Source organism: Aulonocara sp. 'chitande type north' Nkhata Bay, linkage group LG16 (assembly GCF_057382095.1).
Source record: "Aulonocara sp. 'chitande type north' Nkhata Bay isolate Kocher_YH1m ecotype deep benthic linkage group LG16, A_spYH_male_GT1.1, whole genome shotgun sequence".
NCBI lineage: Eukaryota > Metazoa > Chordata > Actinopteri > Cichliformes > Cichlidae > Aulonocara > Aulonocara sp. 'chitande type north' Nkhata Bay.
The window spans coordinates 5,259,103-5,320,050 of record NC_141359.1 but is presented as its reverse complement, the minus strand read 5'-3'; the positions used below and the strand labels follow the sequence as shown (position 1 = coordinate 5,320,050).

At 41.6% G+C, this 60,948-nt stretch overlaps 3 protein-coding genes across 5 annotated transcripts; 2 read left to right on the top strand and 1 right to left on the bottom strand.

Annotated features, from left to right (window-relative positions):
- Positions 1-227: 227 nt before the first annotated feature.
- ccdc93 (CCC complex scaffolding subunit CCDC93) lies at positions 228-23,052 on the bottom strand. Of its 3 annotated transcripts, XM_086265507.1 has the most exons (24): positions 22,898-23,052; positions 22,267-22,380; positions 19,988-20,082; positions 19,621-19,732; positions 19,111-19,209; positions 18,119-18,175; positions 17,889-17,989; positions 16,877-16,906; positions 16,478-16,514; positions 16,250-16,348; positions 15,524-15,574; positions 15,227-15,313; positions 14,823-14,936; positions 14,599-14,661; positions 13,689-13,762; positions 10,183-10,264; positions 10,018-10,092; positions 9,815-9,886; positions 5,617-5,725; positions 5,418-5,500; positions 5,206-5,243; positions 4,997-5,081; positions 4,625-4,738; positions 228-839 (listed from the first exon to the last, which is right to left on the bottom strand). In XM_086265507.1, the coding sequence occupies exons 1-24, from the start codon at positions 22,982-22,984 to the stop codon at positions 783-785; spliced, it is 1,935 nt and encodes a 644-aa protein (XP_086121633.1). In that variant the 5' UTR covers positions 22,985-23,052; the 3' UTR covers positions 228-782. The 3 variants fall into 3 exon arrangements, with proteins under 3 accessions (XP_086121633.1, XP_086121634.1, XP_086121635.1); XM_086265508.1 differs by lacking the exon at positions 16,877-16,906; XM_086265509.1 differs by lacking the exon at positions 22,898-23,052 and having other exon boundaries at positions 19,621-19,695; positions 22,267-22,294.
- Position 23,053: 1 nt separating this feature from the next.
- Positions 23,054-26,305, top strand: LOC147310867 (U3 small nucleolar RNA-associated protein 14 homolog A). The gene has a single exon (XM_086265506.1). It carries the CDS (start codon positions 23,689-23,691, stop codon positions 25,942-25,944), a length of 2,256 nt encoding a protein of 751 aa, XP_086121632.1. The 5' UTR covers positions 23,054-23,688; the 3' UTR covers positions 25,945-26,305.
- An 8,716-nt stretch (positions 26,306-35,021) lies between these two features.
- Positions 35,022-48,219, top strand: insig2 (insulin induced gene 2). Its single transcript, XM_086266685.1, has 7 exons — positions 35,022-35,181; positions 37,809-38,017; positions 38,483-38,655; positions 42,419-42,543; positions 42,767-42,933; positions 44,746-44,845; positions 47,285-48,219. The coding sequence occupies exons 2-7, from the start codon at positions 37,899-37,901 to the stop codon at positions 47,324-47,326; spliced, it is 726 nt and encodes a 241-aa protein (XP_086122811.1). The 5' UTR covers positions 35,022-35,181; positions 37,809-37,898; the 3' UTR covers positions 47,327-48,219.
- Positions 48,220-60,948: the final 12,729 nt, after the last annotated feature.

Genomic DNA, 60,948 nt, shown 5'->3' with positions numbered 1-60,948 from the left:
GTTACTTTGACACAAAGGCTGCGACGCTTACACCTCTAATGAAGTCTCACAAGTGTCAGTACTGATAAATGATCAGAATTACATTTCTGATTGTCTGAGGCAAAACTGAATCGAATTGAATCGAATCAGGACCTTGTGAATTGGAATTGAATCAGTTATAGAAATCAGTAACAATACCCAGCACTAGTTATCCTATCTGAGATGAGACAGACCACAGAGTTTGCTGTTTGTATAAGCAATTCTTTATTCATTAAATACTGCATCCATGGTGATTGGATGGTACATGGAAGACAATCTTCAGAGGCATGTAAATACACCAGGAAACTCTCCAACACAAAACCATCATTATTACAGGTTATGGGATTCTCTTCACTGTTGCAGCCTGAACTCATGATCATCATAAAGACGTACGTATAGTTCACAGTCAGTGCAGTGCGGGGAGTTAGTAAAAGTTGCCCAGTATTATTAAACACAATGTCATGACTTGCAAGACTGTTGTGGAGCTCTGGTTAAGTTTTTTATTGTTATGTTCACCATGAAATGTAAAACATTAGGTAGAACTGGCTGATCGTGGTCTTAATTAGTGACACTATGATGTTACAGAAGGTGTGATTAAAACAATGATTTGCATTTACGTCGTCCAGTCTGCTGCATCTGGCACATGTGAAGAACACAGTTCATGTCCAGGATTTTATATGAAAGTCATCCAAGTAATTCGATTAGTAACTGGTTTGCATCATATTTATTACTTAGAATGAGACACACCAACAGAAGGGTCGGAGCTAAGAGGCTCCTTTAGCTCTCAGTTTAGACAGCAGCATCTCATTCTTCCGACACTCCTAGTGGGGAAAAAAGTTATTATTGTTACATGATCATTACACTCAGAGGGTCATTGTTGAAAATTATTACAGCACATTTCCTGAAATACAGATTATGGACCTCAACAGCAGAAAGTAACAAGCCTTTATTTAAGGCAGACCTATAGTAGAAACTAGGATGCAATGATCATTTTTCAGTATAAAGCCTAATCTCAATCCACTCAATCGTGACCTGTGATTTACTGCAAAGCATTTTTAATTCTGAGGCGACTCTTTAATCAAAAAGACAGCTCAAATCAAATCTGCAAATCTTGTTGATTAAAGCATTTTTTTTATTAGAGTGGGTTGATATTGGCTGATGTTAGCTATGATCTATAGGTATAGACAGTTATTATGGGAAATACACAGGAAAAAACAAAGATATATATACACATAAAAAAACCACCACCACCAACAACACACACAAAAACGAGACCTGGGAGAAACACCTTTTAACAATGTTATTTGATGGCACTGCACAGTTTGTCCACTAGATGGCACTCTTCAACTCTGTGTTTGGAAAGCTACAACCGCAGACACCCAATTCAAACACTGGGAGGCATAAACAAGTAATCTGATGACATTATCTATATTTAACATTCATATTAAAACTTCATTCTACTCCTTTTTCAGCATGCACATTGTAGCTATAGAGACACATGAAAACTTGAAGTTTTTTCTTCTTTTCTCTTGTTATTTCAGTTATATTTGCATGTTTGAATAGAACATGGGTAAGATTTACACTCCCACTTTTTCATATTTAACTGTGTTTGCTGAAACAAAAGTGTTGCTTTATTGACTGCAAACTATACAGCACACAAGTCATGTAATTTATTTGGTTAATTTGTTTTAATATATTATGACACACTGTTTTCTAAATGGTGGTGTGCATATTTGTTTCACATTGTCTTGTGATCGATTTGCATAATTTGCAGTGAATATTTTTTCTGTTTTCTTGAATTATCAGACTGCTTTTTTCATTCTTTCCTGGTTTAAGCTAAAGAGAAGGCTGAGGATGGCGCTGGTTTAAGTGCAGAAGCCCACCAAACAGCTGACTAATCAGCTGATCTACTCCATGGCAGGACTGCCAAGGACAGACTCACAGCCTGAGTTGAAGAGGTATAGCTTGTTACCAGAGAGACAGAAGGCAGGAGAATAAACCAGCTGTGCTCTACTAAACCATCTGAGGTATACCCTGTCATGATTCATGCCTACTGTCTCGCACCACAAATGAACCAGCTGCTAATGGATGCGACACACAAAGAACAGCTAACTGAAGGCCGGACATTCCCGAGTCCCATGGATCCCCAGAGGAGACTGGTCCCATCCAACTACCAAATATGTTTTCTCACTACCACATTGAGGCTCCCGTCAGGCATCATAGTGGCTAAGGTGAACAGGCCAGAGCGTTCTCACTCCCGAGGCATAACATGTCGACGTTTTGTCACGTCCCGCGGCGTTCCTGAGGAACGCGAAAGGAGACCTTCGGCGTTCTTATGGTACGCGGCGGGTTATGGCTGGAATCCAGTGCAATGACGCTCCCGCGGTAATAGACGTTCCAGCCCTGTATTCCAGCCCTAAACCTAACCTTATCCCTAGCCCTGACCATAACCTTATTCCTGACCATAACCAGGACTTTAATGATGTTAAATAGCGTGTTTCTAAGCGATTTGAAGAAAAAGAGCGAACATGTGTAGGTTCAGTCCAGACGGTTCTCATATTTCCTCTTTTTCCGAGGTCGTCATTTAGGAACGTGGTGGGTAGCCGAAAACGTAATATGGTGACGATTTGTCACCTAGCGTAAAATGTTACGCTTTGGGAGTGAGAACGGGTTGAACAGGCTTATGGCTCGAGACATGAGTGGAGCCACAGAAAGGAATTAGCAGGAGCACCACCGGAGGGGCGAAGCACCACCAACTGGTGGACAGAAGAGTCACTCAACAGTGCAAGACCAGACCTACCTGTGGGCTAAGCCTATGACTCAGTGCCGCACACATGGATCCATGAATGCCTAGAACTACAAAAGATCAACAGGACCCTAAGAGCCTCCGTTAGGAACTCCATGGGGATGTGGCGAACATCACTACAGGCCAGCTTCAAGCCAATAGGATGAGTCACTATCAAGAGCAGGATTTACCAAGGAAATGCTCTGTTCCCACTGCTGTTCTGCATAGTCCTGAACCCCTGGACTGGAATGGACCAATGCCAACCACCTCCTCTACATGGATGACATCAAGCTGTATGCCAGGACAAGACATCGATTTACTGATCTACACCAACGGCACTGGAATGTCTTTCAGGCTGGAGAAGTGTAGTTGGATGGTAACTACTACTTAGTAGTCAGAACTGAGGGGATTGCAGACAAGTACTTGGTAATCCCACGGGCAAATGGGAGCCACAAAGAGGCTCCAACCACCAAATACCTGCACACAGTAAAAAGCAAGTCCACAGGACTCAGCTGAATGGAAAGAACAAGATGGACCTCAGGTCCTCACTCTGAAAAGGGTGGAGTGCCCATTCTGGGCCAGGGACGGGAATGGGAAGTATCTAGGGGTCTTATTCACAAGTGAGGGGAGGGGGGAGTGGGAGATCAACAGACAGGTCAATAAGCGGTAACCTGTCAGTCACGGTGAAGAGAAAACTGAGCGAAAAAGCCAAACTTTCGATTTACCGGTCAATCTACGTCCCCACCCTCACCCTGAAAGAACAAGATCATGGATGAAGTGGTGTAAATGAGCTTTCTCTGAAAGTTGGCTGGCCTCTCCCTTAGAGACAGGGTAAGGATTTTAGACGCTGGATTATCTCTCTCGGCTGGCCGAGCTGGAGGAGCAGGCTGAGGAGGGGGAGGTCTGCTGCGCCCACGACCAGGCAGCAGAAGAAGATGGATGAATGGAAATTCACAAAGTCATTAGCACTTAGAGCTATAACTCTGAACCTGTTTTCTTCAATTAGTAACAGTAATGTTGTCTTTACCTTACAATATAAAGCGCTTTGAGGCGACTTGTTCAGATGTGACAATATATTCTATAAAAATTAAATTGAATTATTGACCTGTTTTATAGTAAAGTTTCGGTAGCTTCTCTGCATTGTGTTAGCACATGGCATTGAAGAAAATGATAGTAATTCTAATTTCTTTCTTATATTTAAATGTTGTATCGTTACAGCACATTCAGATAGAAATCTGCTAAGAATTTTTGTTTTGTATTTCAACCCTGTAAGCTGAAAGATCTAGAGGTGGTCAGGAGAGAGGATGTTCAGGGACTTATTTTAAATGCTTCTATGTCTTAAATCAGGACAATCGATAAAATAATGAGTGGGTTAATTTGAGAGAAGATGACTGAGTGAATAACTTTCTGTTGAATGTAGCTTTCCAAACTGAGATTGGGAGAAACTCGGGCATGACTGCGAATGACCTCACATCATTCTGAGGTCATTTTTCAATAAAACACCAAACTATGGAACATTTGTCAACAAACACTAACTGTTCACTTTTGTAGGCACATCCATTTATCACTAACGCTGTCTAACACGGCAGTCGTTGGTTGTGACACTTTTGATTTTTTTGCTTCACAGCCATTCTGAAGGCTACAGTTTGTATCTTCCAACACGATTAGGTGTTATGTTTTGTGAAACCCATCTTTATCCATAAGAATAATAGCTCACTATACCTTACTGAATAGCATTCATCTTTCATTGTAATGGTATGCTCTAACTGTAAATGCCCTCTCAGAAACAGCCAGCAGCACTTAAGCACATGCTTTTCTTACCTCTTTAAAGTCCTTGACAGTTTTGAAATACAGCCTCTGCTTGTCAAGGAGCTCCAGGTACTCATCATTCAGCTGATCTCGCCTCATCTTGTTCTCCTGCTTCTTTTTCTCCATCTGAAAAAGCAGAGAAACACATGCCGTACCAGTACTGCGGGAGTCTGTCTCGAAACAGGACAAACTTTGCATCATTAGGCTGTGACATGCGGGTCCATATACCCTGAGCTCATTATCTTATCTGTAGTCAGCATTATCAAAAACATTTTTGTGTGTTCCTGATACTGACCACTAAATCTGTAATTTGGTTCCATCCCTATAACGCACGTTTATAAAGAGAAGAGCAGCAGAATTCCCCTTTTACAGAAAGACTTGTACCTTGATGCGATTCTGTTTGATTCCCTCGACTATCTGCTCCATCTGTTTGAGGAACTGCTCTTTGGCAGCTGAAGACGACATGGCTCTGAAAAAGAGTAGAGGACGTTAGCACTGTTTCACTGCAATGAGCTAAGAAACGTACTGATAGAAAACTATTCACTGGAACAACATCAGTGTTAGACGTGACAAATGAGCAGAATTATACTTACTGTTGGAAGTTGTCATGAATAGAATTCAAGAGGTTCACCTACAGAAATTAAAATTTTGTTATGAATAGCATTAAGTACGAGTCTATTTGTGACACTTACCAAGGTGTTTAATCAGTCACATGTCTCAAGTGAAACAAAAGCCAAATGCTATCAGAAATTTTACTGGCAATCATTGCGCACCCTGCTGACAGGGGTCTGCTGTGGTTACTTACCTCCTTCTCAAGATAGACTTTCTTATCATCCAGTGTATTATACAGAGTGAAGAATTGCTTAGTCTCTTTGTGAGTAGCAGAAACTGAAAGGCACAAAAAGAACAAGCATTTCTTTATAACTCCTGATTTTTATGGGGTTCATTTGTGACCTGCACACAGCAACAACACTGGTCAAAGCAGATGAACAGGAGGAAATTACCTTGACTGTAGAGTTCAATGAACCTCTTCTGATACTGTGTCAGCTCAGCTCGGCTTGGCACCTCATCAATCTTCCTCTGCAAGATGGCAATCTCTCGGTTCCTGCGAGCCTGTGAAGAGTGAAGCGATATATACATATATGAATGAGTGAATACGTTCCTGATGTAGTTATCACTTGGGCTTGCTACATCGATCACTAAACAAGACTTTTTGTCCACCACTAAATGCGGTTGGTTAGTGATCGCCAGTTTGTCCATCTGTAACTTGAAGTCTCCCCTGCTTCTAAAAACATTTGTGAATTCCAGCGTAGTACTATGATAGGATGCCACCTGTGCAACAAGTCCAGTCGTGATGTTTCCTTACTAATAAATATTCCACGGTCAACTATTGTTGGTTTATAACAAATATGAAGCCACTGGGAAGGACAGCAACGCAGCCAGGAAGTGGTAGGCCATGTAAAAGTCAAGAGCTTCGTGGAATGGGTTTCCACAGTCGAGCAGCTGCATCCAAGCCTTACATCAAGTGCAATACAAAGCCTCGGATGCAGCTGCTTGGTCATGGAAACCCATTCCATGGAGCTCTTGTCTAGGTTTGGGGGTTGCCAAGTGTAAAGTTTGGTGGAATGGGGGATTATGACGTGGGGTTATTTTTCAGGAGTTGAGCACATACCCTTAGCTCCAGTGAAAGGAGACTTTTTGGATAATTTCATTCTCCTAACTTTGTGGGAAAAGTTTGGGAGAATGCCCCACATGCCATCCCAGCCTACCTTCAAGTTTGCGCGAAAAATATATGAGTGAAGCCTTACAGACTCAGCTGTTGCCCGGATTAACAAGGTATGTGTCCGTTATTGAGGAACCAGTATTGAGAAGTGGGCTAATGGAGCAAGAAGGCACAAGGGATGAGAATAGGGAGCTGGTGGTATATTAATATGCAAGTAATTCTTGTGGAAGGGGTTACATGAAGAGCATGTAGCACCTATGGATTTTCTGACACCCAAAATCTAGACTAAAAGTAAACAACTACTAGGTCAGGGTTCTAAGGAGCTTGGAACGAAAAGCGTCTGGACTTCTTTAAGTTGCTTGAAGACGTTTCACCTCTCATCTGAGAAGATTCTTCTGTTCCAGGGTCAAATGGTGGAGAGTCCCAGATTTAAGCTCTGTGGAAGTGTCCCCCCCGAGAGGGACAAAATGACCTCCTAATGATCCTCTACCTAATCACATGAGCCAAGGTGTGAAAGCGGGTGTGGTTCACAATCAGCCAGGGTTTCAGGTGAGCTCATTGGGAAACCTGGCCCCACCCTATCATGTGATTCATGTGATTTCCTGAGGCCAGATGGCCCAGGATGTGAGTGGGCGTTAAGGTGTCTGTGAAGGGATCTCAAAACTGGATTATAGATGGCAGACAGTTGGTGTCATAAGCCCCGCCCTCTGTTCAAAGATGGTCGCCCACAGTGGACATAGATGCTTCTTTCACTCCTCTTTCAAACCATCTGTCCTCTCTGTCCAAAATGTGAACATTGGCATCCTCGAAGAGTGACCTTTGACCTTTAGATGCAGATGGACTGCTGAGTCTTGTCCTGTGGAGGTGGCTCTTCTGTGTTGTGCCATGCGCTTGTGAAGTGGCTGTTTGGTCTCTCCAATGTAGAGGTCTGAGCATTCCTCGCTGCACTGTACAGCAAACACCACATTGTTAAGTTTGTGTTTTGGTGTTTTGTTTTTCGGGTGAACCAGTTTGTGTCTGAGTGTGTTGCTGGGTCTGAACACCGGCTACATAGGGGATGACAATGTTGTTGCGTTTGTCTTTCTTTTCCTCCCTCGCTGGTGTCTGATCGTCTTTTCTGTGCCTCTTTGCTGACTTGATAAAAGGCCAATTAAGATAATCACATGTTTTAAGCGCTTCCCTGACATGTGTGTGTTCCTTCTTTGTCCCTTCAGGCAGTCAAAGAGGTGGTACTGGTCCATGTGTGTGGGCTTCTGGTAAACTTCAGTGTTGACGTTTCCATTCTCCTCAATGTGCACAGCACAGTCCAGGAATAGCAAACAGTCATCCTTTGTGCCTTCCTTGGTGAACTTGGTGTTTTTATCCACAGCATTGATGTGAGCAGTGAGGGATTCTACTTCGTGGGTTTTGATTTTGACCCAGGTGTCGTCTACATATCTGTACCAGTGGCTGGGTACTCTCCCTTTAAAAGAGCCAAGAGTCTTTCTCTCTACTTCCTCCATGGAAAGGTTGGCTACAATAGGTGACACCGGGGAGCCCATGGCACAGCCATGTTTTTGCCTGTTGGTCAGGGTTCCAACATCTGGAATAAGCATCTGCAATCACAACTAGAGATGAGGTCCAACACAATTCTTGCTGCAAGTAGGAGCCAGTACCTCAGGTGAGGGGGGAGATATCATCATCCCCACCCTCTGAGATTAGGTACCAAGCACTAAGAACAACTAGTGCATTGAAGACATTGAGTGCAAGAGAAGCGGACCTAAAAAAAAAGAGGATCATAACTAAGCTGGAAACCTGGACCATCCATAGCCAAATACCAAGACTACGTGACATACACTCTGGAGGTCTACCAGAAGATGTGAATGAAGGATTATGGACAATCCTTGATGTGACGATCACTGAAACAAACCTGACACCATGGCAGCAGTGATAACTGAGGCGATCGGCTCTAAGATGAACAGCCACAAGGAGCAGTACCCTCCACGGAGAAAGAGATTAGAGGCCAAGATCAAGGCAGCACAGATGGAAATCAGTCAACTATTGGAGCTGCACAAAGGTGTGAAAACAAGTACAGCAAGCTGTCCATTCCCGAGGCCTTGGAAACAGCCAAGCAAAGACTCACAGCCTTGGCTTGCCGTCGAAGAGACCACAGAGATAGAAGCCAGGGAGATAAACCAGATGTTCTCCAGTGAACCATCCAAGGTGTATTCTCAAGGAACAGCCCCAACAAAGCTGCTAATAGATGAGACACACTGAGAATGGCTAACTGAAGGCAGGACAGTCCTGATCCCCAAGGATCCCCCCCAGAAAGGACTGGTTTCAGCACAACATGGAAGCTCCTGTCAGGTGTTATAGCGGCTAAGATGAATGGGCAATAGATAAGTGGGGCCCAGAAACACCAGAGGGGCAAAATAGCAGCTACTTAGAAAGCCTTACCAAGTTTTATCAGAATTCATTCAAACCTTTTTGAGCTAGCGTGTTTACAAACAGACTGATTACACAGACGCATGCAGACACTACCAAAAACATGACGTCCTTGGTGGAGGTACAGGAGATAAAGAAACAGCTTCTCGGAGTTCCCCGTCCCGGTCCTGGGGCCAATTTACTTTTCATCATAAAAAACATCCTTTTTACTCAACTGCAGAGTATCACGAAGAGATAGGTTTGACTCAGGGACTTGTGTAGGTAACTACCCAAGTGCTTGCTCAAGGGGGTCATTTGATTGTTGGGATATACTCATTATTATTGTAGGGTTACAATATATAGTGTCACAGACATGGGGGACAACACCCCTTTCCTACTGGTAGAAAAATGCACCACTGTCAACCAATCAAAATATGATGTGGCAACACATGGAATTTGGCTGCTTAGGAAGAGGGGAAAGATTTGGGAGTGACAGCGGTGAAAGAGAGCGAGAGCAATAGCGAGTTTTGTAATGTGAGAGATTTTAATCAGCTTTTCTGCCTCGGTTATCCCCTCAAAACTGAGTCTTCTCCCAAACCAACAAAACACAAACCAAAAATCAGCAAACATAACTCACAAAGAAAGAACAATATAGAAGTGTACCAAAGACTAAAAAGAGTCCATGGTTTAATAACTGGTTAGCAAACTGATTTACTCTTTACCAGGAGGTTTGTGTTAGTTTAGATCACTGGTTCTCAAAGTGTGGGGGCGCAGAGTTCTGACAGGTGGGGCGCAGGTTACCTGGCAGGAAGGTCACGTGGAACTAATGTTTAACATCGGAATCACTTTTACGGGAGAACAAAGAAATTCGCGGCATGCAGGATAATAACATGCGCAACCGCTGCAGCTGTGTGTGTTAGTCGACAGCCGCAATAAAGAGGTGTACAAAAATTGCAAACACGTGGTCGGGTCTGTCGCGCATCGTTTACAGCGGTGCTGAAACCCAGGATTGGGGCGCGAGAGACCCGACCACCTGTTCGACTTACAGTTGTTAGGGTGGTTTAAGAAGTAGTTACCATGAGCAGGCGGATCTTCTGTAGCTTCTCTCTCCCTGTGTTGTACTGTTTGTCAATCAGCTGGTCCCTCTCCTAAGGAAAGAGAAAGTGCTGTAAATCAAATCTGAGTGGAAAGCTCAAGTTAACTTTCACCTACTCACAATCTAGGAACGGCAACAATGACTTTATACTGTAAGAGACGACAGCCAGCGTATGATATGTACCTTCTCTTCCTCTGTATCCTGTCCTGATGCAGACTTTAGCTCCTGAATGTTCCTCTGCAGACGAGCCATCTCTTCCTGCATACAGAGCTCAGGCATTAAGAGGAAGAAATGGTGCTAGTGACCATCAGCAGGATACACAGTGACAGTGATTGCATCGATGCTCACTCTGCAGTGTGTGCGGAACTCCTGCTCCTGCTGCTTCAGGTTCTCGTTCATCGTCACCAGAGCCCTCAGCTTATCGAGCAGCCTGTTCAACAAAGAAACATTTGATCAGAAAGTCACCGACTGATGAAAGGAGACACATTTTGTCACTGCCAGTAACCTCATGTGTTTTAGTACAATTGTCACTAAAACTTCCACAGTCGATTCAAACTCTAGCATTAAATATAAGCTGGTTGAGGCAGAAACAATATGGACTTAATTCTGATCAGAGTCTGGAGAAGGAATAGTTTATTCTTCATACAAATGGAGCAGCAGGGAGTACATACTGGACATGGGGTGTCTGTGTTTGTGGTGTGCTAACAGAGAAGACAGCAGCATGTGTTAGTTAGTAATGTAAACTAGGGCTGCTCGATTATGGCAAAAATGATAATCACGATTATTTTCACTGAAATTGAGATCACGATTATTTGACGATATTTATTTAACCCTTTAAGACCTACTATAGAACCAAGTCCACCAGAGCTTATATTATTTTTATTTATTTTTTGTACATGCTGTAGTGCCATTTGTGGGAGCATTTCAAGTTGCTATACATCAATACAACTGTTATAGCCCATATTTTAATAATATGCATGCATTAAGTGCATAGTAATTACATAAATTGCAAAAAAGTGCAATAAACTACAAAAAAAATTGAAAATCGCTTTTGTTTTGTTTACATATATTTCTACTTGGAGAAATTTAAGAGGTTTATCCCTCAAAACTTTAAATACAATAAAGTTGCAAAAAATAGTTTCCCACCACAGGAAATTTATTTTGAGTGTCTTCATAGTTTTATTTTGGAGATACAGCAATTTTTATATACTGCAGGAAAAACAAAAAACAATCCTATGATGCAAATTTGCAAAGAAAACAGCAGGTGCATCATTTCACTGTGGGAAGTGTTACGAACAGCTGATAGGAACGGCAAAGCGTGTTTCTGGAATATTATGTTTTTGTTCCTGCAAGCGCTTTTTATGCGGTTTTTGTAAAGCTTTATGTGGAAGGAAACCGTGACCGAGGACAAGCTGATGGCATCAGATGTAAGTACAACTCCTCCGGTTTCATATGCAAAACAAATTATTGCGCTAGCTTACGCGGTTCAGGTTCTACAGGGATTTAACAATAGTTACGCAAAACGGAGCGTGCTGCTCTGACCGGCTTTAAAGGGTTAACAATGACTTTAAAAAAATAATGTAAAATGGTGTGCAACACCACTGAAGTTTTTTTTTTTTTTTTTTTTAACTCTTTTCAACCAACGGCAGTCACTCTCCAAATAACTTCTGCTTAGCTTTCCGAGCTTCCCTCGGGTCCTCTTAATCAGCGGTCTCCAACCTTTTTTGCGCCACGGACGGTTTATGCCCGACAATATTTTCACGGACCGGCCTTTAAGGTGTCGCGGATAAATGAGGGAGGGGCTAATAATCGGCTCAGTCATTTTTAATGATCGTTGAAAGCCCAGATCGTAATCGTGATTAAAATTCGATTAATTGAGCAGCCCTAATGTAAACCAGTTAATAACACATTCAAACAGACTCATCAGGCAACACAAGAACAACCATGAGACTGCTTACTGAGCAGCACACGGATGCTTCCCACCACATGGACTGCAAAAGTACAAATGAGCAGGTCTATTAACAGGAAATAAACCTATTATTACTCAAAGCTGCTTCATAGATGTACAGAGGGCAAAGTCCAGTGTCGGGTAGGCCCAGAATCACGGGTTACATTTGCTGCTGCACTGCTGCAGCTGAACAGGCAGCCAGTCATTTGATTTTAAAGAACTTCTTCACCACAAGATGTGACTGCTGTTGTTTACACTGGACTTTCAACACTGAGGAGACGTCTTCATATATCATAGCATGTGCTGCTATAATGATATTAGACATCATTTTGGTGGTGGTCAGAGGGCCCGGTGGCGCCTGTGTCCGGCAGCCTCGCCTCTGTCAGTGCGCCCCAGGGCAGCTGTGGCTACAATGTAGCTGCCATCGCCAGTGTGTGAATGTGTGTGTGAATGGGTGAATGACTGAATGTAGTGTAAAGCGCTTTGGGGTCCTATGGACTAGAAAAGCGCTATACAAATGCAGGCCATTTACCATTTTGTGATAGAGGTGATTCATCTTTTACTTGTTTGTTCTAAAAATAAATAAATAAATAAAAAAACCCAAACAAACGACATTGGGCTGAGCTGACGGCGTGTTCGTTGAAGGTTCTTCGATCGTTAGTTGATTTTAGAACCTTGATGATAGTTTCAATGCAAACGAAGTGTGGCAATAAAAACAGAATAGCAAAAACGGAATAGGAAAAAATGATTGTTTTTTTATATTATTTTTCAGTAAATACTTTCTGTCAGTTTTTCCTGGATTTATCAGAGTGCAGAGCGTGAAAGGAGAGTCCAAAAAATAAAATACAGGAGGTTCACAGCAGGCAATTTACTGCATTTTAAAACGGTGCAATCCATGCATTATTAGTAAAACTGCTGGTAAGCCATCTACGCAATAGATTTTTTTACAAATAGTGTTATTAAAGTGTTTATTTATTCATCGTCAGGATTCAATCGGGTGCTGCACTTTCGGTTCATGCTCCAAAACCCTCGCATGTGGCAGAATTACAACAATTCAAAGACGAGCGGGCCGAACCCCCCCCAAACCACAGGAAGGGGGCAAAGACTTTGTCAACACCACTGTAGAGATCTACAAGAAGCTGCTCAAACCAGCTCTGCAGATTAAAGGGTCGAGCCCATTTTAGTACAGCAATCACACACTATGTTTGTCAATACAAAATGTGGCAAATCCACTTAGCCAAGAAAATGGATCGAACATCAGTTACAGAAACAATCGCCTTCAAAAAAGGGCCGTACAACAAAAACTGACCAACATCAGAGCAACATACATGCCGGCTTCCTGCAGAACTTTTCCTTCCCTAGCCAAACAGGAGTACCTCCCATCTCTACTGAAAGGGATTCTGGGAAATGCAGTCTTCTAAAGATAATATGTATTGAACGTTCTTTCTGGGCAGAAAATGAAATCCATAATTAGCAGCTCTCAGATAATCTGTTGCTGGCAATAAATCACTTACAAAATAACCCACAAAATGCTGTCATCAAACCACACAGAGTGCAGTAAAGTTACAACATAAAATGGCATATTATGGCAACAAGCCCATCAGTAGGTGCCCATCTATGTTTGACAGCACATTTTACCTTTATTTTTTATTCTAATGTGGAGCAGACAGTGTCCACATTACAAAGGTGCTGTGTAACTACCAGTACATTCAATTTTACTCCAACAAGAATATATACTAGGTGGGGAACTGGTTGATGTATTGTTAAAAAAAAGTGTATAAAAAATGTATATTCAAGATTTAGATTAGAAAACATTTCAACGCACATGTGTGTGAATATTTTGAGTTCGCAGTTCTTGAGAATAAAACGTTAGCAGATAACAGAAGGACCGTTTTTGTTGACTCACCTCCTGTCAGCCTGCTCCTCCACTTCTTCCAAACACACCAACTCTTTCCCCAAAGTCTCTGACACCTTTGTAGCCTGCAAATTAAAGCTACTGATCAAAGCATCTGAATGGCTGATAGCTCCCTGAAATGTAAAACATATTACACTGGACATTTCACTGAACGTTTTAGCTCAGTTCTTTGCCAAACAGTTTTGACTAATTCTATTTCAATGTGAACAACTCTACATGTACATGCATGTGGAAGAGAAGGCGCATCCTGATGATGAGAGGATGAGATGATGGATGGCATCCCAGGGAGTCTCCTCCCAGATCTGGACCAGAGCTTCAGATGGACCAAAGAGGTCAGGCAAACGTGTGGCCCAGGCATTGGTACCAATATCCAGGTGCTGTTAATCGAATGTAGACCAACGGTCTTAAAAAAGCAAAAATGCTGCCCCTCAGTGGAAAGTGTTATGGTGTTATTATTACAAAAAAATAAAAAAAGATTCCCAGAAGTGGACCCAGCTCAGACAAACTCCATAAATACTGGCAGCAGCAGCTGGTACCAGTACACCCATACACCAGTGCCATCAAAATCCTACGTCGCCTTGTTCTCAAGTCATCGCATTTGCAAGACTTTCAGAAAACTTGACCTCTGACATTTCTGATTCCCTGTCCTGTGGTGACAACAAAATAGGTCACTTCTTAAATGCAAAGGTGATTTTGTGTCCCAGCTCATTTTCTGAAACACTGTGTGTGTGTGTGTGTGTTAAACAATCACAGTGTAATATATCAGGTGTTGTTGTTCATTTGAAGGACCAGGTGTTTTTCTATCATTAAAAGGCTGCACTTTCATTTGTACCATGGTTGGAGGTAAACCAGTGGATCAGATCCATACTGGGCAGTGAAGTAAGCCTTGACCTGAGCTCACCTCCGTTAGTTTCCTCTTGTCCTCATCACAGCCCATCTTCACCTCTGCATGCTTGGCTTGCAGCTGTGGCCACAAAACAGATACAGTCAAAGCTCTGACACTATTACGACTGCCACAACCAAATCACTTCATGCTTTTGCTACATTAGGATCAAAAGTTTGCTTCACAGTTACCGAGACACAGTTGAGGACGGCACATTCATTAAACCACAGTGACCTACACACCTCCCCCAGCTCTTTAGTCTTCTGCTGGATCTGTTTGTTGAGCGAGGCGACCACCCTGTGGTGCTGCTGCAGTGGGCCATAATGCTCATGCTCCTCTGAGGACAGCTCTAACTGCTGCAGGGACACAAGGAGGACACAACAGTCAGCAAAGCAATGCTCTTAGAAAGATGAAGATGTCTACCATTAGGTGACATTCTGGTTTGGATTCATGCTAACTGGTGATTTTTTCACTGCGTTTGATTAAGAAGAAAGTCCGAATGAACACTTTAAAAAGCTGCCAACACACAGCAGCATCTTATATACAGCTGGTGTTTAGGACAGAACTGTACTATAAGATCACCCTCTCTTTGACTAACACAGCAACTGCAGTCTAAACTTGGACCAGACAGTGTAGAGCTGCTTACCTTCTCGGCGTACTCAGAAGCAAACTGTTTGATCTCTTCAGACTGCAGCCCGACGAGCTGACCCACTGCACTTGCTGTCAGCTTCCCCTGAAAACACAGGCTCAGTCACTACCACAGTGCAGCGGTGAGGAAAGGCAACAGGAATCAAAGAAAACTCCATGCAATCAACAAGATTATTCAGTGACAGCTGAATATCAGAACAGCCACTATTTGGCTCCTTTACATACATTTATATGTTTGGGTTGTCCGGATGCAGAAATGTTCTGCTTCTCTGTGCCGTGTGTTTTATTTACATACCTCCTCTGTTGCCATGGCAGCCATGTTGGTCATCAACGTTTTAATTCGCATCTAGGAAGAAAATAAATGTCATTTATTTGTTGAACACAATATGGTCTTATTTGATTATTCCAGGCTTTTTAACAGACCGATGACACAGATCACAACAACCTGAGAGCTTCCACACGCTGGCTTTGAGTTTTTCCTATTCATTAGTGAGCTATAGATTTTTGTTGTACTTCTAAAATGGCAAAGCCCACACCAAACAGCATTATTTTAAGGCCCAGGAACAACAGGAAAATCAAGAACAAGAGCACGAGACAGGAGACAAAAGTTCAACCCAAATAACAGTAGACGAGCTCAGTTACTGTCTTATCAAGCTGCTTTTCATTCCAGCTAAAACTAAACTTGGCTCACTGTTAACAGTCCTGACAGTACACAAAAGTTATGATTCACTGTGAATCTCTGTGAGTTTCTGTGGGAGCTGATTGTGGTTCAAATGTGTACAGCTGAGTCTGTATTTACTCTGAGTTGTGGCACTGTTGCCTAGTACTTCCTTGGGTCTTTTTCTTACAGTATAAAGCACCTTCAGGTGACTTACTGTTGTGATTTTGTGCCACATAAATAAAACTGAAGTGAATTAAATGTTTAAACTGAAAGGCTTAGCGGATCATTTTTTGCCCTCTACTGTAAACGTGTGCCTAATTTGTCTTTCTGTATAAAATGCTCAGTAAATAAAGTTCTCACTTCCTCTACTGCCTGCAGGTCCTCTTCCTCTGACACGTCAACCACCCCATGAGATGCTGCCTGAGAGCCACCGGCCAGTGAAACCTTCCCCTCATCGACCTGAAAAGGGGCAAAAAGAAGAGAAGATGAAGAACGGAGCAAAATCCTTGCTGACCAGAGAGCAGCCGAACCTCCCTGCAGCTCTACCCACAGTGGAAGCAGCTACAGTCCAGGCCTTCAGGCGCCTACCTTGTCTTGTTTGCTCTGCTTGCTGAATCCATATCGCCTGGAAAAAACAAAACAAACAACGAGTATGAGATATGACTTCAGATTGGAATAAAGTTTACTCTTCTTTTTACCCCAAACCCCCAAAATTCATTTACATCATGCGATAAAAAAGTATCAGCACAAGAAAGCGCATGAATCCATCAGGTGGACAAACTACATGGTTCCTCGATCTGCAGTGTCTGTTTAACTAAAAAACATAAAATAAAATGCAGGAGTGCAGTGAAGCAGCACCACAGTCCATCATGCCAAAATAAGTGTGCACTGTTTGCATTCTCTGACAAACATGTTGAACCACAACACAGGGTGCTGTAAGCAGATGCTGCCCCCCCCCCCAGCTTCACACAGTTATACAGTACTTACAGCAAGAGCTCTGACATTCTAGTACAGAGGCTAGTACAGGGATGGATGAATGAAAAAAACAAAACAATATATCAGATGACACACTGAACATTGTCTAAGTTTAAATCTCAGGTTTTTAATTCTTGACTCGTTTCCTATAAACTAAGATCTACGCTGACACACTGAGAGGAATTAGACACAGAAGGTCAATTTGTGGCGCCCAGAGAAGGAACAGCCCAACGACTGATCCAGCCATAAAACCTCTGTATTCCTATGCATTTACTGACCACCTTATTAGGTGCACCTTGGTGGAGCGCTACCTGAAATCTACGTGGTACAGACTGAACGGTGTAAGAATGTTTACATTATGTAACTTCTGCAGATTTGTGACTTTTAACCTCATCACAATCAATCCTTCTAAAATAAGACATTGTAGTTCTCTTGCCTTTCTTCTGCTGCTTTCTAACACAACATTTAAGCAGGTAGATGGCTGAGCTCATCTGAAACTTTCACCATGTTATATGAAATGTAAAAACATCGGTGGCTGCCAGTCCTGCCCCTCAGCCTCGTAGGAGATGATGTACCATCAGTTTTCCATCGCTGCTCTTAGATAAACAGAAGGCGAGATGCAAAAGCCCTTTGCTGAGATTGGGTCAGTTTTAGATGCATTCAAGTTGTAATTGGGTGGTGTTTACTTAAAAAGAACAGTTTAACAGATATGTCCAATAAAGCGAGCAGCCAGTGCACATTTTAGTCCTATTATTACTATCCTGCTTGGTCTATAAACATCGGAAAATATGAACAAAGCCCAGCAGAGAGAAAAGCAACAACAAAACGAGGGCACCAACAGCCTTATAAGAATAAATGTTGATCTACAAATGGCTCCAAAGAGAAATGACAGAGAGATCTGACATAACTCAGCGCTTTCTATTTACACGGAAATACAAATAAATGAGACAGACGTCTTACAGCCGCTTTGGCAAAAGATGGATTAACAGGGAAAGTGATGCACATCCCGGATGTGAAAGCTCACCTTCCATATTCCAACAGAGTGGAGTGGACCCTGGACTCCTCATCCAGCAGCTCCTCTGCATTCCTGTGCCTCCTGTACTTCCTCTGTGGTTTGTACACTTCCTAGAAAAGAACGAGGCTCATTCAAAAAAGCCCGGCAGTTATCTAAACAACAGACCTACGATTTGACTTTGCTGATTAAGCAGGTGCATTTCATTTTAGTGTATCGTTTGTATCGGCGTCGTCACTCACCAACACGTCCAGCACTGCCCTCACTGCTTTGTCTTTCCTCTGGACGAACTCTTTATCCTGTCACAGTACAGTGAACAGCACCTCTTACACACAGGACGTTTAATGACATGTGGCCGACCAACACTAAACACGTTTCTATGACTGCGAGGGTTGTGATACAGCGCTCATTAAAACTTGAATAACGTGTTAGACTTCTGACACTGAACCCCATTCCTACAATGAGACACGAAGTCCCAACGTTACTTTCTTGCCTTCTTGTGATGTTTACCATGTTAATGCCTTTGTGTCTCATTACTTTCAGTTAGAGTGTGTACAATCATCACTACAAGCCCATAGATCTTCCTTCTTATCTTGATTACTCAATATTTTATTGCCTTATTTTTCTGTCTGACTTTGTATTTCATATATATCATGACTACTTTCTGTTTTCATAAACTCAGTCCAGTTAAAACAATCACACTTGAACGTAGGTCAAGATGTAATTAACCAGAGGAACTCCAGGTGGGCTTCTCTGGAAAATCTTTTGTAGTGTTACGCCTACCTGCCATTTATTATTTTTTGTTTGTTGAATACGAGAATAAGCCCAAGAAAGAGGAAGCAGGTGAGAGAAAGAGTAGAAAGGGGGAGGTTTGCTTTGGAGAGCAGAAACAAGAGAGAATGTGTGTGTGAAGGAGACAGGCATGAAGCAGATGTCTAAATACTCATTAGAATTAAAAACCTGGACTTGACCACCCAAAGAAATGGAAGCTGCACAGGAGAGACGAAGAGACTGCAAGCAGGGTGGAGAAGAGAGCGAGAAGGATGGCGGCAAGAGCCAATGGCACGGTTGACGGGACGGTAGTAAGACCTGTTGCCTGTGTGTACGGTATGGGGATAATGGCACTGAGCAGAGGTCATTAACAACTAAATTCTTTAAGTGATTTTATGAACTTTGTATACAAAGATGTGTCCAGTAAAGCTACGTCCTGGTCTTCATGCTGAATGTCTGTTACCTCTGGAAGGCTGTGGGACTTCTGGAACTGAGAAATGGAGTAGGCTCTCACATAATCTCCCATCTCTTCCCGCGTCTCTATGGCTCGCTTCACCAGCCACTGGCATAAAACAACACACAGCTCATCAAACACAAGGACGAACCAGCAGATACAGACTGACCATGTCCATGCTCCAGCTGGACCTGCTAGCTGTACTGGATCTGATGCCAGCAGCAGTCAAAGCTCATTAGCTAATACTAATGTTACTCACACGCTTCCAGGCGGCTATGAATACGTTCTTTAAAGACAAATCACAAACATCATGTCAGCGTTTTGAATTCTGTAAAGTATGAAACCCTGAAACTGTGATGACAGGAAAACGTCAGCACTGCATGTGGGTGTGTGAGGGTCCGCCTAGGGGAAACACTGCACACTTTAAGTAGACCACTTAACCTTTTCATTAGCACTTTCCTCAGGTGCATTAAGCACATTAATGCATCTGAGATTAGTTTGGCTGAATTCTCCGTGTACCTGTATGACCGGGAAAATGTGGATAAAATCCAACCCTTGGATCTGATGGGGTTCCAGGCGATGAGGACACTTCATCTTTGGTAAAACAGAAACAATTTTCTCTGTCAAGGATCTGCAACGAAACAGCCCTTGCCACTGTTAGAAAGAAACCAGTGTGAAACTGCAAAACCAAGACAAAGAAAAACACTTAAAAGGAAGGAAAAATGTAACCAAATATCTGATGACATTATCCATCTGAGCTGCTCCTAAGTTAGCAAAATCATTCATTTTTAACTGGATTCAAATGTGGCTCGTATGATGTGTCACTTTAAATTGATTTATCTGGACCAGTCTAGAGAAACTTGGACAGAAATCAGCCAACACTCACATTTTTTGCCCAATAGTTGAGTTTTCTTGGAAAAGAAGATCCACGTCTATGTCAAAATTACAGGTGGTGATGCACCAGGTCATACCCCCAACCACCTGTAGAGGAGAACTGTGAGCTGAGGTTTTCTCAGTTAAATGCACAACAACAATAAATACTTCAGTTCACGGTAGAGGTGGTCTAGCTAATCCAACAGAGAGAAAAACCCTAAAACAAACCAAAGAAACCTGTAGTTTCTCTGCTTCCAACTCGACTTCTCTTCCTGTATCAGTACTGATGTGCTGGTATTGTCTGAATGGCGACACCCATCATTCAGGAGAATACTGCAGTGCCTACCTACACCTAAATGCTGAACATAAATAGAAGTGGCTTTCCCGCTGCCGGTGATATCATCAAACATGATGGCTTTACTGAGACCTTCATTCACAAGGCGTCACCACAGTAGGTCGCTCAGCAGATGCCCTTGCTGCAAACCCAAAGGGATTTGTTTCTCCTCTCGGAAATCAACCAGGGATCCTAAACTTGTTAAGCAAATATCTAAACAAGTACAGGATGGGATTAATGCTAAACACAGTTTTCAAATATCTGGAGTATGTTTTTATTCAGATTTTACTCCAACAGTTCTGACATAAAGGAATGATTCATATCTCTGCTGACTTGATGTTTCTGTGTTCATATAAGTGCCAGTCATCAGTTGCCAGGTTGCAGGGGCAGTAGCCTAAGCAGGCAACCCCAGACCTCCCTCTGCCCAGTCAGAAACACTGCTGCATTTCAGGCCAGCCAAGAAATATCATCTCTCCAGCATGTCTTTGGTGCACACCGAGGCCTGCTGCTGATAGGACAAGCCCAGAACATCTCACCCAGGAGGCATCCTTGTCAGATACGCGAACCACCTCAACTGGCTCCTCTCAGTGTCGAGGGGCAGCATAGCAGCTCAACTATGAGCCCCTCTCCTCACCGTAGCTCTAAGGGAGATACCCTTAGAAAGATAACTAGTTCCCCACAGCGTGATGCTGCATTACACATTTCACTGTAAAAGAACGGCTTCTTCTACAGCACTTTTCTACTCTGAGCACTCCAAGTGCTTTATGCAACTTCACTCACAGCAGAACTTTTTTCTATGCTTCTCCTACATACGTGCTTCTAACTAACATTCACACACATTCATACTCTGACATCACAGAGCAATTTGAGGTTAGTTTATTGCCTAAAGATATTTGGCATGCAGACTGGAGCAGACAGGGATCGAACTACCAACCTTCAGATTTGTGGGTGACCTGTGACTGTACAGGCCAAGTGATAAGGTTTTCCATCTGGCATGACGATTGGCATTCAGGCCAAAGAGTTCAATCTTTGATTCATCAGACCAGATCATTTTGTTTCTCATGGTCTGCGAGGTGTGTTTTGGCAAACACCAGGTGGGCTGTCGTGTGCCTGGCCACTCTACAGGTGTGATTGGTGGAATGCTGCTCAAATTGGTTTGTGCTCTGACATCTACTGTCAACTATGGGACCTTATATAGACAGGTGTGTGAATTTCCAAATCATGGACTGTCATCTAAATTCTCCAAAGGTAAAGTTGTAAATAATAATCTACATGTCATTTATTCATTTATCTTTAATACATTTGCAAGAATTTCAAGAAAACTTTATTTACTTTGTCGTTATGGGATATGGCGTGTAGAATTCTGAGGTGAAAATTAATTTAATACATTTTACAAAAATATTTTCTACATGGGAGGTTGTATCTTGGGTCAAGGTTTTCAACAGGCTGCTTAGAGTCATTCTTTACCACCAGGTCAATGCACCAGTGATTATTACCCACAGATTACTCTTCCTTTCATATATCACATGGAGCCAGCTGTGGTGGTAGAGCTGATCAAGCCTGCAGCCCACATGCTAAAGTGTCTTTAACCAAGATAGGGGGGGGTGTGTAGAGAGAGTGTGTGTCAATGTCAGAGAGTGCTCAGATAAACCGACTGGGTGAATGACAGCTGTCAGGAGGCACTTTGAATGCTCAGCTGAGTAGAATGATGCTACATCAGTACCAGTCCGTGTAGCCAGCAAGTGCTTGGTGGAGAAGTTTGTTTACTTTTTGGTCACACATCACCTCCTCACTGCCTTTATAGTCAGCTTGTACTCGGATGTGTGTTTAGCTCAATTAGTGAAACATTTTTTTGTTTCCACCTTCAGCAGGAACAAGTTGTATTAATCTGCTAAAACCAGTTGGGATGGAAGACGAGCAGAGAGGAAGAAAAGAGCAATCAGAAGTCCAGCGTATACCTTATCAAACGGTGACAATCCTTTAATCCGGGCTCGGAAGTATCCAGCTGCCAGCAGGAGCTCCAGGATCTCTGTCAGCTTCACGCTCTGCTCTTCATCCTCCCGGGTTTCCACCTGCAGGCCAGAAACACTTCATAGCTCACACATGGCTGAGGTCCTAATCCGTCTGCTCTCAGACCTTCACATTTACTCTTCCGTTTTTTGTTACTAAAATTACTACTAGCACGATTTTAAACGTTATTAACTCAATCCCAGAAGGTTGATTCTGTTCGTCTGGACGTAGCGTTTTCACTGGGACAAACGTTTCGTCACCCGTCCAGGTGACTTCTTCGGTCTCAGCTGACTGCAGGTTTCCTCGGTCTTATAAACAGTACTTTCGCACAGTGACTGAAACCAGCCCACTGAAGGAACAGCTGTGAGGTCAGTTTCTTGCTCATTAATCAACAGAAAAAACTTTTTGGGATTTACTTGCGTGGATGGTTTAGCATGCATCAAAACGTTATTAATTCAACATTAACAAACTAGCTTCACCGTTAGCTTCAGTGTTAGCTTGTATCGATATGCGTCCGCAGTGTGACAGCTCAAGCCCATCATCACAGCAGTGTTGAAATCTGATGCAGCTACTTTGTACCTGGATGAGGTTGCCGTCTTGGTCATACTGAGCGCCTATTTTCGACCCGGTTCTTACTCTGTGGAAAACAGACGTAGCCACCGCCATGTTTAACTGCACTGTTGATGACAGTCACGTGACCGTAGCATATGACAGGAAATATTAAACGCAGCGTTTCCAACGGAATGTATGTTGTATAACAACGACCGAGTGGTTCTGAGTGTGAGCAGCAGATGGGGACACAGCACTGACCTGAAACAGCAAACGGACATAAAGGTGCCTCTGGATGAACAGATAATCAGCTTTGCAACAACAACAAAAAGATTCTTCAGGAGCTTATTGTTTGATAATGTGACAGTATGTCCAAACTATTATATTTTCACAACCACAAGGTACAAAGAGAAATGATAACTGTATTAGAAGATGCTTTCGACCAAGAAGGAGCCATGGCTAATAAAAGAATAAAAACACAAGAGTATTATCAAATGTGGGTCAAACATTTAGTATACACTCTGAAGCTGGTTAGTGTTTATTACGTAACGTTCATAGAATAATTATGAATTCTTAAACATGTCTCCGCATCATCGACAGGAACATTTTCATCTCGTTATTTAAGATGATATTATTGATAAAATGATAATGTACAGTGTGAAGTGGGACCCCCCCCCCCCAAAAAAAACAAACCCCAGCATATTTTGCGACAGTGAACAACACTGTCGCAAGTTTCACGACAACGGGTTGTTTTACGGCACACGTGGGGCACGCAGTCGTCCCAGTTTAGTGCATTGATCTCCGGCAGTTGTTGCTTCAGCATGGCTAAAGTTTCGAAAAAGAAAGCGAGTAAAAAGAAAACACGCTCCGGATGTGCGGAGCAGAGCAACGAGGGGCATCCAGACGTGATTTACGACGACGAAAAGGAGGAGGATGCGACTGATGATGATGATGTTACTGTTGAGGACGAAGACGGGTACGATGAACGAAAACGCCAAAAGTTGCTGGAGGCTATCGGCACTCTCAGTGGTAAGAGGAAGAAAACTCTGGGGGAGAGGTCCGAGGCGGCCGTGCATATGTCCGAATTTACGGTCAACGCAGAGGGCGAGGGCGACAAAGTCGATTTGTCGGACTTGATAGGGTCCATGAAGACAACTCCTGGACTCTCAGGCAAGAGCAAGAAGCGGCTGAAGAATTTGGAGCAAAGCAGAAAGACCATAGAGTGCCCGCTAAGCAAGCAGGAGAGCGAGAGGATAAGGAGAGATTTGGCTTTTCAGAAGGTTTCCAAAGAGGTGAGCCACTGGAAGAGTGTCATCAGACAGAATGAGAGGGCTGAGCAGCTGGTCTTCCCTCTCAATCAGGAGCATTCAGGCCCCAAGCCCATTGAGAGGGTGGTGATGGACTGGAAGGCTCAGACTCCGCTTGAGCAAGAAGTCTTCACTCTCCTGTCTGCCAACAAGCAGCCTATTAACGACCCCATTCTTACTCCCACTGAGGAGGCCTCCATGAAAGCGATGAGCCTGGAGGAAGCTAAGGTACGTCGTGCAGAGCTGCAGAAGGCCCGGGCTCTTCAGTCCTACTACGAGGCCAAGGCGAGGAGGCAAAGGAAGATCAAGAGCAAGAAATACCACAAAGTGCTGAACAAGGCCAAATCCAAGGATTTCCAGAAGCAGTTTGATGAGATGGTGAAGAGAGACCCGGCTGCTGCGCTGGAGGAGCTCAATAAGATGGAGATGGCGAGGATGCAGGAGAGGATGTCACTGAAGCACCAGAACAGCAGTAAGTGGGCCAGGTCCAAGGCCATCATGGCAAAATATGATGAAGGTGCCCGCAAAGCTATTCAGCAGCAGCTGGAAGTGAACAAAGACCTGACCCAGAAGTTGGTGACCTCACTGAACAAGGAAGAGGAGGAGACGATGGAGGAAGAAGGTAACGCAGACGTGGTGCCTGACTTTGTGAATGATGCAGAGCAAGGACTGGATTTTTCAAATCCTTGGATGACTGGAAAGCTCTCTCAAGACTGCGTGGAGAAGGAGACAAGTAATGCTGTGACTATTAGAGCTGAGGAAAATGTAGCTGAGGAGGTGGAGGAGACAGAAGAAGAGGTGCTACTCAGAGAATTTGATAACAGGAGGAAACGGCGTCAAGCTCAGGAAGCTGACGCACCTGTAATGCTTATGGAGGAGGAAGAGGAGGAGGAGGAGGAAAACAAAGATGCTTCTGACAAAGAGGAAGAAGAGCTTTCAGAGTTCACAAGCCTTTTCAAAGGATTAGCAGAGGGCTGTGGAGAGGCTGACACAGCAGCTGAGCTGGAAAAGGAGCTCAAAATCAGGTGTCAAGAGGATGAAGAGCTTCTCACACAGGGCAAGGAGGCAGAGGAGGAGGAAGCCACAGATAAAGGAGCTGTTGTTCCGCAGCGTCCTCCAGCCACAGAAAACACACAAAAGACGGGCAAAAGCAGGAAGAGGAGGAAAGGGATTGAGCTGAAACAAGTTCTCACCAAGGGCACACAGGTCCTGCAGGTTCCCTTTGCTCCCACCATCGAGGATGCAGAGGACTCGGAGGAAAAGCTGGACCAGAGGGGGCTCATTAAAGAGGCCTTCGCTGGAGATGACATCATCTCTGACTTTCTGAAGGAAAAGAGGAAGCAAGAGGATGCAGGGAAGCCTAAAGCAGTAGACCTGACACTACCTGGGTGGGGTGAGTGGGGAGGGGGAGGACTGCAGCCATCATGCAGAAAACGCAGGAAGTTCAGGAGAAAGATGACCCCACCCACACCCAGGAAAGACCAGCATCTACCAGGTGTCATTATCTCTGAGAAGAGGAGCAGCTCCATCAGGCTCCACCAGGTCAACGCGCTGCCCTTTCCCTTTGAGAGCCCCTCAGTCTTTGAGAACACCATCCGCTCTGCGCTTGGCCGCACCTGGAACACAGAGCGCACTGTCAAAAAGGTCACCAAGCCCAAGGTCGTCACCAAGCTGGGCGCCATCATCGAGCCCATGACTCGGGAGGAGCTAGTGAAGGACAAGAACGGAGCGTCTGCAGGAACCAGCAGTAGTGTGAAAAGAAAACCTTAAGAGCTTAAAAGAAGCTGTTTTGTGGACATTATTAAAACATCGCTTCACAACATTTCTTTCCCTGCTGCAGTGGAATTGATCTGTAATGTCAGAATATTTGAAGTGACTAAATATCATTAATAATTTTGTTTTATGTTTCAGGGGCTGATCTGATCAAATGGTGATGAGATCTTTTAAATGTTATATTTGTTGAGAACCCCTGAAATAATTCTTACTGGAGTTGAACTTGTGCTGTTTCACCCTGTAGTTGGAGCCTAAACTGTGAGACACACTGTAGAAAACAAATATCTCAGAATGTCGAGATGTCTGCTTTGTAACTTCTTGGAGAAAATGTGCTTTTTAATTACACTCTTATACTGACTGTTGGTGTTTTTTGTTATTTTTCCTGCCAGTTTGTATTGAATCAATCTTTTATCACCACTATGTCATGTGTGCTATAATGTCTAATCTTTACTGGAAAAGGCGATACCTGTGGTACAACACACAGGCTGGGCTCTAAAGGTTTTTCACATGAGATGAAGTGTTTGCAGATTCAGAGTCTGCACATTGTTGCTGCCAACATGTGTTTCCTGCTTCTCTTACACGAGGCTGTGAAACGTTTCGAATGTGTTGAAATGTGGTTTGTGATTTTTCTCTAATGGAGACAAATCTTTGTATATTGCAGCATATTCCCAGGTTATTGTGTGTTATACTCACCAGTTAATGTAACTGCATACAGTAAGTATGACTTTATTGATCCCAAAGGGAAATGAATATAATTATAATCATTATCATACGCATTTAAGTACTCAAGAAAAAGGTAAATAAATACTGAAACATATACAATTTGTTACTTTATATTTCCACTGACTTCACTCGAAGCGGATGGTCTGTACTGACTCCACTACGTTTGTGTGTGAACTTTAGCTTTTGTTCTGATTATATTAAGTCCCATGAAAAGATGTTCGATTTGTTGATTTTTAAGATAATTAGAAGTTGGGCTGAAAATAGGGCTGTACATTACATTAAGAGTTAATGTGTCGTGTCACTATAAACATCATGAGCACATCGCATTGCTCTTTAAGCTATTAAGATAAGCTCAGTCTTAAACATCTAGAGTAGTAACATACAAAAGATGTTCATACATTAAGAATTCATTTAAACATACACAGGAGTGTTGCAGCTTTGTGCATTGAAACACAGCAAGTATTCAAGTAAAAGTATCAAAGCAATTGTAAAAATACTCAAGTGAAAGAGCTGCGTAGTAAATCCTACATAAATAGTAAGTATTAGCAGGTAAACCTAGTTAAGGGGTCTGTGTACACATCGTTAGATTACTAGTATTGAGGCAACAATGTAATCCATGTTGTAGCTGCTGGACTTTTATATAAAACCTTATGAGTTTACAGGGTCGTTTGTAGTTCAAAGATCCATTTTTCCTCTTAAATGTAGTCAGTGGAAGAAGGAAGTAGCATACGACAAAAGAATTAGAAATGTTGAAAGTCTATTTATGGCGCTTCTTTAAAGTATTTACTAACAGAATATTATCCTGACATCTCGTATGGTTACAGTATTCAGTCTAAATGTAGTGTAGCTTTTATTCCTTTGGGAAATTCAAGTGTTGTTAAAGCAGAGTGCACACAGCCCACAGGTGCTTTAGTATTTCATATGACAGGTACAAATGGGAGACGAATTAAAAGAGCTGATCCTGAGCCCTGCAGTAGGAGATCGGGCTGCGCTGTGGGGGCAGTTGGCTGTCCTGGTCTGTGTGGGAATGCTGCCATCTATTGTACACAAGGGTTCACTGCTCCTACAAAATGTTTGTAATCACACATTGTGTGCTTTATCGTAATGTTTCACCCGAGGTTAACAGCAGGAAGTTTCAGTATGTTAGGTCATCATCAACAAAGGAGGGAGTGTCTTTGAACTGCTGTCTTCATCTCATGTTTGTTAATGTAACACAAAGTGGGAATTTTCACACACACTCTTTCAGTACCAGTCAAAACTTCACACACTCAGGATATTTCTTTTTTTTTTAAAATTATAATTCTAGTAAATGGTCACAACAATAAAAATCCAACTGAATTTATAAGTGACCTGATGTAAATGAAGTTTTCTTCACTGAACCAGGGAAGGACACCTGTGTATATTTGAGCTCACTTGTAAATAATTCTTTGGGTTAAATGTTGAGCCCACTGAGAGGAAAACGAAACCACAAACATGCCCGAAGACTGATCAGCTTCATCGGCAGTTTCACACTTTAAATTTATTATACTTAGATAATATAATCATGCAGACTCTCAGATATGTCCTCAAATTTGACTGATGGGGACATTTTACATGAAGGAAAAATCAGCTCGTCCCTGGTTCTTTCAGCTGCTCCCTTATTTCCTGTTTTTTTAAAATAAGTATATTAATTCTTAAACAGCCCTGCGACCTGTCCAGGGTGTAGCTCGCCTCTCGCCCTAACACAGCTGGGATAGCCCCCCGCGACCCTGAAAAGGATGGATGGACTGTGATGTTCTTCATGAAATGTAAGAATAAGTAAAGGCGTGGACTACAAGTAATGAAGCCGCGTGCAGCATAAAATTAAAATACAAGACAACTTAAGTCACGGTGTGAATCACACAGTTTGGTCTCAGTAACAGGTTTGGAGTTTCTTCACTGCCTCAACAACTGAAGAAATTTAAAGTCCAAATTTTAACCTAGTTAATTTTAAATCAGTGGTTTTGCAATTACACAAAATGATGTCGACCTCTGCGCCTGTAATTTTAAGGATAATCTCAAACACCGAAAGCTTAGCTGTAGCATCCTATCGTATGATGGATTTGTACTGCAACCATCTGAATGATTTACTTCCACAGGCATCTGACTGCACTTGCCTGGTCCCATTTCATTCAGTCAGTGAGTTTGCTTATTTCTCCTGTCTGAAAGAAGAGCGTCCAGCATTTTTACAAGTTAGAAGCTCATTTCTTCGCACTCTCTTTCCCTGCTAATATTCATTTGTAAGGCCATGCAGTGGTATATCTAAAAGAAAAGCCATTACAGTTTGGTTACACCTTCACACATGGGTGAGAGTGCATGCGCTGGCACCCGACATCTCTGTATTTTTATGATAGACATTCGATTAAAGCGGAGCACTCTGTAATGGACTGTGCATCAGTTCAGGTAATGTTGTCAGCTTGTGTGTCGGCGAGGCGATGAAGAACTCGATTAGAAACCTTATAGTTACTAAATCAGTCATTCTCCAGCTCCCTCTTTATTGAGCCACTTCTTTGGGGCAATTACTACAGCTTCATACAGCTTCCAGCGATGAAAAGAGACCCAGGCCTTGGACTTACTGAAAGCTCCTGTGGCTGTAAATCAGAGATGTGGGCTTTTGAATGGAAACGGGTCCCATGATGGAATGTGATTTTCTCCATAGCACCAATTTGTGAGATCTGCTTAAATATTTGTTCAGGGACGAAGAAGTGTGTATGCCTATCAGACCGAGCACTGACGATGCAATGCCAGCTTATTGTCTTTTGCAGGGTGGTGGGATGGCTGTGAAATGTTACAGAAAAAAAGGGCTTTCTTAGATAAGACTAATTACTGCTGAGTGCCTCAGACTGCGTGTGGCTTTGTCCTGCTTTTAGCAGGAGATGTGCAGCTGCAGTTTGAGTTTACCTCATGATACAGCAGCATGAAACAATCTGATAGAGCACTCTTTCCCATTTCCCTGTAATCTAAAGCCCAACTCCATTCCCACCCTGACAGGTGTAAGATTAACTTAGTTAGGTGCAGAGGCACCCATGCGCACCAAATTAAATTAATGGAACAAATTTCCCTCCTAATTAAGATGAAAATACGTGTCAGTTATAACCTTGCTGAGCACTAATTATGTACAAATGATTTATCATCTGTTTCGTCCTGAATAGAAATAGGCTCACCTCTTCAATAGCCCCGGCTGGCTGTTAAGAGATGGGTCCTGATTAACTGTGACAGGTTGTGCTGCGGAGAAGCTGCACATCTCGGGGCCAGCCAATCAGAGACAGCCTCAACTCAGACTCTCCTCCCTTCCATTAAGCTACATTGAGTGTGCAGCTGAGCATTGCTGTGCCTCAGCTCTCCTTCTTGTTTCGCTCCCTGGAATGAAAATAGAGTATATTCCAAGAGGGCCGTTGGTTGTGGTGGTGGCGTGGAGGGGTTGCAGGTTAGCTGATGGAGGTGGATGGCATAGGGAGACTGGTAAAACCCGAACCAGCAGGTGAATCCCTCCTTAGGCTGGATTAGCTCGTTCCCCCCTAACAAGAAGGAGATGAGGCGTTTTTAACAGACCCTGTGAAATAAATAGAATAATGAAGAATGCAGCGAAGCTCATACATCAATGTTTAACGCAACGTGGTGGATAATTGCTTGAAGAACAAAAATAGTCTTGTATCACTATTTACCAACTTGAGACCAGCAGGTGGTGCAATAGGTTAAACCTGCCTTTGTAAATTCCTGTGGGTTAAAATATAAAAAATAAACAGCGCCATGGTAAAATTATAGTCTAAGCTGGATATTCCAGCTTATTTCCTCATGTCCTGCAAGCACAGATATGTTTCAGCGGGCAGCAGCACTGATTAGCATTAGAACCAGGCTCCCTTGTGATCCTAAGGACACACTGGCCAATCTGTAATCATTGTTCTGCAGGCTTGCTCACGGGGGATATGGTACACTTTGTCATTATCATTCAGTATGCCACACACATGCTGGCATTGCTTTCATGGTGCCGCCAGCAACAGGACATTAGCATTTCCTCCTCATAGTTCCAAGAATGTGCACAGACAATGATGCACCACAAATCAGGGCTCTGGTTCCATTGGATGGACATTGAAGATTTCTCTGCCTGCTGCTGCAGGAACAGAAAAGCTCCTTGTTCTGTGTCTCATTTGCTCCTGATGTGATTCTCAGCCATATAAATGTCATCATGTACAGGTGTCAGCTCCATCCATTAGGGATCATTTAACTCTGTGATTTTGGATTTTTTACACTGTTGTTTGCTCATTAGATGTTTCATTGTTGGTAAATGTCAGACTACGTGAACCGGGGAGGTAGCAGTGATTTCTTCTTCCCAGAGCTGAGTATTTCTCCACCATACAGAGCTAAGGTAATGCACATTCAGAATCATGCCAAGCACAGAAACCAAACCCTGAACAGCATGCACATTGTATATGTATTGTCTAGCCATAACTCTTTTTTGTTTTGTTTTTTAAATTTTGAAATATTTTCCCTGATGTTAAAAAAAAAATCACAGTTTTGTACATGTTTAATCTCTCGCGGACTAAATAAACTCACACTGAACATGCAAGAATTTTTGTTGTTCATTCTTTATTGTGTCCCCAAACTTGTGACGTATATACTCTGAAAACTAGAGCAGAGGCCATTTTCTTGTTTCCCATTTGAATCCTTCACACGTGCAGTTGGTGAACACGCTCGCCAAACAGCCTCTCCCTTTTCATGATGGCTGTCCTGGGATTGGCAGATGGCACAGACAGGGAGGGGGTTAGAGGTTAATTCTAGACAACAGAGAGGTCACAAGGCCTATTATTTTTGAGATGGGACTTGCAATGGTCCAATGGGGATGACTGTTATGATCAAGGCCCAGCCCCACCTCTCCATCACCATCCACAATCAACACCACACACACGATCACTCACATTTAAAGTGAATGAGCCGACAGAGGACTAATCATGAAAAGGTCCTCAGCGCTCGGCACAGGCAGGATGATGAATTGTATCCTGCCTGTTCGGCTGTGTAACGGGGCCTCCAAGTAGCTCTTGACAGCTAATTTAAAGCTCCCTATATCCTCCTCTTACTTCCCTTTATCAATCTAATTATTAGAGTTAAGTGAGTGTCCCTTAGGACTCTCCGATAGTCCAGCACAGAACCTGCTGAGTCATCTTAGTGGATAAAAAACACACATAAAGATCAGTGTAGCAGCATGGGCTAAAGAACAGTGCGCTGCAGCCATGTGAGGAGCACACTCTGTAGGCCTGAGGGTTTTCTGAGGATTGAAGATATCAGACAGAAGTCAATTCTAATTGTATTTGTATCATTGTGAATAATAATGCAATATAATATTATCAAAAGATAAGCAATGAATGGATTCTAGTACTTCTAATGGTGACTGCAAACCTGATATGTGTCATGACCTGATGGTAAGCACACACACAATGTAAGTACTTTTAACTCAGTTTCACTCAATATTGTACAAAGTATGAAGTAAATAAATAAAGATGTGTTGTCCTGCTTTGAAAAAGCATTGTTTTAAATTTACATAAAAATGGTCTAAATAATAATAATAATAATAATAATATAATAATAATAATAATAATAATAATAATAATAATTATTGTTATTATTATTATTATTATTATCTGAGACTTTTTAGAGCTGTACTGTTGCTTCAGCAAACTGAGAACGTATTCAGGGCTCGACTAAGAAATTGCTGCTTTTGATCTTTAGGAGTGTTTTAAAGAAATAACAGAGAAATATTAGCTGTAACTCACATTTATGTCTTTGCGTGTATTTAAGTATAATAATGAGACCTTCAGTAGTACAGCATTAATGTTTAGGAGTCACGGCTGTTTTTATACACAATAATAATATATATATATATATTTGTTCACTGGAGTGTGTGATCAGTTTCATTTATCACTTACAAATGTATCTTCAAATGAAACCAGCTATTTATCTGTTTATTTATTTATATTTTATATTTCTAAAATGTATATTTCACAGTTACATATTACTGTAATAAACCATCACATCCGGTTATTTCACAACTTAAGGCAGCAGTAAACATAGTAGTGTGACTGTTTACCTTTTAATATTCAATAACATAGTTGGTGGAAGTTGAAGAGGATCATTTCTATTTAGTTTGGTCTTCCATAAAACTGCCGGGCAAGCAGCACCTCCTCACATTTTTTAACAAAGTGTAAAGCAGCGAGCATCACTCGTGATTCTTACCAGCCGAGGTGGCCATGCTTGTTTTGTGTTTTCCAGTAAATTCCTGCGATGTTGTGCCTGTTTCGGTGGGATTTTTCAGTTCGATCAGTTTAATGTGTGAATGAATCTAAGAAGATTAACCTGGCTTACGTGCTGCAGCTTGTTAAAGGAAATGCGTGTGTTTAGAACAAATATAGATTCAATCCACGCTTAATGTATTCGTGTAAAGACACATTTGGATTTTTGTTGCTAATACTGATTTGATTTTGTTACAGTCAGATTTTCGCAGATTAATTTTTTTGCAGTATACTTAAAGAAATGAATACTTTTTTCAACTTTTTAACTATCCTTCATCCTACATAATGCTCTTTGTTTCTTGTAAGAAAGGGCTGAGATCTCAGTAGTGATTAATGGAGGTTAATTGCACATGATGAGATCATGGTGTGGTGTAATTCATGTGAAAACATAGGAGAAGACATTAGTGGCACTTGGTCAGGTGGCAAATCAGCTGTCCACTGAGTGGGCTCTTGAAATGCTCGTTGAGATGGAGGACATGTGGGGGAGTGGGGATAGGTGTCAATCCTGAGCTTGAGGCTACACCAATGCGGAACTTCAAGGCAAATGAGGGGCAGAAACTGGAATTAATGCCACATAAGAGGCTGAGACTCTGGGCCATATTGCATGTGACTGGAGCAGGTCTTTTATGCTCATAGCGCCTGTGGCAATGGAGAAAAGTGCTTAAGCATGGTGAGACATTTTTTCTATAAAAGGACTGCAAATGGATTGAAGCACATTTGGTTCAGATTGTGTTTTTCTCATGGTGCACTTGACTAGTGTCTTCCAGGAGCTGGTTAGATGCATTATGGGTCTGGAGACGTTGTACACCCCTCTCACCTTCTGAACCTCCCTCCAAGACGTCTCAGACGATTGTCTGTCTTTGAGGCAATTAGCTGAGTTTTAAAAATCATTAGTGTGCATGTTGTGTAACTTAAATGTTTTCATTTAAACCATCCTTTGAATATTCTGCGAACTGTTTCCACATAAAAACAAATGTGCAAATAAATAAAGTTTATTAATAACATTACACGCATAGTTACAAAACATTAAAAGGATTTGTTAAATAGCACATGCTGGACTCTGACACTCCAAGGAGCTCAGTGAAGACCCAAAAGGATGATTAAATTTATACCACAAATAAATTGAACTGAACTTCACGTCAATCAAACCTCCCAAAATATCTAGAAATGATAGAGGACACAACTTTGCTGGACTCAGTGAAGGTACAGCACTCTTTTCAACCACGTGAGCACTACCAATTACTGCTTAGTGTAGTACAGTCCAGTTTATCATATAGGACTCGTGTTTAATTCTAATTTGAGTTTATTCCAGGATTTTAGTAAATATATTAACAAACAATTTCCCTCAGTTCAACATTTTTTCAGCGTTAAGCTTTCTACAGGTATTTTTTTAAAGATCCATAGCATGTAGACTCCAGTTAACAGATAGAGTTAAGTGCTATAGTTGACAAGAGAGCATGGCAAGCCTCTTTCTGTTAAAACCATTGTGTACCTAGGTATAATCCCCAAAACACCATCATGAGTTGCAGGTCTCAGTATGCTGATTACAAAATAGCATAAATGAGGATTAAGAGTAATCCATAGCGCATGGTGACTTTCTCACTTTTTCATTACTGTAAGCCAATCACACCACAAAACAAATCAATAAAATAAATAAATACAAAATTAAGTGTACATGTATATGTGAGGATTCTTTTGAGTGGATAAAAACTAGAGTACAACGCTGAGCTGGGTATTGGGGCTGTTATATTAAGCTACAAAAGATAAATTTAATTGCTCACTAAATTAAACATGGCCATTGTCCCTTTCCTAGTTATTGAGGCATAAACATTTCGCATGAAGCGACTGTGAATTAAAAACTATATATAAAAACAATCAACAGTTGAAACTATTTCTACAGAAGAATTATCCAATAGATCCTGTCTCTCATCTGTCTCTGCTTCTGCACAATTACAACATCGCTGGCATTCTTTTATAGTCCAGAGCGATTGGGTTAACGTTCCGCACACATCCAATCACATGACGCGTCATTTTTTGCGACGCGGTTACGTCATGCCTTTAAACGCCAACGGCTAGCCGTTCAGCCGGAAGTAGTCACAATAGGGAGAGAAAACTCTAGCTTTTCGTCTGTTTCAGTTCAGTGTTACACGACGAGCAAAAGCCATTGAAATGAATAAATGTGTAAGAACAAGGTGTTTGTCGGCATAAGGTAAGAGCTTGGACCTTAGCCAGTGTGCTATCACGTACACGACACGTTCGTTTTAGCTAACTATTCAGTGCTTACGTACACACAACTAACTTCACGTTAAGCTAACCTACGTTACCTCGGCAGCTGCGTGTTTTCTACTGTTACTATTTAATTGGGTGTTTAGTTGTTTCTTTGACATGTTTTGGTCGCCACCAGGTAGTAAAGGACCGGTAAATGGGGGCTGTGTTAATCGGTCTAACGAGGGCAAAATGCTGCGGCAGCCCTGGCGCCTGCTAAAAATAAAGCTTTAAAGATACGTGGTATGAGTGAATGAGGGGCACACGTGATCTACTGGCTCCCCCGATTCAGCCTTGCATAAAAGACGCTAAAGGTTTCAGTAGTCAAATCAGTACAGTTAATTATCCAGCGCAAGCTCACCATTCATCTGCTCAAACTGTCTGTAGATTGAAAAACGTAGCAGCATCACAGCATTATATTCAGCATTGGTTAATATAGCTGCTGATACATCTGCTACAGTGATATGTAAAAGTATTTGTCCCCTTCCTGATTTCCTGTGTTTGTTTAGTTTTTTTTGTATGTTTTGTCACACTTAAATATTTCAGGTAATCAAACAAATTTAAATATTAGACAAAGATAACACAAGTAAACACAAAAAGCAGTTTTTAAGTGAATGTGTTTATTATTTAGGGGGAAAAAGGCCAAACCTAAATGGCCCTGTGTGAAAAAGTTATTGCCTCCTCCCCGTTATAATGTAAATTAGCTGTGGTGGATCACCTCTTTGGAAAATCGGTAAAAGTGATTGAGAGCCCTCAGCCAAAATATTACAAAGACAGTCATAAAGCTGTGGGACTTCCACGAACCACAGTGAGAGCCATTAAGTTACCCCCAGAGTGGTAATGACGACTCATCCAAAAGACCCCAGAACAAGATTCAAAGAACTGTAGGCTTCACTTGCCTCACTTAAGGTCAGTGTTCATGACTCCACCATAAAGAGACTGGGCAAAATGGCCTGCATGGCAGTTCCAAGATGAAAATCCTTGCTGAGCACAGGAACAGGCTCATCTCAGTTTTGCCAGAAAACATCTTGACGATCCCCAAGACTTGATGCCATTAGTACTATAGGTCTATATAATAATGGATTCTGATTGTAGTTGTACATACAGGCTACTATAGAGCCAACCCACAACAATCTATCTGTAGTTGAATACGACAGCAGCTGCTACTTTGGAGCATTTAAAAAAGCAAGAGCAAGAATTAATCTTTAATTCAGTTCAATTAATTAAATCAGTTACTTTTCCTCACAAGTGTACTGGCACTCCTTTGTGCTTGCATTTTGTGCAGTGCTAGTATTAACAACCATAATAAAGTGCTTGAATGGTAATGCTAGTAAAATTGACCTAGCCTTTCAGGACAGCTTGAAAGCCATGAAGCAAGTTAAGTTTAAAAAAAAGTGAAGTATCTATGTTTGCAGGTGCTGCATCTGTCAGTCTCCCTATGTGAGACTTGATTTTGATGCTTTAGGTGGATGCAGACTCATTTGTCTCTTTTCCACTGGTACCCACTCGGCATGACTCGACTCTGCTCGGTTTCAGTCATTTTCCATTACAACTGATTGCCAACTAAATGTGTGTGAAGTCGTTATAGCAACGCGGCTTAAAGTCCCGTGGCATCATTTCTATCTGAGAAACAAATGCGACACAACAATGGAGGAAATCATGGCGATGGTGTAGCTGCTGTTCGGTCTGTGGCTTTGTACCAGACTTGGGGAACGTGGTTTTGGTGTTTCTGGAGTCATTTCCCTCGTCAGAGGGTTTCACAAATAGTGGTTTGGATTCTTGTGCAGGAGTCGCTCTCAGAGAGTGCATCCTTTGGAAGCCCCTCCCCCTCCTTTTTTATTTTTATTTTTTTAAACTGTTCCTGAATTGTATCCAAATGTAATATGATCCCTTTTCTGTGGTCACCAGCTCTCCACCAGTAAAACCCACCAGTAACATCTTCCTGTTCCTGCTGATAGTGAAGCAAAGACCTAAAGTCATCACTGTTCTAATAATCACCTCGGCTCTTTGCCTCAGAGGAGAAATGAGCATGCTCGACACAGTTTAACAGCCAGTAACCAAATATCCACATGCATACATGGATGGTGGTTACATAATAGTGTATTAGTTTTAGATACATGAATTCAAGTTGCACAGGTTGTATACATGCAGTCAACCACTCATTCTATCTATATACAGGTCATGGTTTTACAGTCACCTCTATGCATGGTTACTGATGGTACAAGACTACATGAATGAGCACAGATTACAGGAATTGCTGATCATGGAGTATAGTTGGGTGGCTTGTGTTGTAATTACAAACAAACATGGAGTATGTAGACTTTTCTGAACATACACTCTGACTTTTAGTTCTGAAAGATACAGAAAGTTTTAACGTTAGAAGCTGTGTATATAATATCTTACACCATAAATCCTTTAGGTTTAAAAAAATGTTCTAAAACTTACTATGTAAAACCATTAGGTCACCCATTACATGTAGCACCCAGCTAACCTACCTTTTTATGATGTTCTGATTGAAACAGAAATCAGCCTAATAATTTTTTTTTTGTTTTGCCTGTTCTTGTTTTTCAGCGTGGTTTGGGATGTCAGTGGAGGACATTGACCACACTAATGTTTAAAGATGTCAGACACCATCTGTAATTTCCTGAATTAGTCTTACGAATGTCTCTAACCTTGACGACGATGAGCGGAAGAACAGTGACCGACGACCAGCAGCAGTGGTCGAGGTCTGGAGAGATGCAGCATTCTCGTGGACCATACATCTCAGCTATCACCAACAGGTTAGCTCTGTGTGCTACAGAAGGTCACCATAAGAAGAACAACAAACTCCCATAGTGCCATTTTTACTGTCTTTGCTGTATGTTACATAGTAAGGTAAATCTTTCATTAGTCTTTTATTCATTGAACATTGTAGCACAGAAACTGTAATCTGAGGCTAAGTTATCCTGCTAAAACTCAACACTGTATGCAGGTAATCTGGGTGTGACCTGGGTAACAAGGTAGCCAAGTTGTCCACTAATGGTCTGTCCCAGCTCCTTCAGTATACTTTTAAAAGTATTCGTGAGCAAGGTGAAGCCCAATTCATCACTGGTACAATTCTGGTCCAAGAGAGTGTGAGTGTGTGAATGAAGTGCTTAAAGTACAGAGAAAAAAGATCTTTGAGTGGTCAAGAAGACTAGAAAACACAATAGCACCTAAATACCAATCCAGACCAGCATCCTGACGCCTTTTATTTTGCTCTGCAGGACGACCAACCTGTTGATCCGAGGGGCCATGTTGTTCTCTGTGGGCGTCTTCCTGGCCCTGGTGCTTAACTTACTTCAGGTACAGAGGAACATCACCCTGTTTCCCCCTGATGTCATAACCAGTATCTTCTCTTCGGCCTGGTGGGTGCCGCTCTGCTGTGGGACAGCTGCAGGTGTGTGAAACGTTTCCCTTTTCAAAATGAGGTTCAAAAAAATGTATTTTAAGTGGCAGGCGAGATAAAAAGCAAAAGAAAAAGTTCAGATGGAAACCACAAAATGTAGCTAGACAAAAGGTTGTGAACCTCCTGCCCCGGTGCTGCCTGTGTCTCTTTGCCCATCTCCAGTTGCTCACTCTGGAGTTGAGAATGATTTTAACGTCTTTGTTTATCATTGCTGTAAGTAATTCTCGATGTTCTCCAACTCTGTGATGTAGGGTGTAGCTAGAAGTGATACTTGCAACTGAAGTGGTATTTACCTAGGCTAGCTTGCGCTCTAGGATAGCCGCTTCGACGAAAGCTTCGAGTCCTTAGCAATAAACTTCTGCTTTTGTGCACAGTGCTATCAGTTTTTCATTATGACTGGGAAACACTTCAGGAGCTGTGTTCATCAACCAGTTTGAACTTTGTAATAATGTATGGTCTTGTGGACACCACTTTGTCTTGGGTCCTTTTGTTTACTTCCATAACGCTCGAGGAAAACAAAGAGAGAGAAGGCAAATCTAAGCTCAGATAAACAACAACAAATGACTTATTGTGTCATTATTTATTTAACAAAATTTAAGCTAAAATGCAGAGTAAGAAACAAAGAACATCCTTAATGTTTTTATGGTAATCAAGAGGGAAAGAGGCACTGCTGTTGCTCTGAGACTTACCTTTTTTTTTTTTTGCAGATTTAACTGAATTGTAGAAGCTCTAAGCAGACAGATCAGCTTAGGTACTTAGGCACGAGTACCAGTCCTGGCCTTAAATTTATGTCTGCTGTCCTTGATATAGCCTAACATTGCCCGTTACCACATCAGCCGTGCCTGCAACAGTCCAACATAGTGCATCCCTGTACATTTCACAACAATACTTTAAGGTAACCTGTTTAGCCTGCACTACATCTACCATGATTTCCAGTTTATCAGACACCACTGAGCAGGCCTTACCTCTCCTGTCCCGTCTTTCTTACATCTTTCTACATGTCAGAGTGCACTTATCATACACTTTTTTTCTCCTTGGGAAATACACACTCTGTACAGCTCACAGACACACCGTGGTCCAAAGTGGCACTTGTCTATGCTCTGTTTATGCTTGCTCATCTTCTACAATGCTAGCAAGAGCTGTCCTCTAGAAGGTTCAGCGATGGTACTGAGCTAAAATCTCCATGTTGTTAGCTGAAAACGACACCAAGCAGCACACTTAAAATGAGCAAGTTACACAGTAATAAGCAGAATATTTTGTGAGCACTCACCAGGTGCATGATGGTATTCAGTTTATTATACAATTAAGACACACAGTTTATGCATTTTCTGAATGTTAAAACGGTGTTCCACATAAATTTAAAGGTAGAATTCAGCAAAAACTGAAAATATGTTAACTCATGAAGGTCTGAGAGTCTCAAATCTATACATATGTGCGAATACTAGGTATACGCACATTTTTTATTTTTACTATTTTTAATTAAGTTTATGTGTGTGTTTTTTTTATTTTTTTATTATTTCATTGATTTGTACAAACACAAATAGGACTCAGAGTTGCATGCCAAGCTTTGTAGCCATTCTGTTTCAGAGATACATGCTGATAAATACTCACAGGTGGTAAAATGTTAGATATTTACACCCGCTAGTAATGTTGACAGCCTAACTGATGCTGTGTCACTTTTGTTATAGGGCCCCAATGTTTTGCATCTGCACAGAGATTTTAAAGTGTCTCTTTGATAGTGAAGGTTATCAAACTAATATGACATCGAAATGTATTTATTGATCTAAAGACAGAAGGTCCCTGAGTCACTGGTTCTGGCCAATCAAAAAACCTTTCAGACACATGCACTAACTGTTAGTATGATGAAATGCAGTGTACTTGACTTTGAATTGGGGTTGTCAAAAAATAAATGCAAATCCATATTCAGATATTAATCAATACTAAAAATGTATATTGATCTTAATTTGCACCCGTATTGATACAAACTGGCTTCCTGTAGCTGACTTCACCCTGCAGACACAGCTGCTCCCACTAACATGTGTCAGTGTTCATGACTGAGCAGCAGTTTGGGAAACATTTCAATAGGACAGTAATGCTCCTGCTTCAACACTGCTGAGTCAAACAAATAATCATTTTCACAATAAATTTGTGATTTTTATAGGGGTGGCTGCAAGATAATAACTCCGAGTTGCTCTCTGATGCATCCATCGGAGTGTGAATGTGTGTGACTGTAGTTAGAAAGCACTAAGTACAGAGAAAGTGCTTGTGAGAATGGGTGTGATTGGGTGAATGTGGCATGTTGTAAAGAGCGCTTTGAGCATCAGTCCATTTACCATTTATATAAAAGCATACTTGTTAGTGCTACGTGGCATTTTTAGAAAAATTATGCACACTATACAATTCAGTTTTATTTATACAGAAACAAATCACAACAACGGTTGCCTCAGGGCACTTTTAACATGACGATAACTGTGCACGCACACACATCATTACATTGAAGGTTACAACATACCCGCCAGGCTTTTGGTTTATTGAAATGCTGTCTTCTGGGTGTGATGCTGCCGATGGAAATGTAGAGCAATGCCTGCTGCTCCCGAGTGGCTCAGCACAGAGCACAACAGCCCGAGGCTGTCTTAATCCCCAGACACACAGCGTCGCCCACAGGAGCCTGTCATTTCCACCTGTTGTTGAAATACACAGTACTTTGTATCCCAGGGGACGGCTTCTGCATTCTGTTGAAAGTGCAGAAATAGTTTCGCTGCTGTAGTAGCTAGGTTAGTGGTTTCGTAGATGCGTGCTGCAATGAAAATAATCTTTTTGTTTTGTTTTTAAAAATTCTAGGTTGAGTTTCCTTGCTCGCTCAGAAATGAACTTATTTTTGCATGCTGTTGTACTTATCGAACCATTATCGTTGGCATTTTTACCAGATTAAATGACAGAAATGGGAACAAACTGGGTTTTGTTGTTGTTGCCCCACGAAAGGAAGACCAAGAGTCACCTCTGCTGCTGAGGATAAATACATCCCAGTCACCAGCCTCAGAAATCTCCAGTTAACAGCAGCTCAGATTAGAGCACAAATAGATGCCACACAGAGCTCCAGTAGCAGACACATCTCTACATGTTCAGAGAAGACTGTGTGGATCAGGCTCTTTTGGTCAAATAGCTGCTAAGAAACCACGACTACATGTATGGTTCCCACCATGAAGCATAGAGGAGGAGGCATGATGGTTGGAGGATTTTCTGGTGACACTGGTGGGGATTTATTCAATCCCCCAACATGTAAATAGTCATGAAAATAAAGAAAAATCATTAACTGAGAAGGTGTGTCCAGACTTTTGACTGGTAGTGTACATACAAACACGAACCACTGTGACCTGCACACAAATCACTGCACAGTTTATGCTTGTGGATCATATTGTTCTCATTTGCAACACTTTTAAAGCAAATTCCTCTCCATGAGTCTCTGGTGGTTTTGGCTCTTTATTGTTTATTATTGTTACGTTGTTTTCAGGCCCCTCGCTGAACCTCGTTTTGCTACAAGTTTCTTCCTGTTGAAAGGGACGTTTTCCTTCCTACTGTTGCCAAGAGCGTGCCCATAGTGGGTCATCTGATTGTTGGGATTTTCTCAAATATTATAGGGTCTTACGATAATATTAAATCGAGGCTACTGTTGTTTTGAATTGGTGCTATACAGATGCATAATTTCCCTTATCTTTCCTCACAGTATTCTTTTTCCTTTTTTCCCCCCTCGCAGCAATGATTGGGCTGTTGTACCCCTGCATCGACAGCCGTCTGGGTGAACCACACAAGTTCAAGCGGGAATGGTCTAGCGTGATGCGCTGCGTGGCTGTGTTTGTGGGTATCAACCACGCCAGTGCTGTATCCTTAGAACGTTGGTATTTTCTCTGTTTAATAATTTTCCTCTGTACACCACCAGAGTGGACTTTAAATCACGCATTCAAGATGTAAGTAAAGCACAGAGTGTAACTTTTAATTCAAGGAAGTTTGTGTTTAATGACTTACTGGGTAGATGATGGAGCTGTACATTGTGTAAGTGCATCGTAGAGCATTCAGCCTGGTCCTTGACCTCTGCCTGCATCAGAAAGTGGATTTTGCCAACAATGTTCAGCTGTCTCTGACTCTGGCAGCTCTTTCCATTGGCCTGTGGTGGACATTCGATCGCTCCCGCAGCGGCTTCGGTCTGGGAATCTGCATTGCCTTTTTGGGTACGCTGGCCACCCAGCTCCTGGTTTACAACGGAGTTTTCCAGTAAGTTACTCAAACACTAGTTTGCATATTAAGACAATGTGGAGGCTGATTTGAGAGAAAATCATTACAATGACAAATGAATTTGGTAACTCAGACTTTATCATTAAATAAACTGCTGAATGCAATAATGTGAACTCCAAGTGAACTTTGTAAGTAGTTGCACTGGTGTGCCAGCACAGACTTATGGCGAACTCTGTCTGGTGGGCTTCTGTATTGTGCTTATTGAATCGAGTAATGTAGCACACTGTAATCCCTGTTTATAATTTAGTATTTGATAATAAGTTATATCAGCATGTAGTAAGTTACCCTCCTCTAGCTCCAACAGTTGAATATTGACTGGTCCACAGTGATCTCTTCCAGCAAAAGAAAACTGACGCACTTAATATGAGGCACGATATTAGCAGGGCCACGCTGCCTTTACAGCACACAGCTATATCCTCCAGCACAATGACTAATGTTAGAGTATGGGCAGAATGCTAGTATTACTGTGCAAAATTCTTGAGCCACCCATTAGCACTTTATATGCCATAAGGAGACAGACTTTCTTGTAACTTTTAAAGTGGTCTTGAGCGATATTTCTCAAGCGTTCTGAATATGTTTCAGAGGTGTTTTCAGGCCGGTCCATGAACCTGACCATCTGAGAAAGATTTCTTGTTTTGTTGTTAATCCATAACACTGACCTTTAAGTCATTCAAGCATAAAAAGGCACCTAGAGATCGTACCAGTGTGGTGTTGACGTGTAACAGACAACTTGGCACAGAACCAAAGAAATGGCATGCCTAAAAGCTATCTATAGCAGGTGAACAGTACTGAAAGTTATATCATTAAGAAATATGAAAAAAATCTAGCAACAACTTGACACAGATTGTGAGGAAATGTGTCTTGCCCTTCAATTTGTCCATCTACTCTTTGTTCTACTGGATAAATTCCAAATTTAATTGCCTATTGTGTGGTTAACTATTTGTGCATGTTAGAGGTACTTCCACTCTTTGTTGTGGTCATTGTTGGCGTCATTGCTCAAAGTAATAATGTATTACACACATTACACAGAACACTTTTCTTAAATTTAACGCAGTGCCTTACTTACTCCCAGGAGAAAGTAATTTGTTACTACTTGTACACATTACGTTTCTCTGTAAAATGACCTGAAACGTATTGTCTCATAGATATCATTTAATATTATAAACCCGCAGACCGCAGTCCCACACATCAACACAAATCCCTATCATATTGAGGACACACATGATCTTTCTCTTAGCATTTAGGTATGAACACAAAGCCAACAGCATGAAGCAAAGATGACAACAAGCTCAGAAAACTTAATAACGATTGATTCTACTTAAACAGGTAGAAATGGAGGCCGCAGCCTGACTGGCTCTGGTCTCACTGGTTCTTGGCTAGCTTAGCGTTAGCATGCTCTTTGTGCAGATATTTACAAAGAGCCAAAGTTGTGTTAGCAGCATAAGTTGTTTCTGACCTGGGCACAGTTTGCACTTTATAGGTGTGAACTGAGAACCAGTTTTAATCTCAGCAGAGAACAGAATTAAAGGCAGCCACCATCTGAAGAAGAGTTTCTGCAAAGATCTATCTCCCATTTTCCTCTCAACATATAAAGAAATAACAGGTGGCTCAAGAGTAATGCACAGTAGTGTATAACACTTTCTAAATGACTAGAGATCTTGTCCAGAGACTGGACATTATTAACGATGATGATGATGATGACAAAGCAACCTTGGTTAATTCAAACAGTCAGTTAATTCTGCTGTGTATAGTTTAAAGTGAGTTTCTGATGTTTGCCTTTTCTCTGCCCAGGTACACGTCGCCTGATTTCCTTTACATTCGCTCGTGGTTACCCTGCATCTTCTTTGCAGGAGTAATAACTATGGGAAACATTGGACGGCAACTAGCTTTGGTAAGAAACAAATTAGTTTACATTTACATCAGTTACATTAAGGCTAAGCAGTCACTGCTTCTCAATTCATCAAAATTTTTAGAACATTTTCTGCTCTGATTTGCAACTGCTCGTTCACACTACAAATAAAATGTGACAGCAAACGCGCTCTATTGTGAACCCTCAAAGCGTCTTGTGTCAGTGACGTAAAAGACGGATTTAATGCGACATGACCATCAAACAGCAGTCGCTTTCTGAAACATCAGATATGTATCGAATTCAGGACCACATACGAAAGTGACCCAGATCGGATTTGAAAATATCGGATTTGTGCCGTTCACACTGTCACACCATGATCGGATAGATGGGTCGCATACGGTCAAAAAAATCGGATTTGATGCGCTTTCGCCTGCAGTGTGAACGTAGACTTAGACTGCCCACAATAAAATGCCACTCTGAAATGTGTCCGGTGAGTATGCTGGCCATGCAAGAACTGGGATGTTTTCAGCTTCCAGGAATTGTGTACAGATCCTTGCAATATGGGGCCGTGCATTATCATGCTGCAATGCGAGGTGATGGTCGTGGATGAATGGCACAACAATGGGCCTCAGGATCTCGTCACGGTACCTCTGTGCATTCGAAATGCCATCAATAAAATGCACCTGTGTTCGTTGTCCATGAGATACACCTGCCCATACCAGAACCCCACCGCCACCATGGTCCACTCGATCCACAACGTTGACATCAGCAAACCGCTCACCCACACGATGCCACACACGCTGTCTGCCATCTGCCCTAAACAGTGAAAACCGGGACTCATCTGTGAACAGAACACCTCTCCAATGTGCCAAACTCCATCGAATGTGAGTGTTTGCCCACCCAAGTCGGTTACAACGATGAGCTGCAGTCAGGTCCAGACCCCGATGAGGACGACAAGCATGCAGATGAGCCTCCCTGAGATGGTTTCTGACAGTTTGTGCAGAAATTCTTTGGTTATGGAAACAGATTGTTGCTGCAGCTGGTCTCAGGCGATCCTGGAGGTGAACATGCTGGATGTGGAGGTCCTGGGCTGGTGTGGTTACACGTGGTCTGCGGTTGTGAGTCCGGTTGGCTGTACAGCCAAATTCTCTGAAACACCTTTGGAGACGGCTTATGGCAGAGAAATGAACATTCATTTCATGGGCAACAGCTCTGGTAGACATTCCTGCAGTCAGCATGCCCATTGCACGCTCCCTCAAAAGCTGCGACATCTTTAGCTTTGTGCTGTTTGATCAAACTGCATATTTCAGAGAGGCCTTTTATTGTGGGCAGTCTAAGGCACACCTGTACATTATTCATGCTGTCTAATCAGCACCATGATATGCCACACCTGTGAGGGGGAATGGATTATCTTGGTAAAGGAAAAGTGCTCACTAACACAGATTTATAAAGATATGAGAACAGTATTTGAGTCTTTTGTGTATGTTTCAGATGTTTGAGTTCAGCTCATGAAAAGTGGGAGCAAAAACAAAAGTGTTGCATTTATATTTTTGTTCAGTGTAAATTAGATTAAACTGGAGACTGAGTGTCATTTATAAACTCCACAATTACCAAACTGAGCTACATTTAAAAAAAAAATAAAAAAATAGTACAATTTATCATATTTGCTCAATCCAGCAGGAAAGCTGAATGACAATAGAACTTCTCTCAAGAGAATATGAAGAAGTGCGTCACCTTTCTGTTCATATTTTGACGACTCAGCACTCAGGCACTTAATTACCTTAATGTGTCCCAAGTTATAGATCCTGATTCATTTTGATGGCAAGTTTTTGTCTGTAATAGTTTTTGAGGTATTCGAACATCAAAAAAAGACAGTGGCTGTGGATGGACAGACCAAAAACATCTGATTTACATGATGTTGTTCGCTCACTCATCCAAGTTCATCCAGTTTAAGTGTTGTGATCGCTTTCATGACCACAGGTTGATAAAATGAAACCCCTAGGCATGCAGCCTCTTAGGTCAGCAGTGCTTTTCGTGTTGGAAATCACAGATGCTGTTTTTGCCTCGTCTCTTTCTTAGTGTTGAATCATGAACACTGAACTTAACTGAGGCCTGCAGTTCTTTAGAAGTTGTTCTGGGTTCTTTTGGGACCTCCTGGATGAGTTCTCAGGCTCTTCAGTTTTCTTTTCACATAGGTCCAGAATAGCTTCATCCCTCAAAATTATAAAGTGCACGTTGTATTTACTCGGGTTTGTCTGATATTAAATTCGTTTGATGAAACATGATAAAGTACTAAATGTACTTAAAAAAAAAAAAAAAAAAAGGTTGCAAATGCTTTTTCACAGCACTGTATATCGACTGATTAAAGAAGTCACCCAGCCGAGTTACAATGATACATCATGTCCATATTGGTATATTAAAGTAGATGGGCTTTAAGTGGTGTTTTGTGTCTAACAGCTCTCCTTCTCCCCTTGTTTCCAGTATGAATACAAATTCATTCAGGACAAGAGCCATCAGGACTGAGGGATGTCTCTGCTGCATCAGACCTCTGCTCAGAATGACCTGAAGCCAGGTGCAGGTTATCAGCACGGACTACAGCTGGCTGATGAGCCAGTCAGGCCGTTTAAATCGATCCCCGAAATCTCGATCGGCTGCTGCGCTGCATTTTTGACTGGCTCTGTCAGGCCTTCTGCTACCACATGATATCCATGAACTGACGTGAATAATGAGAGTGAAGTTTCTCTCCTTCCTTTCCTTTATTGCGGTTTATCTGTAATAGACATGGATTAGCAGATAAGCAGCCAACATTCAGATCAGCTTAGATGTTTGCTCCCTTGGCTCGATTGTGCCAAACAGAATCTGTGGGATCTGTTTATTTATCTGCCCTCGTCTCATGATTCTTCCTCATCTGTCGTATATTGGTGGGGAACACACAGCCTAGTGAACATATCCAGGATGCATCTATGTACTGGACTTCTTTTTTTTAATGTAATTACTCATAATCTACTTTTAGATCTTCTTCATGAAGAGATGTTGACAGGTGCTGGTGCTAAGGAAACAGGATGTCCAGTGTTCCCCTGTAGTGGGTACATGTAAGAGCCCATTATTTTGTGCATTAATATGTACAGTATCATCAGGTCAAAAAACACTGATGTCTTTGGGTTTAGGGTTAGAAGTGAGCAACACATTTAGAAATAGAAATTCCATCTATAAATGAAGACTATGGTGTTAATTAGTTTAAAACTAGTTACTGTTTTTTATTTCAGGGAGGAAGACTTGGCCAAAAGTCTTCCTGCTGCCTTTTAGTTCCCAGCTCACTTTGAATGGTGTTGTCCACCTAATGCATGACAGCAGATATGGAGTAACGGTGATGGAACTTCACACTGAATCAAATAAATTCTCTCTGGTCAAACTGGTTTTGCTGTAAGGAGATTTTCTGCTTCTACCAAAATCTGTTTTTTTTTGTTTTGTTTTTTTTCATTGTGAAGAGTGACTTTTGTAAAATAAGCAGTCACAAACCTGTTTGTGCAACTCATCATTTCATTGAAGGATGAAATGAACAGAACCTGTTTAGGTCACCACACATACAAACTGGTTCCAGTTTGGTTGGCATGCAACAAAAGAGTTCCTTTCACTGTAATAAAGTCCATTCTTCCCCAGCCACACTCAGTTTTCTGCAACTGCACCACAAACATTTCTTAGTGAAGCTCAATTGGGAATCCAGCATCCAACAGCATCACACTGATTTCTTAAATCCAGCTTCACACATCGTTAAATCTGACAGTTTTTGAGAGCTTGGCTCCACAGTGATGATTAGCCTTTAGTGTTTCATTTCCACTTTAATGTGTTTTTACATGTTTACAACAACACAAACTGGTTATTAGTAATTAGAGTCCCCTCCCCTTCTCTTATTTCTTATTAATCAACTCATCAAAATCCGTCTGTGAAATGCTGTTCATGCTCGTTGATCTACAACACTGTATGGTTGAGTCTTAAGGCTGATGATGATTTGTTATGTATATTGTGGTTTACTGACCCACAGTGAAAACCAGGTGTTTAGCAGTTTTAAAAGTCTTGGCTGTGTTTGTTCAGCGGACACATGCAGGATAACAGCCTGTGTATCATTTGAGGAACAGTTTAATGACAGTGATAAATGCTTTTAAGTGTAATAAGGCCAAATGTATCCAGTGTTTTCTAAGATCAATGTATTTGTTTGGTTGTTGATGTTTAATGACATCTTGTATTTACAAACATTTGAGCACTTTGAATTCCCAGGAAGTTTAACTGGATTCAAAGTCATAAGTGAAGGAAAAACTGAACATTTGAAGTTGGTTTTGGCCCATCTGACTGCTTTTTGGCTCCATGTAAAATATACATTGTATATTATACTTGCATAGTTCAAGAAGTATTTATGGGGCATTGTTTTTCTGCTGTTTTTCCTTGTTCAGTCTTTCCATCAGTCTAATATTCAAAAATGGTGAAATTAATGGTCACGGGGAGTTTCCACGTGAAAAATAAAGTAAATTTTCTAAACACTATGAAACTTCCTTTTATACTGATATAGCAAGTAATATTGGTAAATGCAATCACAAGCAATAAAAATAGTCTAACATGTACATGAAAAGGGCTGAAATTTAGCACAATTTTATTACAGTCAGTGGAAATTAATGTGAAGGGAGAAAAGTGTCCACAAGTGACAAAGTAAATGACATGATCAATATAGCAAAAGGCAGAAGACGATGTCTGAAAATCCAAACGGAAACACAGAAATGTGAGAAACATAACGTACACACAAACTAAGGCTTCAGATGGGGGACTAAGGAAACGCCACAGCTGAGGCAAAATAACAGGAGAAACTAATCAAGTAATACAAGACGGAGTAAACATTAATACCTGACACAGGGGATAATAGGAAATGTGGGCTAGAAAGGAGACAGAGGGAAACAGAAGACCAAACTACTGGTGAAACCCTCCCTCCCCCAAAAAGGACAACCTGTGCAAACACCCAAACCAGTCTTGTTTACTGTGGTGACTTCCACAATCCAGCAGAGACCAAAGACGGATCTCCACCTTAAGTAGTAACTGCAGATGAGCTGATTGCAATTGAGAAATGTAGACTGTATTGATATTGCACCTTAAAATCTGGAAGAAATAGAAATTAACCTTTTACTGTTTGGGAACACAAAACTGTAGACATAATCACCTCAAACTCCAGATATTAGCCCAAACGAGTCCATTTGTTTAGAGCGTATCTGTAGGGATAGAAATGAATTTTTACTGTACTATAAGTAAATAGAAAACAAATGGACTGAGATATTACAGAGATCCCCACGTATAGTTTTGTCATGTTTGAAAAAAGCGACTCAAAACAAGTTAAGAAGGCCAACAGCACTTTAATCGCTTTTATTGTGAAATAACATTTGTACTTCCTTCTGTGCTTGCTGCAAAGGCGCACTTGGACTGTGTTGTATGCAGTGTAAACCGTGACTTTTGCAAGGTAAAATATGCAAACTTTGACCTGTTCTTTTCAGAACCGTGCAAACAGGCTTATTCTGTGTCTTGTAAAAACTCCAAACATGTTCATTAGGGCTGCAACGATACACAAAATTCACGGTTCGGTTCGATACTTTGGTGTCACGGTTTGATATTTTTTCAATACAAAAAATGTTCATGCTTTTTAATTTGTCATTTATTAAAATTATAAATATATATTTTAACTCAAAAGTACAGTTTTTAAATTTAATGTTGCTGAAACAACAAAGTAATAAAAAAATTAATCTGAGAAATCACTCATCTTTGGAAAAGAGAGTTTATTACAGAGAAATGGCTCTTTCCAAAATAAAAGCTCTACTATACGCTTCTTCTGAGCTATATTCTCAGCAGCATATTAAACATATCAGGTCCCCATAAGGAGAATCCTGTGCTAACGGCTGTCTAAATGACTCGGGTAAAGTTTGTAGCATGCATGCTTGTTGTTTTTGTCTGCTTCCACTTGTCTTTGCACTAGGATGATGTCGGAGTAAATGTGCAGTCATATTCGTTGTGTTCCCACTAGTGCTGTCAGCGTTAATCTCGTTAAAATGACATTAACGGCATAACGCGGAAAATCTCCGTTAACGAGTTACCGCAGTTTCAGTCCAACTCACTGTAAGTGAAAGAAGATTTTCAGTGGTTTGACTGTATTTTAGTATCACAACCAAACTCTTAATTGTCCCACTGTTTGGAATATTTAATAAGATGAGCTCACAGGTTTGAGTGGCTTTAAAAATCTGAAACTTATTCACAGCTCTGCAGCTCATTAAGTGGAGATACTGCATATCTGGCACAAAAACTGCATACAAACTGTAGTGCCAAAATTGCTAATATAAATTGCTAAAGTGTTTGATACTAATGTGGATTAATGTGTCCTGTCTTATTCCAGCTTCCATAGACAAAAGTAATTAAGATGAATCATCAGGATTTCGAGAGCCTTTGTTTGCATTATTGCTACATTTCGGGATAAGGACACTGCTTCTCTTTGATTTTCATGAGCGTATGAAGCAATTTGCTGTGTGAATGTTATTGTTTAAGGCTAACTAGCTAGTAAAACAATATGCGTGATGTGTCATAGCAGTAACTGCTGCTCTGAAGAGCTAAACTCCCCACCACTAATGAATTCATTAATCTCTATATTTATCCCTGACAAGCAATTATCTCTTCTCACAGAATGAGGGTCAGGAGGCAAGTTTGAGAGTGCTCATATATTTATGAAGGAAACATTAAACAGGAGCCAGCAGCGACGGTGCTCACACACCTGGTGTTTCTTTTATTTTGTTGTTCAGAGCAAGACTTTAAAAAGCCTCTTTTCACACTGCATATAAACCCCATCATTAGCTGTTGGGGTCATTACTCAAGAACAGTAATGTATTTCACATACTTGTAAAGTAATGCAGTATGATACTTAATTACTCGCTGGGGAAATTCATTAATCGCGTTACTTGTTACGTAAATGACCTGAAATGCATTGTTACACAATTACCAGTTAACAGTCTGGATCAATAGGCTACAGTCCAACACACCGACACAAATCCCTGCGCTAATGAGGACATGCATGTGAAAAACAAAGCAAAGGTGAAAAGCAGGCCAGAGAGATTCAGAGTGATTCTAATATCATGATGGAGGCTACGATCCTGACCGCTGCTTTGGTTAGCTGCTGACGATCAGGCTGCTGCAGTCGTGCATCATTCAGATTTATCATCACTCTGGTTTCTTGGCTAGTTTGGCCATGTCTGTGCCGTTTCTTGAAAAAAGTGCTGTTAGCAGCAGAGGTGGCAAAACTACAGACTGTCTTTACTGAAGTAGAAGTACAGATGCCTGGGTTAAAAAAGTACTGATGCAACTTTTTGACTTGAGTTACCAAATTGCAATAACATGTCTTAATGCTGCTACAAATAACAGTCATTACGCTGCTCTTGAAATGATCTACGCACTGACTGAGGTATGTGTGTGTGAATGCACGTGAGTGTTTGTTCACACTGTTGGATTATTCTTATTATTATTTGAATTTTATATTTTATGAATGATGCACCGATTGGAGACCACTTTCAATTTTGTTGTACCTGTGACAATGACAATAAAGACCTTTTGTTCTATTCTATTCTAAAATGTACTCAAAGTAAGAAAGTAAAACGTAGCTGCTTGAAGGACAATTCTACTAACCATGTTTGTACAAAGGTAACTGAACGTTTTGCTTTATATTTTATTATTATGTAGGACACCTGCAGTAAAAGAGAATTAAAAAAATTATTACTATACTATTTTCTGTTGGCTACATCGTAGAGGGTGACTTTGCCTCCACACCTAGACAGTAAATGCGCACCGTCAGTCAACTGACCTGCTGCTCTTAGTTTCTGTAAACAACTGAATTCAACAATATGTCAGCAGATTCATCCCCCACACTGACACTATACAGTTTATACTGTCTTTACACTTGACAGTGTACAGCTGGAGTTCAGTGAATTAATCTAAGCATCATCAGCTGAAATACAAATTCATTTCTGCCTTAGACTTAATGAAGCACAGCTGAAGGTAGCTACCGCTCCTCTACCTCCTCTTGAATCTCTCTTATCAAAAGAACTTCTGCCCTCTTGGACTTCTCCACCCACTCCTTCAGGAAATTTACATGTCAAACTCTACTGGAGCGGGAGTGACCTGGAGTTGCCACCTCATAGGTGGTAGCTCCAAGTTTCTGTTGAATCTGAAAAAGTCCTTGCCATTTAGCTAGCAGCTTACTATCATTACTTGGAAGGATTACAAGTACTTTGGGCTAGCTCAGTCATCTTCTCTAGTCTCTCTCTCATCTGCCTAACGTAAGAGACAACATTTGTAGCCTTTGCCCCTCTCTGGTCACCCTCCCACATCTCTTTTAGCAAAGAGATAAAGCCTCTTACTTCATGACCATAATACAGTTAAAAGGTGAGAAGCCAGTAGAAGCTCGGGATGCTTCTCTATATGCAAAGAGGAGGTAAGGCAGCCACTGATCCCAGTCTGTACTGGTGTCATTCACAAATTTGTGCAACATCTGCTTCAGGGTCTGGTTGAAGCGCCCAGTCAGGCCTGTTTGAGGATGGTATGGAGTGGTCCTTGACCATAGTTCCATGCTCTGTCAGGATCTCACGAGAGAATCCCACGCTTGAGGAAAAACTGACCAGACAAAAAGCAACAGATTTGGTTTTTATAGACTTTGTGGCGTAATCTGTGGTTGCCTGCTCTGCTTTCCTCAACAGGTCTGACAATGTCCATTCTCAACGGTTCAAATGGGTGCTAATAACTGATAAAGGCTGGAGTGGAGCTCTGGAGTTTGATGGAAGTCTTTTGGCACTGAGGGCAGCTTTTACAGAACTGGGCCACATCAGCACGCAGGCCTGTCCAGTGGAAATGCTTCCTAATGCGAGCCATGGTTTTATGCTTCCCCAAATGTCCTGCCCACGGCACAGAGTGCCCCGTTCAGTACCACATCCCTGACTCCGCTAGGAACCATCAGCTGTACATGTGGTCCCTGGTGTTAATATCTAGTTCAAGTTGTTGCTCCTGCGTTTTGGGTTTGTGTAAAAGAGGCATCTCCATGAACACAGCAAACAGGGATCGTCTCACTCATGTTAATACTGTTTAAGGGAGCGAACTGTCTGTGTACAAGAATCTGAATCAATCAGTGCCCTTAATGTATTACCATTAATCTCAACTGACATCATTTTTAATCCTCTGTCCAATTTGACCTCAGAGTTACCACAGTCTCAAAGCACAAAACACATCTGGGTTAACTTTGCTGAGTTTTCAGGACACATGGGCTTGGTATGTTATCTTTGTGGAACGGAAGGTCATATTAAGGTTTTGGCTGGGGTGGGTGGCCATACGAAGCCCTACTCACACTTGCAGCTGGTCTTTGCGGAACTGATTTCCGGCTGTCCTTTGTTTTCCGAGTCATGAAACTCCAAGCCTTTCCCCTTTTTCTGTGCCACCACAAACACATCAGGCAGGTTTGCAGCCTCTGCAACAGAAGTTGGATTAATCTCTTTTATCCACACCTGCAACTCAGGACATAGCACTGGCAAATATTTCCCAAGGATGATCATTTCCCTAGTTTCCTGAACTGTTCTATCTTTGAGTGAACCCATGTTACATAAAGCTCCTTCAGCCGTGCGTACAACTCTTTAGGGCTTTCAGCAGGGTTTACATCACAAGATCGAAATCACTGCCTATATGTCTGAGGATTGATAACATATTTATAAAGAATCGCTGCCTTAACCTTGTCATAATCCAAAGAATCATCAACATCCATAGGTACATATGCACCACCGTAAGCAGCGATGTAAACAGTGAAAAACCCAATCATGCTTCTGCCATCGACAGGTAAATGTGATACGCTCCAAGGTAATTAAGAAATGTTTAATATCATCCTCATCTGTCAGTTTATGTAATTTAGGCTCCAGGAAATGGGACTGACCTGATGAGCCAGTAACTGACATACTGGGACCAGCTTGAGGAGTGTCATCATCTAGACTCTGGATCAGGTGGTTCAGCTGCCGGACATTCAGGCACTGGAGAAGTGCGGACTTGTGTTTCTACCTGTAACAGCTGGAACTGATGTTGAAATACTTTAAAATGTTGCTCCTGCCTTGCATCCTCCTGTTTAGCCTCTCTGACCTCCTGCTGGCCCATATGTGAACAAAGAAGAGAAAGCAGATCTGATATTGTTGGCTCCTTACCTTGGCCCTCAATGCCATCTACCCCTCCAGAAGCGCCATTCTCCTCTTGTTCCCCATCAGCTTGTCCTTCCGAGCCCATCTGCTGGCTTTGTACATCTCCTCGGACTACTCTCACAGTCCTTGCTCCTCTCTGCATGGTTTGTTAAGGAGTGAGGAAAAAATGACCCCAAAAAACCCTGCGTATTTTTAACTGGCTGTATCCCACTTCTGACACCAAATATCAGGGACCAAGCAGCCAAGAACATACAGGCACAGGTATAATCTTCAGAAAATGTGTTTTATTATACCCCAGAAGAGCCAAAATTATTACAAAAATTCAAAATGACAGAAACAAACTATTTTTAAGTGGTCAAATTAACAAAACATCATAACTGACCTGCCAAACAAGACACAGCTCCTGTTATCTAGTAGGTGAATAAACCACTGTATACTTTACAGGTGGAAACCACAGAGAAACATAAGACAAGAATAAACCCCAATCTCCCCTCAGAGTGGTCACAACATACGGTTCATTTTATTGGCCTCTGCATTTAAACCAGCTCCACCCTCAGTCTCCTCTTTTTATAGGTGGGGTTTTAAATTTCAGTTCATAAGACCAAGACAGTGTTTTTACAAGGAAAAGAGTTAAGCTTGAGAGTCAAGCTTGAGAGTTAGAAAGAGTAAGTCAATTTCAGTTTCTTGGTTTGTGGATGGATGACAGGGTCACGTTTGCTGTACACATTCAGAGAATAGAGGATAAATGTATTATTATATGTAGGTATTATTATTAAATCTGAATGTTGATGAGACCCGTCCATTCTGTGCTCAGACAGAAACTGTGCTTCACTGTTTCCTGGACGGTGGCAGCTTGCAGTCTGTCTCTGAGTTTCTACAGACGCTGTTCCTTTTATTTAAGGAGGTGTTTTCTCAACAGACTTTCATCCTGGGTTTTCATCTCTAATCCTGGCATAGATTAGAGATATTATTGTATCATGGATGATCTGGGAAAGTTACGATAATATCTTGTGTCCTGTTAAAGAAGGAGAACTTTCCAGGTCATCTTCTTAGATGAAGGGAAAGTGTGTTTTGGGGGATAATTGTCTTTGTTGTCGTTGTAGAAATGTTTTATTTGTTTAAATGAAAAGGTTTAAAAAGAATCTAAATCTTTATCATTTTCTCCATTTTTCTCTTCCTCTCCATTTGTTAATTTTTAACCCATCTTCTCTTTCTTTTCCATCCCTCGGTCTCTTCCATTCTGATTGTAATAACTCGGAATCAAAAATGTAATAAAATGTGAGTATTATGTGGACGAGTATAGCAACAGCTGCAATGGTCCACTTGGGAAAATAAATGTTGGGCATTTTGTTTGTCCTTCACACAACAGTCCTGACTGCTACACTGCCGGACAGGATAGGCAAACACAAAAAACAGAACAAATATAAGGTGTGATTCTGCAGGTGGGGGAACCTGAAAATCAGTCGTAGTGGCTCAGCATGGGGAAGTGAATCACAACTTACAATCATTTCTATTGTGAGTTGTCGATTTTCTTAATGTGCAGATTTGATCGGCTGATCTGGGCTCCTGCTGCTCCGAGGTTTACTCTGTCAATGTATACAACTGAATAGAGTAGAGCAGATGTAGTCCTGGCTGATATTCATCTTCTGCAGTATAAAGTTGGTATTTAGGTGGAATTCAGTGAATGAATCTAATCTGCGATACACAAGGTAACCTAACTCTGAGCATTTCCATCCAGTGAATAACACAGTTAGTCTACCTTAATTTCTTTTGCAGCATGTCCCACAATATGAAAAACCATGTACCATGCACAGACCTAATGTCTAATGTAAAAATATGAGGACATTATATCTAAGCCTTAAATTCTCAGTTTATCAAACACCACTGAGCAGACCTTACCTTTGAACATAACGTCTCTGAGTCAAGTTAGCTACTGTTCTTTTCTCTCCCTGTGAAAAACCACAGCTGTACGTGTAGCTAGCAGACACACTGTGCAACAACCTCTACACACAAACAGTTTGTGTTTGTTGAGTTAAAGCATTGCGTTGAAATGATCTGTTGCTTTAAAACATTTACTCTCTTTATGCTCCTCTCAGCGAGAGCTAGATGCAGAAGTACGGCAACTGCAACTCATGGACATCTACATTTGCTCCGGTGTTGTTATACATAGTTCCCTTTCTTAAAGGCTAAAAATTATTTGGAAAAATTAACATAACTTTAAATATGTAATGTTTTTAATACTTGAATTGGTAATTATCTGTTTATGAAGTTATGTTTGGCAGAGTATACCAATGTATGCTTCACGATTCATCCTGCTACATCTATCAGTAGACATGTTATTAACAAACACTAAAGCCCTGTTTGCACTGGTAGTCACACATGCTCATGCCAAAGCATTGCACGCCACCATGTTTGACAAATCATTAGCTTCTCTTGCCATCATTGTAGTTATTCTGTCTAAAGAATTTTCTCTCTGGCCTGCTCTTTGAAATATTTTCAGGCAAAGTGTAATTTAACATTCCTGATCTTTCATGTATTTGGAGGTTTCCACCCTCTGCATGTCCTTTCATAAAGGCATCATTTTAGATTTTAACAATGACATGTCTACATCCTCATGAGTGTGCACTTTAGTTAGTTAGTAGGTGTATTTTGGGTTTGCAGTGTGATGATGGCCTGTCTCACTGACATGCCTTTGGGACTGATGTTTAAAATTGCAACAAAAATTCAGCATTTTGAATCAGCTTCAGATATTGTTTCTGATTCACTCACAAATGAGCAGGCCTCACATGCCCATGCAACTGTTTGTCAGTAAATAGTAAACTGCGAAAATGGAGGAGGATTTATTAAGGTGGAAATTTCCTAAACAATAAACACAAATATTTTGTAAACCCACTTAAAATAAAACTGAAAATCTGCACTTCAATTACCTGTTGACTGATTTAAAATTGCATCTTTGTCAATCTAATTATGGACCTAACTGTAGGCGCATGTCAACCCACTAAAACCTACTACCACCTTTCTGAAACCCCATGTACACGACAGACTAAATTCAATGAAATTGTCCTTAGTGGAGAACCATGGTGTTATATTTCCAGCACATCTCTGAGGTCTAAACCCTCTTAAACGGTGTCACAACAGTAATCACTACCCCAGGAGACATCCATCACTGCTTTAAAGGTGACCACAAATTATCTGAGAACCACTGGATATTGATTACTCATGTACTGCAGATGTCAGGTTTAATGTTGCAGTGATTTGATAGTGTCGCCTGTGACAGTCACTGCCCTAACTCTCCTCTGATAGATTTTAATGGTGAAATATTGATTTCTTTCTGGCCAAGGTCTGCCAGCAAAGGGCAGATCATTTGTTGGGGTAATGCAGGAGACTCTGTGTTCTGGTCCCACTCAATCATTTTGACAGGATAGGAGCACCAAAGAAAAAAAAGCATATCAAAGATGGAGAATGAAAAAAGATCGGACCTGCTAAAGGCTGCAGTGCATGTAACCATAATGGAAGCAAAGTGAGACGCACAGAAAAGCGCACATATCTCTTCTACCGGCTCCAGTTAATATGAATACTAATGATGTGTTTATGGAGTGGGAATGCTCAGCAAATCACAGCTGACAGGATAACAGTCAGAGTGCCTTGAACACAGAATGAGGATCTTGAAGAGAGGGTCTATATTTTATTTAAGTGGCTCTCTACTGAGGCTAGGGAGAGAGACTCGGGTAATGTGTTGTGTTACAACTCAGTAGTTGTTCCCCCCAGCCGGAGCGATAACAGACTTGCTAATGGGAAGCCATCAATCACAATCAGGCTACTATTCCACCAGTGTCTCTGTTCTACTCGGCTATGTGAGATGGAGCTGGAATAGAAGTAATAATGGGGTTTTGTGGTATAACAGCATCACCAGCAGCAGCAGCAGCAGCAGCAGCACATCCCACAGTCATATTTCCAGCCAAAGCAATAGATACCCTGCTGTGTCAGCACGTCTTTAACAAGAGACCACAAAATGGCAATGAGGAGTCACTAAGAACTGATTTGAAGACAGTCTCAGGTGGGATGAATGTGCTGGTTTTTATACTGTATTCCCTCCACTTGTGCTGCTCCTACACACACACACACACACACACACACACACACACACACACACACACACACACACACACACACACACACACAGGCGGGGTACCAAGCCCCTACTATGACAGAAGGTGCGTTGAGTGCGACAGCAGCTGACCTACAAGATAGGATCAGGGCAAAGCTGGAAACCTGGACGCCCGTAGCTGGTTACCCAGAAGTACCCTCTGTAGGTCTACCAGAAGATGCAATTGTAGCATTACGGACAATCTGTACTACGACCATCACCAAACTCAACCGGTTGATCTACACCACGGCAGAAGATGTGACAGAGATGCTTGGTTGCAAGATGAACAGCCACAAGGAGACTTGAGGCCAAGATCAAGGTAGCATGTAGGGAAGTTAGCCAGCTATTGGAGATGCAGAAAGATGTGATAAGGTAAGGGATGTCTAAGAAGTAAAGCAAGCTGTCCATACCGGAGGCCTTAGAAACTGCCAAGCAAACACTCACATCTTTGGCCAGTTGCTTAAAAAGGTAGAGAAGAGACAGAAATCAGGAGAACACTGGGAACAATATGAGAACAGCCTCACCAAGGAACAGCATACAGGAGAAGGATGCAAGACATGACAACAATGATCAGTAGATCTAAGCAACCTCCACGAACAGGATCCAGTTACCAATACAGTGTTAGACATCCAGAAAAGATCACAAGCATGAAGAGTTGGAGAGCACCAGGTCCTGACATGATTCACGACTCCTGGTTTAAGGAGCTGACTGTACTCTATGAGCGTCTGGCAGCACAAATGAACCTGAATCATGTATCTTGCTTCATATATTTGATGTCTTCAGTTTGCATCTACAATGCAGAAAGTAGTAAAAAAAACATTAAATGAGAAGATGACTGGTAGTGTAGATTGGTGATATAGTTATGCACTTAAAAAACAAGGACATTAAATGGAGACTATTTTAAAAAGTACTTTTTTTCTATTGAGCACTTGGGCTGTTAAACATAAATGTCGGAGTCATTTAAGACTTTCTGGTATACAGTTTATGCTAACAGTGTAAAAGCTTTTTGAAACCACAGCAAACTAGAGATATACATGAAAATATTAACCTATTCTGGTTTAAAGTGAACTGCTCCGTGCAGTTGGACATGGATGCATGAATGCATAGAGCAGTTCAGTTCATATGGATCCATATGCAGAAATAATGACCATAGATAACCAGCAGGGGGAACAATACTACACTTTTCTGGAATCAACCCACCTAACACACCAACAACAAGCTTCCTGAGGTGGATGAGTGATTCTAACAGAGCACAACACTTTTTATTTTTTAGTTATTGGGGAATTTCTACAGTTGAAGTATCCAAAGGACGTGACAGGTCTGTGTCTAATACACACACACACACACACACGCACACACACACACACACACACACACACACACACACACACACACACACACACACACACACACACACACACAGGAGACAGGGTGAGCAAATAATTTTCTAAAGGCTGCACATGAGAAACTGGGACGATGGGACTGGACAGACAGATGAAAATCACTTGAGATTTAACGTTTTTTCCCTAAAGAACTTTGACCTGTAGATTAATGTTACTTTTGGGATCTTCTATTGTACACTGATATGCTACCTGCTCAAAGTCACATTTGGAAATTCTATATGTACACTGTAACAAAAAGAGGGTTTAGTCATGTGGCCAGTCTCTAGCGATTAGGCTGAACAGTGATTTCAATCTTGGCCACTAAATTCAAGATGGTAGGGAAACATGGTGACTTCCACAAACCAGCACCTACTCCTA

Excerpts from the sequence above, each read along its gene's own strand:
- insig2 (XM_086266685.1), top strand. The coding sequence starts at position 37,899 with ATGTCTCTAACCTTGACGACGATGAGCGGAAGAACAGTGACCGACGAC. Across the intron at positions 38,018-38,482 it reads ATCTCAGCTATCACCAACAG|GACGACCAACCTGTTGATCC; the intron begins GTTAGCTCTGTG and ends TTTGCTCTGCAG. Across the intron at positions 44,846-47,284 it reads TTGGACGGCAACTAGCTTTG|TATGAATACAAATTCATTCA; the intron begins GTAAGAAACAAA and ends CCTTGTTTCCAG.
- LOC147310867 (XM_086265506.1), top strand. The coding sequence starts at position 23,689 with ATGGCTAAAGTTTCGAAAAAGAAAGCGAGTAAAAAGAAAACACGCTCC.
- ccdc93 (XM_086265507.1), bottom strand. The coding sequence starts at position 22,984 with ATGGCGGTGGCTACGTCTGTTTTCCACAGAGTAAGAACCGGGTCGAAA. Across the intron at positions 19,733-19,987 it reads TCAACTATTGGGCAAAAAAT|ATCCTTGACAGAGAAAATTG; the intron begins GTGAGTGTTGGC and ends GTTTCGTTGCAG. Across the intron at positions 15,314-15,523 it reads CTGCCATGGCAACAGAGGAG|GGGAAGCTGACAGCAAGTGC; the intron begins GTATGTAAATAA and ends CTGTGTTTTCAG.